Source organism: Papaver somniferum, chromosome 9, assembly GCF_003573695.1.
Source record: "Papaver somniferum cultivar HN1 chromosome 9, ASM357369v1, whole genome shotgun sequence".
NCBI classification, from domain to species: Eukaryota; Viridiplantae; Streptophyta; class Magnoliopsida; order Ranunculales; family Papaveraceae; genus Papaver; species Papaver somniferum.
This window is the reverse complement of record NC_039366.1, coordinates 190,724,839-190,796,528: the sequence shown is the minus strand read 5'-3', so window position 1 is coordinate 190,796,528 and position 71,690 is coordinate 190,724,839. Positions and strand designations below refer to the sequence as shown.

The following is a 71,690-nucleotide window of genomic DNA, read 5'->3' as shown; positions in this document are numbered from 1 at the left end:
GCAAGGACAAACGCTGGCGTCGGAAGAACCAACGCGACGTCTCAAGACAAAACACCAAACGCCAACGAGAAGTTTTTTAAGATTTGAAATTCACTTTTTACCGCTATAAATTCCCACCATCTTCAAACGATTCACTCACACCAAAATTCACTTGAATTTTCTCCTCTAAAATGGCTGAAAAGGCAATCACACTTTTTTGCGATGCAAAACTCGAAGATAGTGTTTTTAAAATATGTGGGAGTTTTAAAAATATTGAAAATTGTAAAAGGGAAGTGCAAGTTTTAGAAGTTGCTCCAAGAAAATGTTTCGCTAAATGGCAAAGAAGAGCTCCAATTTTGAAAGTTAACAACAAAAAACTCAAAAACAAGGGCGAAACTGTCAAAGAGCGCGTTGAATGGAAGATACGTCAAATGAAGATAAACAGGAGGCCAAAACTTGTACTCGATTTTTAATGAAGTTTTTATTATTATCTAAGTTTATATCTTGTAAAAGAATTGGCAGTAATATCAATGAATGAAAATGTTTATATTTTAAAATAGATTTCCACTTCAGATTAAGTGAAATTTATTACAATTTAAACTTGCAAATTGATAACATCAAATTACATTTTAATAAACCACAACAAAATCATCAAACCACATCAAATCCGGCGACATTCTCTCTGTAAAGTTCATAGCATTCAAAATGCCTAAACTCTATTCCGCTTTCTTCGGTAAACTTGGTATGAGCGATGGTTTTCTGTAAAACAGATAAACTTCAAACTTAAAGCCAAATTGAAGAAGAATCTATTACACTGCAAGCATTGTGAATATGGAGATCATGAATACAAACATTGTCCACAGAGAATCAGTTCATGCTCAAAGCCCGGTTGCAAGACTTTTATGCATTTGCGGACTTCTTCTGAAGAAGACACATATGGAAGGCATTTCTGGGAATGTCCCAGGTCTTTTTTGGTGGAGTGGGCTGATTGAAGTTGTCTGATAAATCGATTCACTATGGTATTATGTTATTACGATTATCTTCACATTTGCACGCCAGTAATTTAAATTTTTACTGGACTAAAAATTGCACCATCAATATTAACATCATAAATAAAAACGTACTGCATTGAACAACCACCACATCATACATGAAAATAAAAGATACATTAGATTAAAACAACTACTACATAGGCGTCATTTCTCGGCGGGTGGTGGAATTCCTAGACTAGGGGATGGTATCTGTTGAGCACCCTAAGAATGTTGGAACACGCATAAGAGTCGAAAGGACGACCGCGGTGAGTTACTGGCCACATAGATAGAGATCTGGGTTCCACTTCATGTTCGGCTTCACCGTTGAACTTATTTTTGTGATTCTCCATTAGTAACGTGATGTGATTTTCAATTGAGTTGTAGTAAAAAGATTCGTTCACTCAGATTTGTTGAGAATTTGTTTTAAAACTTAATAAAGAAAATAAGGAAAAATATATATATACACAATTTGTCACAAGATGAAGAGACGTTGAGACACGGGATTCCACTACTTTTCATATTGTTATGGTTCAGTCATTAACTCTAGATAATATAGCTCAAACAAAAGAAGTTGTGACTCTAGTTCTTTGCTAAAAATAGATTTCGTAAAATATTATTTGTAAGTTAAAAGCATGACGCATCTAAAGTATTTAGAACTAAGCATGCAGCATCTAACAAAATAACAAATAATTAATAGAAATCATAAAGCAATTAAATCTATGCAAAAAGTCAATAAAAGAATTAATTCATTTACCACAATCATGAAAAGTTGCTTCCTCCATTGTCCCAGTGATGGGGTCTAGCTCCGCATGGTGAAAACACACTCAAAGGAATTTTTCATTGCTCAAAAAGGTGTTTACAAGGAGAAAATGGAGAAAATAATCAAAGCAGCTAGTTTGCAACGCTTTACCAGCGTTACAGACTCGCTGTACAGAACGGGCGTTGCGAACCGAAGATATACGTTACTAATGGACTGTTACAGACTTGAAATATACGACCCTAGAAAACGACTGTCCTTAACAACTAATGTTCTTCATGTTCATCTTCTCTGCAGCAGCATAAACTTCTCTTTGCAACTCGTGATTTAATCACTCTGTTGCTCTCTATTCTAACCCTAACTCTCCATCCCTTTCTCAGACATCCCATAACCTTATTTATACTCAACAGGCGAACAAAATCCTCCCTAATAACTCACCGTGATCTCCATTCATTAGGCAGTGAAAACAATACTCACGGGAATATTTTCTTCCCTGATTTATCTTCCCATGCACCTGACTGCGGCTAACTCACTCCAAACACGCAGAAAACCTTCCTTTTTATCTATTGCACGCTCCAGACAGTGTCCTAGTCCTTCAAACTCGAGCAATGTACATATGTAACTCACAATGAGTCATGCTATCCCGAGAATAACTCCATACACGTTGTTTCACCAAATCCACGTATTCAATCAAACTTTTTCGAATCTGATGCAATTACCGGTCTTGTTTAGCTGCAACAAGCCCAATCCAATTGATTGTATCACTTGAATCTTCCTATAAATCCTCCAAATCCAAAACAGGAATTGTCGGGTTTTAAAAGCTGCACTGCACTGTGTTGCTTCCACACGATTTTCCAGCTAAACTGAATCAATTCTGACGACCATACCATGCATGTGATGCCCAAACAAATCTTCCCAAAAAATTTCAGACGTTGAGTCTCACTGGAACTTGATCAAAATTCGAACCCTAATCTGCAGTCGAAGAAATCTTTTTTTCCCGCCAAAATTCAGTTCAAACGAAGGGGATGAAGGTTCCCCTTAACCAGCTGCTTGGGTGCCAATAACAAATGGGTGTTGTGGAAAAATTTGGGCTACATATAGACCTGGGTGTTAAAGATGAATTTGGGCTACACATAACCATGGGTGCCCCTTATCCAAATCTGGGATCCGTATAGCAAATGTTCTCCAGAGGTGTCCCGATCAACTTTTCGAGCCGAATTTTCCAAAAATGTTTATTTCCCCTACAAACACATAAAACACCATAATAAGTAAGAAATCGAGTACTAACAATACGGAACATTGAGGACACATTGGACACATAAATGCGTCTATCAAATACCCCCAAACTTATTATTTGCTAGTCCTCGAGAAAATTTATTCTAGAAAATAAAAACTCACTAGGTGTCCCTAGTGACCGAGTTATAATCTTGGGTGGGTTTAAAAGAGGTGTACCCACAAAAACCTTAACTCCAGACCCTAGTTATCTACGCAGAACCTTGGAAGGCACTAAAGAATGTCCTTGGTTGGCATACCTATTGACTACAGGAGGAAGTACCCTGATGCGAAATTCCAATTGTTGTACACGAGTTTACACTCAAGCATACTAAAATTCATATAAAGTGAGAGAGCTCTACTCAGATAGTTTATGTACATCATAACCGGAGTCAACCAATCACATGGAAATATTAAGAAGATGGATAAAGAGAAAAGATAGATGGTTTAAAGTGAACAGTGTTTCCCATATCTGTCTGAAGGCCTCTGCCAAGATGGACCTATCCTAATGGACTGAGATACTGGTGTGACTAATATCAACACAACTGGCATATACAAGGGGACCAGTGGTCGATAAACCTAACTCTAGGTCAACACAACTGGCATATACAAGGGCACCAGTGGTCGACTTTATTGAATTTATTCCGGTTCGTCTGATGGTCTGGTCTTAATTTATTTATTTTTTGATATCTCAATCACCCAATTTCACCCTAGCAAAGGTAACAACCTGAATCGTGTGCCCCACCAAATCACTTAAAAAATAAAAACAGAAGGACTAGGATTCAACAGATATGGCGAAACTACCATGTTTTTTTTTAATTCTAACACCTGAGCTCTGTGCTTTTATGAATAGACTCTTTAGATGTTTCCATCTAATCAGATTGGTTCCTCAACTCCTACAACCAAGATGTTTACATCCACTTAGATGGGTTAGTGCTATCCTTAATAGGCATAAATTTCTAGGCTCTGGAGTTTATTTATACTACAACTAAAAAGTTTCTCCCATACCCCCAAACTTAAATCTAACATTGTCCTCAATGTTCTAAAGATAAAATTAAAAACATGATCAAGGAGAAACTATTACCACTTGAAGCAAAAGAGATAAGGAAAGATATTACCGTGTCGCAAGAATATTGGGTTACCTCCCAAGAAGTGCTAAGTTTAAGTCTTCAGCCAGACTAAGAAAGGATTAGTCACCTTATGAAATCATAGAGTAATAGCCGGAATAACTGCGGATCACCAAAACCAAATAGGGCTATCACAAGTAAAAGGAATCTGCAACATGCCAAGAAAATTAGTAAATAAAGCACACCCTTGTCTAGTTTCATGTTTAAGACAACTACATCTAGCTGTGGTTCAGGTTCAGGTTCTATAACTGGGTCTAGATAAAATATTTTCATGGGCTGGAGTTCCTTAAAGGCAGGATCCTGAAGATCAGGTTGTAGAGTCTGAAAATACTCAACTAAGAACTTAGAAGCACATAACAATAACCTGAATAATTGGGGATCCTCTAAGTCAATCAGATTTGACTCACACTGTTGACCACAGTAGTGGTCATTCTTAAGCAAATGTGTCGACCCTAATTTTCTAAAGTAATTCGGTTTAGTCTCAAAACTTAATAACTGACACATCTGAAACTCATATGTTCCCACAATTGGAAGGAAAGTTTTTGGTGGGAAAACACAGTCAATTTTGGTATCATAGCCTGAGTTAACCACATCAACCAGAGGATGGGTTTCTAACAACTGAGCTCTCTTGCGGACAAAACTAGGTTCAGGAAAAAGAGTATGAAGATAATCTTGTAAGATGGTTGAGGCACAAATGTCAAGTCCTACACGAGGTAACTTTCTAAGAGTTAAAGGTAAAGCACAGGGAGAATGATAATCACCCCCAAACTTAGAGTTTTGGGTGTCTCTAGATAGAATAACTACAATTTCCCTAATTTCTAGATTATCGGAATCCTGAAAATGGTCAATTGCTTCTTTTAGGTTATACTCAGGTGATGCATCCTCACTCATATTTAAAAGCTCTACGAGTTCATCTTCTTCGTCTAAGACTATTGTTTCTAAATCGCTATACTCTAAAATATTATTCTCAGAATAAACTCGTTCCTCTAAATCATTATAGGCTTTGTAAACAGGAAATACCACATCGTCTAAAACGAGGGTATCTCTAGTCAAATCCTCGTCATTTTGAATAGGTGAATAATTATTAAAATTATTTGGATTTGAACTAGAAATAATATTATCATTGTAAAGCTCAATTGGAGTAACCATTTCCTGATCACTATTCCTACATAAGTATAATTCTCCATCAACACTATCCTCATCATAATAACATGAAAGAGATCGAACCTCATCTAAAATAGTGTCTCCAATTCTATCGTCGTCATCTTGATTAGGTGAAAAGTAACCATCCTCATTTTCAAGGGTAAAACTGGGAACACTGTGTTGGAAATTCATATAATTTCGAGTAATTCTTTCGTTCGTCTCAGCTATCCGCTTGAGGTGGTCTTCTCAAAGAAGGTTCACTAATTATTGTAATTCTTTCGTCTATAGTTATACTATTCATCTCAGCTAACTTACGCGTCGACTCAGCTAACTTCCTGAGGGACTCTTCTAAAGGAGGAATAGGAACAGAGGGATCATAAAAAGGACTACTTTTCAATAGTTTAGTTGTATCCTCTAGAGACGAAGAACTAGTACTATAATCTTCTTGCTCGTAAGAATGATGCACGTGTGGATAGTAATTGGGCTCACCAGGGTATGACCCATATCCTTCCAAATGTTTGCGTTCCCAACCACTATTCACACTATGGTAAGAGTAATGTCCATATTGTTCAGTTGGATAATCATATTCATTGTGATGGCTATTATAATACCAGTTTGACATCCTAACTGAAAGGGAATTTTAAACAAACACAAAGAAGGCTGACTCGACCACAACAAGCCTAATTTATCTATCAAACAAAAAGCATGATGGCTCCACTTAGATTGTTTCTAGACCAGCTTCTAATCCTTCGAAAGGGAATTCGTTACAATTTAAGCAAACCCCTCTGAAATCAATTCGAGTCAAAGTAAGTTGAATAGAGGCGAGGAAAGCTGCGTGGAGCTTTGATACACAAGGCCTCACCGCATTACAAGGCGGCGCAGTCACGCATTCAACTCACAGAAACCATCATGAACTTTGAAGTATGCTTAAAAGAGTAACCAATATTTTTCGAATGACTTTCCTATTAAGCTCGTTACCCTATAGGTCTCGTTCTAGTCAGTATTTTAAGCTTAGGTTCGCGTAGGTTACGTGTTCCTAAGACGGGCAAGAAGGAAACTGTGATGAAATCCGAGTCCTTATCTTGATTTGGCCAGGCCTTGCCCTTTACTAGAAAATTAAATCCGATTTCAGGTCCTCAACATATATGCATACAAAATCATCCAGTAAACCCGCTGATAGGGGATTCTCGGGTGTTTAGAGTTCTTACCTCTCGTTCCAGACGGGGGATGAACCGTTGAAGTCGACTCGGGACACAACTCCAATGTCGTGTACGAACCCGAGGGGCCGAGACGATATCGTAATCGTCGTCCTTCTCTGCACACAGTTTATATTTAAAACTACCCTTCCATAAGGTTTTTTTAAAAAAAAAAGTCCCAAAGTTCAATGTCCGAAAATAAAAAAATGTTCAAAAATAAAAGATTACAAAAATAAAAACCTTAATTACAGTTTCTAAAAAAATAAAATAAAATAGAATATCTATATACAAAAAAATTCTTCTTCACTCCTTTTGGATTCCTCCTTTCTTTTCTTCTTTGGATTCGCTTTTGTTTTCAGCACTTTCTCCCCTTTTCTTTAGCTCAGTTCCAAATCTTAAAGCAAACAAGAAATACCAAAAGGTGTAAAAAGGAACAAATAAAAAAAAAAACTAAAAACAAATTTATAAACAAATCCGCGTCGGCGGCGCCAAAAATTGATGTGATTTTAAATTGAGTTATAGTAAAAAGATTCATTTACTCAGATTTGTTGAGAATTTGTTTTAAGACTTAATAAAGAAAATAAGGAAAAATATATATACACAATTTGTCACAAGATGAAGAGACGCTGAGACGCGAGATTCCACTACTTTTTCATATTTTTATGGTTCAGTCATTAACTCTAGACTATATAGCTCAAACAAAAGAAGTTGTGACTCTAGTTCTTTGCCAAAAATAGATTTCGTAAATAAGTTAAAAGCATGACACATATAAAGTATTTAGAACTAAGCATGCGGCATCTAACAAAATAACAAATAATTAATAGAAATCATAAAGCAATTAAATCTATGCAAAAAGTCAATAAAAGAATTAATTCATTTACCACAATCATGAAAAGTTGCTTCCCCATTTGTCCCAGTGATGGGCCTCTAGATCCGCATGGTGAAAACACACTCAAAGGAATTTTTCATTGCTCAAAAAGGTGTTTACAAGGAGAAAATGGAGAAAATAATCAAAGCAGCTAGTTTGCAACGCTTTATCAGCGTTACAGACTCGCTGTACAGAACGGGCGTTGCGAACTGAAGATATACGTTACTAATGGATTGTTACAGACTTGAAATATACGACCCTAGAAAACGACTGTCCTTAACAGCTAATGTTCTTCATGTTCATCTTCTCTGCAACAGCAGAAACTTCTCTCTGCAACTCGTGATTTGATCACTCTGTTGCTCTCTGTTCTAACCCCTAACTCTCCATCCCTTTCTCAGACATCCCATAACCTTATTTATACTCAACAGGCGAACGAAATCCTCCCTAATAACTCACCGTGATCTCCATTCATTCGACAATGAAAACAACACTCACGGGAATATTTTCTTCCCTGATTTATCTTCCCATGCACCTGACTGCGTCTAACTCACTCCAAACATGCAGAAAAGATTCCTTTTTATCTATTGCACGCTCCAGACAGTGTCCTAGTCCTTAAAACTCGAGCAATGTACATATGTAACTCACAGTGAGTCATGTTATCCCGTGAATAACTCCATACACGCTGTTTCACCAAATCCATGTATTCAACCAAACTTTTTCGAATCTGATGCAATTACCGGTCCTGTTTAGCTGCAACAAGCCCAATCCAATCGATTGTATCACTTGAATCTTCCTATAAATCCTCCAAATCCAAAAAAGGGATTATCGGGTTTTAAAAGCTGCATTTCCCTGTGTTGCTTCCACACGATTTTCCAGCCAAACTGAATCAATTCTGACGACCATACCATGCCTGTGATGCCCAAGCAAATCTTCCCAAACAATTTCAGACGTTGAGTCTCACTGGAACTTGATCAAAATTCGAACCCTAATTTGCAGTCGAAGAAAAAAAAAATTTCGCCAAAATTCAATTCAGACGAAGGGGATGAAGGTGCCCCTTAACCAGCTGCTTGGGTTCCAATAAAAAATGGGTGTTGTGGACAAATTTGGGCTACATATAGCCCTGGGTGCTGAAGATGAATTTGGGATACACATAACCATGGGTGCCCCTTATCCAAATCTGGGATCCGTATAGCAAATGTTCTCCGGAGGTGTCCCGAGCAACTTTTCGAGCCGAATTTTCCAAAAATGTTTATTTCCCCTACAAACACATAAAACACCATAATAAGTACGAAATCGAGTACTAACAATACGGAACATTGAGGACACATTAGACACATAAATGCGTCTATCATAATGCCATGAACTCCAATACATTCATACTAATTACACTAAAACGATGCTGCAATCCATGAGAATCACGCCCATGGATGTTCCCAGTTTCAGCGGTGAACATTCTGTAAACTTTCTCCCAGAAAGTCAACGTCGAATCGGCTACATTACGCATGACAACATCTTCTGTGTGAAAAACAAAGGCTCCACAAATAGCTAAATCCTCTTGTTTAGTGAATCTAACAACTCGAACTCTGGGAGACATTTTTGTAGATGATTTGAGAGTTAAGAATGTGTAGAATGTGTGAATTTGGAGTTGAAATGAGGAGTATTTATAGAATTCAAAAATGTAGTTGTTGGATCACAAGATTTTTCAGCCGTTCAGATTGAGTCGTTGGGCAATTGGGTCAGACGCTGGCGTTTTTAATACGCACGCTGGCGCTCGAAATCAAGACGCGTGTTGGTGGTAAAAGCGCCGGCGTTTTTCCTTCAAACGCCAGCATTTGTAGGAAGCTCGCCCGTCCTTACCACAGACGCGCACTGGTTTGTCCATCTCGATATTCAAATCAACAAATATATTGAGTTGAACATCCATTTTTCATGTTTGTTCATTCCATAGTGGGAGAAAAATAAACAAACTTGGAGATTGTTCATTCCATAGGAACTGCTCTTAGCTTGTGCATGGATGCACAAGATAACAAAACTCTTTTTTTATCGGTAAAAAAAAACTGTATTAAGATGCACACAAGCCATGCGTACATGAATACAATTTAAAAAGAGCAAGACATAAATCATACACAGGCGAATACAACTTAATAGGAGCAAGATACTCCCCTTTTTTTATGGGTATGTCCAACTGTTTTACAATACAAGCAATGATGGGTCTTCGTTGGACAATCGACTTTTCCATGGCCATCTCGATTACCACATGGACGGTGTTAGATTTTCTTAACCATGCTGAAATGTTCACATGTATTGTTTTGAAACTTGTGATCAAATGAATCACAATGAGGAAAATATGTAGTATTACAATTTTGACAAGATCTCGGGGAATATACGTTCTACTACCACATTGAAAACATGCATCAATGCTTTGATCCTTTTAGTGGAAATATATAATGTGTGAGTTGGTTTTTCTTGTTTTTAGTGCTAAACACCTGAACATTAACAACTTGGTATACACCTTCAGAGAATTCCATATAAGTGCAATCTTTTCTAACCTATCTTTTGTATATACATCGGATTCCCCTTAGAGATCACTGCATTCTTTTCATTGCGTAGATACATGTAAGAAAATCAAAGGCTTTCCATGCTTCCAATATTTTTCAGCAACCAATAAAATTATCTCTTGGGCTACTTCTTTATAATTTTCTGGACATGATAATGAGTTATTTTTATTATGTTTTTAATTTGTGAGATGCATTTTTATAATTAAGCTAGTATTAATATACAACGTAAATATATTAAGGTATTGCGATTCTTTTTCAGAATATTTCATGATTATTTTTAAAATATTTTAATAATATTTAATGAAAATTATAACATTTTTGGGGTTCTTTCTATCGGGGGCTTTAGGTAGCACCTAGGTGCCGATGCCTTTGTTACGAGCCTGCTCACGCCATGAAATCAGGAAAAAAAAAAACTTGATCTAAAGCTCTACGATGGCTAAGATCATCATATCGCGACATATCTCGATGACATTATCATGAATCTATCGAACTTCTTCCACAACAATTTGGGGTGAATCTTTTCGTGGAAACGCCCTCCACTGAGTTTATCGCAAATGTAAATGTTATTGTTCCACACAATCATCATGAAGGTGAGAAGAAAATTGGATTAGTAATTTGGGGGAAAAAAGTACTGAAATAAAATAAATTAGATGTGGATAAATTTTTGTAGGAGGACGAACATTAAATGTTGTTTGGTTTGAAAAACGTACATACCCTTATATTTAAATATAACTACAATAATACCTAAGATTGTGGGTAAGCATATTTTTTAAAAGTATGTCTGTAAACTCTAATTATTGGTTATATATGTGTGTAAACCCTGATCTGTTCTAATAACTACTTTGTGTTCCCATAAATGCATTAATTTATCTTTTTATTTCTATTTTTTCATATATACCGAACAATATACTTACGATGTAATGATAGAAAAGTTTACATCGGAAAATCCAAAAATTTAAATCTTTACTAAACATAATACTTTTATCTAGTTGTATTTATACAACATTATATTTAGTGATATTGGTGTTGAGAAGAATGATGGGTTCCCTTTAATTTGGGAGCAACTTGGAGTACAAACATCCAAATACAAGCCCTCAGTTAAGCCAGAAGAAACGTATAAATGGTTCATACTATGGCCTTAACATCATAATTTATTTCATTATAGTACTCCACGTCCTCATCTAGATACAAGAAAAAAATTTAATAGACAATGTGATATACAATATTGGGTTTGCCTGCTTTAGCAAGTGTTTGGCCTTTTTGCCGATTAATTATTCAGACAAAAGGTGCATGAGTCAGGAAAAAAAATAACAAGAAACACGTATACTGGTATTAATCCATCGTGTACTGCTGAAAAAAAAATAACAAGCAACACTCACAGTTGAGATATGGAGGGAGCAAAATCTTCATTATTCAATTCCGCATAAATAATCTAATTTGCAGTCTTCACAACATACATTATGTTCTCTTTTCAAAACTTGGCCTCTGTTCATCTATATTACAAAAAAACATAGGTTTTTAAGCCTTGAACGGACGTATAACATTCTGAGAGACAAACAGATGATCCGGCCATCCAAATTTCATCACATCCATAGACATCCAATAGATGTAAGAGTTCTAACCTATTTTCATTTTAAATATATTTATATTGATTAAATTCCTTCGTATTGGGATCATAAAAGACAAATTGAATGCGAAATTTTCTTATTTAGACCGATACCTATATCTTTCAATTACGAACATGTATAGTTGATCTTATTATTTGTAAAAAATTAAACTAAATTCTAATGAAAATTGGAAATGCACATCAAGGGGCTAAGATTCATTGTAGGGGGAGTTGGGCGTTCATTCAAGTCTCTGAACCGAGATTAAATTCAAAATTGAGGGTTTTCTTTTCATCTACCCGTCAGGATATATTCATGGGTCTCTCTCCTCTCTGTAAATCAGTGATGTCAACTCAGTAACAAAAGTTTGCACTTCTCATCCTTGTCTCTTAATCTAACATTGATGTCCATGATTTTTAAGAAAAATTAATCGGTTTATAACATTTTTATACTTTATGTTCCCGGAACTGTATTAATATATGAACTCTTTCTCTTTAACTTGTTGTTTTGCAAACAAGTTTCAAAGTAGAATAATCTAATCATCTCTTCTAAATGTCTTTCTAGCTAATCTTTTTCTCCTCTAATGTGTTTACAGTCTCTTGTTCCTTTAATGGTGTTTGCCTTTATTAATGTTGTGATTACATCGTTTGCTCTATGGGCTAAGATGTTTGTTGAAGACAAGTCGTCACTATTCTTTCTCCATCATGAGAGTAGTCAACTTAGCCAGAACCGATCCACAACCGTTCTAAAGGAAAGTCAAAGGAAAAAAAGACGGAAGGAAAAGAAATTTGAAATTCAAAGAAGTCATTCCAATTTTGGTAACAAAATCCTGAAATTTCTCTATGGATGAACAATCATATATGATGTTACTGAAAATAGAATACTCGTCAATAACCACCTTAGATCCCCTTTCCAAAGTGACTAATTAGATGACATTACATATGATAAAAGTTTTACATGGTCTCACCACTATCTGAAATACGTGAAACCTCGATGTCTTGAAGCAAGTCCAATAAATTTTTCCTCTTTCTTTTCGTATCTGTCTGATAATGGTAATCTTCTCCGTATAGCCACCGAAAGGATTCACACTTAAAAGGAAACTGTCGCCGAACTTTTTTCAGGGGTTTTGTCTGTTTGCCCTTTATTTTAATATATTATCTTATTCTTAAAAAAAAAGATCTTTATATAACTGAAACAATATTTTGTACAAATAATTAAAGAGTCCTGGATTTTTTTTGAGTGAATCCAGCTGATTCTCTGGTTCAGGATTTCAACTTCCAGATTAGAAGAGAAATATTTTTGGTCTACCTTCAATACTCATAAAAAAAAACTAAAACATTTAGAGAATCTAAGATCCAATGTTAATCATCAACCATACATAGAAAAACAAATTCAAGAATAACATGCTAGAACTAGAGAAATTATATGATATTCAGGAAGAAATAGCAAAAAAAACAGTCAAGAGACGGTGTGATGGCTCTAGGAGAAAAAAAATACAAAATACTTTCATACTTTCACTCTTCGAAAGAGAAAGTGGAATACAATTGAATGTCTTAAAAAAACTAAAATGAAGTAGTAATTTTTTATAGAAAGGAAACCTATGCAATGCTTACAAGCTACTTTTAAAATACTTTTACTACGGACATCGTTGACCATTCTCATCAACACTTGCTATTTAACGAAGAGAACTCTTTTATGTTAGCGATTCTTTCTTAAAATAAGATTTTAGAAGTCCTACAAAAAAAAATGAAACCAAATAAACCACCAGTCCCTGATGGACTCCCTACCGCTTTTTCGAACCAAATTGTGACACAATGGGAGAGGAGGTAACTGCAACAAGTTAGGATTTTTTCAAAAATGGAATAATGCACTTTGAAATTAATAGTACGTTTTCCCTTCTAATCCCCAAAGCTAAACACCCAAAAAAAAAAACCAAGTCAGTTCATACCAAGAGGGTAATGTAACACAACTTACAAGCTAATAACTAAATTATTGGCTAATATAATTAAACCATTACTAGATAATCATATATCCTTTCCAGTCCTTTTCAGGATGATTTTCTCTCTTCTATACAATTTTAAAACAACATAAATCATAGCTCATAAAACTAAAGAAAAAAATTGGAACTGGCGATCTGGGAGTCAATGACATGTCTAAAGATTTTAACAGAGTTAACTGGGACTTCCTAATGAAATCCATGCAATATTTTGGCTTTAATAACCAGTTTTGCAACCTCCTTAGACAATGCATCCCTACTAATTCTATAGTTGTTCTTCTGAACGGCTCCCTTGATGACTATTTTTACCCTTCAAGGGGTTTAAGATAAGGGGATTCTTTTTACCCTTATCTTTTCATCATTTGCATGAAAATTTTCTCTCGTCTTCTCTTAAATCAAGAACACAACAAATCTCTGCATTGAGTAAAACTTTCCCCTAAAAGTGAACCCTTTTTTTTCCTCGGATGATTGCTTGATGTTTGTCAAGGTTGACCTAAATGAATGTAATTTTTTTAATACCATAGACATTTTTAGTAAAGCTTCAGGGCAGCTTATAAATTTTGACAAATCAAGTATTTCTTTAGTAAAAAATACACCCAAAACACCAAAGGATAATATCTAAAATCTAAACTACTCAAAAAAAAAAAAAAACTTAAAGATTCTTATTCAGGAGCTCCTTTTTTCATTGAAAAATCCAAGATAAAATCTTTTGAAATAAATGTTCAAAAAATGGGAAAGAAAAAAAAACTCAGGGCTGGAAGAGTAAAACCCTATCTTATTCGGGTAAAATGGTCTTAAACAAGTTAGTTCTTTCAAGTAAATGAGATACTTCTTTATTCCAAAAAAAGCGACAAACAAAATAAATGCAACTCAAAGGGATTCCTGGTTGGGAAAAGAACCAAACTCTAAAGGTTACTGGCCAAAGGATTGGTCTTTTTTGAGCAAGCCCTTACACAAAGGAGGTCTCGGCTTCAAAGATGGGCACAAAACCAATTTGGCCATGATAGTCAAAGTTGTATGGAGACTACTCAAAGAACCAAAATCTCTGTGGGGATCAAACCTTAAAGACAAATATTTCCGGAAAAAAATTGTCTTTAGAACTAAAGTCTCTCCTACTGGGTTCTCGGGTATGAAGTGCATCAATAGAGTATTAAACTGGTTAAACAATTTAGTATATGGGAAGTTGGAAATAGAAATAATATCAATATTTGGGAGGATAACTGGGTGCCTGACCTTGGAAGCTCTTTGTCACAATACCGTAGTGATAATAACAAATTTTAACACTTGTAGTTGATCTTTCAGACCCGGTTACTGAAAAGTGAAACACCTCTAGGATTCATTCTGTGTTTTCTAATCATATTGCAGTAAGAATAGAGCGTTAAGGTGGCTACTCACTTCCTCGGGCACATTCATAGTTAAGTCTGTGTACAACAAATTGAATAAATCTAGAATAATTAATGTTAATAACCGTAGTATATGTCAGATCAATTTTGGAAGGATCTGTCGGGATTGGATATGTCTCACAGAATAAAAATCTTTGTCGGGAAATGTCTTCAAAATGCTATGTCTACTAACTTTGGACTTTTTGGGATAATCAAAGAGATTTCTCCCTGTTATTTTTTTGGATGTGATGACAATGAAACAATAAAGCATTGCGCTCATGATGTTGGCTCGAAATTTCGCCATGATTTCGTGCGTGATACCGTGTCAGATATATGCTGTCGTGTTGGGGTTCAAGCTAAGACAGAGACTTCTCTTGGTTTCCTTTCTAACGATGGAGGTGAAGCTAGGCCTGCAGATATCTTGGTGCTTAATTGGGACAATGGAAGGGACACTTGTTTTGATGTCACTGGTGTTTCGCCTTTCACTGGTAATGGTGTGCATAAATTTTCGCCCGGTGTGGTTATTTCTCGTGCAGTTGACCGCAAGCGTAACAAATATCTTAACATATGTTCTAGGCATGGTTTTTGTTTTGGTACCCTGGCTTTCACGACCTTGGGAGAGCTCGGGGAGGAGTTTGTGATTTTTCTTAAGAGACTGAAGAATTTTCTTTCTAGGGAATGATATGTCTTCTAAAATAGGGAATTTTTTGTTTCATAGAGTAGGTGTTGCTATTCAGAAAGGGGTTGGAGCTCAGCTTGTCGCTCGACTTCCAACCATTTCTCTGACCTCGGAGATTTCTTTTTGAGTAAAATAAATAAATTAATGAGTTATTACGTGATGGATAATAAAGCATTTATTTTTCCACTACTCCTATGTTAAACGAGTTTGGGCCTTTAACCCAAATCCAGTTCAATTTCACTTTAATGCTTTTGTTAAATTTCTTGATATCTGTAAAGATTGGCTAGACTCATCCAATACTACATTTTCATTAGAACTAGTTTTGACAAAGATGTGGTTTATATGGAAAAAAGATGTAACAGAGCTTTTGAAGGAAAACAAATATCATATTTACAATTACCCATAGAAATTCAGAGACATTTACAATTTTGGTACAACAATGGTATCAAACCTAGGAAGAACAACATTCCAAAGAAGACAAATATTTAGGAATCTGGAAATTCCCTATTAAGAATTATCATAAAATAAATGTTGATGCATCTTGGATAGCCAAAGATACACCATCTGGTTTTGCACTAATCTTAAGAGATGATGCAAGTGAATTTGAAATAGGAAGAGCAGGACCATCCACAACAAATGAACCAGAAGAAGCAAAGGTTGTAGGATTAATGCAAGCAGCAACATGGCCCTGGGAGAAGAACATCACTAATTTCAGCATTGAAGGAGATTACAAAAATCTTTTTAACTACATGAATGGATATTCCTCTTCTATTTAACTGGAGAGCCAAGCTATTTTGAACGAGGATAATAGGATTAAATCCTGCCTTAAATTCGTCCGATTTTTCTTTGTTCATAGAACTTCCAACAGGGTAGCAGATACTTTAGCCAAAAAGACAATACTTTTTGATTGTACTACTAATTAAAACAATAATCCACCTTCTTGTATTACTTTAAAATTTTCATTAGATAAATCTGATGGTAGGGATGGACCTTTGTCTACATTAGATGGTTCTACTACTTACTACTCCACCACATGTTCTAACAGAAACCAAGAAACGAACAACTATTCCACCAGATGTTCTAACAAAAACCAAGAAACGAACAATCTTTATATGTCTAATATATATATTGTCCTTCTAACTTTTTTTTTAATACAAAAGAATAAACTTATTGATTAAGAATTGGTTGACATGATCGGTTCATCGGAATAGATAGCATTAGCTAACCATGTTGGGTTATATTGCTGCCATTCATGGATACTAATAAAATAAAGAGCTTTCTTTGCAATAGTGTCTGCAACATTATTTTCTTCACCATGTATAAAACTACATTTCCATGTGGAAAAACTACTAAGTAAATGAACTGCATCTTGAATTATGTTCACATTGGTCCACCTGACTGCTCTTTTTCTCCATTGATTGCACACACCACCCTTTGGCTGTCACTCTCTAGATGATGATCCACAATTCCTTTATTCTTTGCCCAAGCTATTGCTTCCAAAGCTGCCAATGCTTCTGCTTGCTCCGAGTCTACGGCTCTTGTGCAGTGTCCACTAGCTCCATTGTTTGCACCCGTAAAGTTCCGACATATCAGTCATATTCCTGTCAGATTATTAAATTTACACCAGGCTGCATCAAAGTTAACTTTGATAAATTGCATATCAGGTTTCTTCCAAATTTTTAATCTAGGATCAACTCTTCTTTCTCTTCTGCTGGTTGTTGGTGTTCCCTGAATTCTTGTCAAGTCAGTCATATGATTTTTCACACTAATGACTATTTCCTCTAGCTTCACCTGTGAATTTTCAAACACCATATTGCATCTTCTTTTCCAAGTATGCCACATAGTGAAACAAATATAATTAAACTGTGTGATGTTTTTAGGTATGTTTCTGTTTGACGGTGAAAACAATTCCTACTGATTTTGGTAATTTCGGGTGTGTAGGTGAGAAACGGGTTTAAACCCTAAACAATGTACTGCAAGGGAGTACTTTAGATTCGAGAGATCAATCTGTACAAATCCGGACTAAACCAAGAAATGGTCGTTCCAGACTTGCTTCGGTCACGAAGTGAAGGAGAAGGGTTGGTGTTGGGGAGGGAAGCGAAGAGAGTGTTGAGACCAGAATAACTGATTCTGGAAGAGTAGTTGTTTCACGACTTGTATCAGAAAGTGGGAAGCTAACAAATGAAAAGCTAGCAAATATTTTCTGAATGTTGTATGCTCCTGACCTGAACTTCTTGTTCGGTGGAAATAGGTAAGACCTATTTATACAAGTCGAAGTGAAATGTACTCTGGTCTCATTAAGAAACGGTAAACGGGTGAGTAAATGGGAGGAGGCGATGACCGGTCACGCCTGAAATTGATGTTCCATAAATAAAGCGTTTTATCATTACTTCCCGTATTTACTAACCGCCTCATCCTTATTGCACTTTCTTATAACGGGCGTAGTGTACGCCGCACGCTGTAAACCGCCAAACCAATACCTAAAGAGGATCCCCCAGTTTGTGACATGTGTTGATGCCTCGAGTGTTTTCGTGGGAAACATGTAGCATGATGTTGTTGTTGTTCGGAAAGTCGATCTTGGGATTGCCGGCTCGGTGGTGACCTTCGACGGTCGAGATTTTGCATCTTGAGAGGAAGGGTAGCCGTCGATTATCGCAACCATTTGTTTGGTATCCAGTGGCATGAAAGCGTGATCAGTATGGCTTTAATATGGCCTAGTTTAGGCGCGGCCAAAAGTTAGGTTTTGGCTTCGTTTAGGCGCGACCAAACTAGGGCCAAAGGTTGCCATGCGTTGGCTGGTAACCTTGGACGGCTAAGATCTGCACCTTAGATGAAAGAGTGGTCGTTGATTGTTGCAGGCCTTCGTTTGGTAGTCGCATAGGAAAGGCCGGCATGGTGCGACAAGGTGGCTGGCATGCCATGGCATTCCTTGGCGCGGTTTGGCGTGGCCAAAACTAGGGTTTTGGGGGCCAAAGATTCCCATGCGTTGTTTGGTAACCCTAGACGGCTAAGATTTGTATCTAAGATGGAATGGGGGCTGTGGATCGTCGCACACCTTTGTTTTGGTAGCCACATAGGGAAGGATAAAATGGTGCGGCAAAGTGGTTGGCATGCCATTAGTACATGTGGCATGGTGAGAGCCAAGGCGATGGCGTAGTTAGATTGGCATGTGAGGGCCAAGGCAATGGCGGGGTTGGCTTGGCATGGTGAGGCCAAGGAAATGACGCGGACGGCTTGGCGTAGTGGGGCCAAGGCAATGGCGCGGACGGCTTGGCATGGTGGGGCCAAGGCAATGGCGCGGACGGCTTGGCATAGTGGGGCCAAGGCTTGCCATGCATTGGCTGGTAGCCTAGGACGACTAAGATTTGCATCTAAGATGGAAGGGTGGTCGTGGATCGTCGCACGCCTTCATTTTGGTGGCCTCATAGGGAAGGCCAGCATGTTGCGACAAAGTGATTGGCATGCCATTAGCACATGCGACATGGTGAGGGCCAAGGCAAGGGGGCATGCCTTGGCGTGGTTTGTGCGTGACCAAATTAGGGTTTGGCATTGGGCCAAAGGTTGCTAGCCTTGGTTGGCGACCTTGGACGGCTAGGATTTGCTCCTAAGATTGAAAGATGGTCGCTGATTATTGCAGGCCTTCGTTTTAGCAGCCGTGAAGGGAAGATCAGCATGGTATGGGGCTAAGGAGAATGGTGCAAACGGCTTGGCATAGCGAGACCAAGGGCTTGGCATGGTGAGGCCAAGGCAAGGTGCGGTTGGATTGGCGTGGTGGGGCCAAGGGTTTGGTCATTCCATTGACGCATAGTGTGGCTAGCATGGTTAGGGACAGGGCAAGGTGCGGTTGGCTTGGCATGGTGGGGCCAAGGGTTTGGCATGCCATTGGCGTATGGTGCGTCTAGCATGGTTAGCATGCCTTGGCGCGGTAAACGTGGCTGGCATGGTTTGCCATTAGCACAGTGGTGCGACTGGCATGGTTGGCATGCCTTGGCGCGGTAGATGTGGATTGCATGGTTTGTCATTGGCACAGAGGTGCGTCTGGCATGGTTGGCATGCCTTGGCGCGGTAGATGTGGCTGGCATGGTTTGCCATTGGCACAAAGGTGCGGCTGGCATGGTTGGCATGCCTTGGCGCGGTAGATGTGGCTGGCATGGTTTGTCATTGGCACAACGGTGCCGCTGGCATGGTTGGCATGCCTTGGCGCGGTAGATGTGGCTGGCATGGTTTTCCATTGGCACAACGGTGCAGCTGGCATGGTTGGCATGCCTTAGCGCGGTAGATGTGGCTGACATGGTTTGCCATTGGCACGGTGGTGCGGCTGGCATACCTTGGCGCGGTAGATGTGGCTGGCATGGTTTTCCATTGGCACAGTGGTGCGGCTGGCATGGCATGCCTTGGCGCGGTAGATGTGGCTGGCATGATTTTCCATTGACACAGTGGTGCGGCTGGCATGGTTGGCATGCCTTGGCACGGTATATGTGGCTGGCAAGGTTTGCCGTTGACACAGTGGTGCGGCTGGCATGCCTTGGCGCGGTAGATGTGGCTGGCATGGTTTTTCATTGACACAGTGGTGTAGCTGGCATGGTTGGCATGCCTTGGCGCGTTAGTTGTGGCTGACATGGTTTGCCATTGGCACAGTGGTGTGGCTGACATGGTTGGCATGCCTTGGCGCGGTAGCATGAGAATTAGGGTTTGGCATCGTCAACGTTAAGGGTTCTGTCCTGGAACATGACCCATGTGAAAAAAAGGTACCCCGGTAATTCTTACGTAAGCATGCTGATAAATATGCTAATGGTCATAGTGACATCATACCAGATGTACAGTTTTACGATTTTAACCCTAAGATAAAAACCACCATCAACAGTTTCCTACATCATTATCAATCGAAGAAGAAATCCATTCGTGAATGTTTTTTCCTTGTAAAACCTGCACACAGTTAAGATCAATGCTACCAAGGACAGAGATAAAGATACTACAGTCAGCAAAAAGATGTTGTTGCGATTCAACTTGGACTTTACATTGAGGACATTCATAAATAAAGTGATTTTGGAACGAGTATAGGACAAACCCTCCTCTGTCTCTCCTCCACTCTCTCTCACACTCCTTCTTCTCCAACAAAATCATCAAGAACAATCCTTTTCTTCTTAGAACAATCCTTGATCTGAGCAGATTTCTTCATTATTCTTTGTTTTCGAGGTTAGTAGTTTAGTGTAGTTTTTATTATGTTTCCTACTTATGTACACCATTATGGTGGTTTTATCTACTCTTTTAAGATATTTTCGCTTTAATGGCGATTCTAGGTTATTGGCTTGGGTTTTAATATCAATAGTGATGCTCTCCGTGCTCTCCAACGACGAAATCTTCATCTTGGTGGTCTCTGGCAACAGAGTCTTCATAGGAATCTTCATCATCAACTTATCCGGTGAAGGAATCTCCATAGGTGGTCTTTTTGACGACGAAAGCTTCATCACTAGTTATAAGAGATTTGAGTAAATCACTCCTACTTTGGGAGCACATCTTTCTATAGAAGAAAAACAAACTAAACGGTTGGAAGTTAATTCCGAGAAAAATCATCCTTCTTCCGATTTAATCGGATCTTATTCATACTTGTATTTGTCTTACTCCGGTAATCCTTCTCCCGCTCTTGTCGGATTTCTCGATATTGTGCATTTACAGTATGTTCATATTACTTTGTATTTTCTTATTTTCGATCTTAAACTTATTGTAATCTTGAATTTTCATAAATGCAAAGATTTCTTGTTTAAAAAAGAAAAAATAAATAGAGTGATTGGTACACCTATTTATTTTATCCCTGGTTGGCAAACAATTATGAAGTACTTTCCAAATAAAGTGTTAAACCTTTATGGGAAAGTTACTTTACTATTAACAAGTCTATCTTGAGTTTTATCCAACATAGCCTTATAAACAATTTTTACAGAAAAGAGACCGTCACCGGCTGGTGTGCATCTTACAATGTCCTTCCAGCTTCATCTCGGAAGAAACTGGCACAACAACTTGCCCCTTCGTAGCGCTGACGTGGATTATACTTGTGGAATTTTGTGAATGCTCAAACACTATCATGACTGCTTAACCTTTTAGGAGGTGGATTATGTTAGCAAAGTTCCAGTTTAATTTGCATGACAAGAAATAAAAAAATTTATGTAAAATCACAAAATGACAATCTATAATTTTGCAAAATCATGTGGTTAGGCCCTAGAGATAAGCCATTTGGTGGAGAAAATGTTTTTGTCCATCCTTCTGAGCCAAATAAACAGAGAGAGTAAGAAACGTGACAATCACTTTTGAGGCAGAAATATCAATCTACAAAAATCATATGATACGATATCTCACTCAACTCAGGACGCTCTCTCGTCCTTGGGTTGTCGTTATCACTGGTCACTTGAAGCCGACGTTTACACCAACGACTACCGTTGTTCATTGAAGGAAAAATCACACTGTTTTTTCCTTGTGCATTCATGTTCCCCGAATGTAATTTCATTAAGTTTTATAAAAAAATTGGCCAATTAATAAATTAAAAAACATTATTAAAATTATTTACCTCGGAAAAAAAAAATGAGAACATGTACTAGCATTGCCTTCTTGTCAATGCTAAATTGATAAATCGACGAATTTTAATATAATCAGACTGATTATAAATTTGAACCATAACCCGGTTCAGGCTGTTAAATGTGCTGTAATTCATAGTGCTGACCCTTGAGGAGCTTGATTTAGGTAGATGATGCATGTGTCTACCAAAACTTCCCGTTCGATGCTGGCGATTCTACATCGAGGAACGGATCCATACGCAGATCAAAATGAGCTTCGACATAGAGACATGTAAAATCTTCATTCTTTTGTTAGTAGAATACACGCTCTCCGGTTGCATAAACGTTCCAAAAAATGGTGGTAATGAAGTATAAAACTGCGGTTACTGTTAAGAAAGCTTGGAATGATCCCAACCACTGAACAAAATAACCGGTACCAATTGTGCTAACTATCGCTGCTAATGTTCCTACCGAATTTGTGATTCCTGTTTAACAAGAAAATGAAACAAGAGATTAATTTACCATGATAAAACAAATAGGTAAAACTTAGTGGGTTTTAAGCTACACAGACAAAACATACCATGGAGAAACCCTGCATATTGCGGAGCTATGTCCTGGTCATAAACAACGTTGAATCAGTACGAGAGTACGATAGAGAAATCCTTCATCACAGTAATTGCATAAGCAGCGGAAATGATCTAACGTATTTTCTTCTAGTACTTACTTGCATATTGAGGAGAAAACCTGCTTGGCTGAATGCACTCAAACTTAGAGCTGCAGTCAAGCATATTGATGCAGCTGTTGGTGTTTTTGCATAGTTCAAGCAAAGAAGCGACACTCCAGGACCAATGAATCCAATTGACTGCCAGATTCCAAATTGTTTTCAATCAAATTCACCATATTTTTTACCAATATGAAATGTGAACTTTAAATGTTTTTAACAGCATGACATATTTGTAATCAAGTACTTTTCCCATTTCATTACTAATAAGACCATTTGTATGGATGGGCATCATTATAAAGAGTTTACCTGCATGATCTTTCGGACAAGTGTGATTGAGTATCCTGCTTTGATCAAATAATCTGAAGCTCTACCAGCAATGTAGCCCGCAATGGCCATCATTCCCCAAGGTACGGCACTGAACCAAGCGGCTTGTTTCAAGTTCACATTGAATACCTAATTTACGACACAGAATTTCATTATAAATTATCGGAAGTGAGTGAGTTACTGAGGTAAAACCTCTAAGAAAAATCTCACGGAACACAAAGGAATCAGCACTCACAGTCTTGAAATATACAGGCATCCATGAGAGGAGAACAAAGTATCCCTACAAGTAGGAAAAGGTTTCAAATTCCGTGAAGAATAACAACCAAAAAAAAACTGAATAGTACTAACAGTTAAACATATTTCAGATAGCTTCGATAGATTTCTTTACCCAATTGTTGGTAACGTTAGCAAAGACAATCGCCCAAGTTGGTATCTTTGAGAACAGTTCTCGTAGAGATGGAAGCTTGCCACTATTCATTATTGTTTCTGTTTTTCCAGCTTGAATCAACTCCAACTCTGTATCACTAATGAGACGACTTTCTCGTGGATCATTAGTTACCCCAGGTAACCATACTGTAAGCCATAATAGTCCAAGAGATGAAAATAGAGCAAATGCTCCATGAATTCCGATGGTCGACATTATTATAGGTGTTAAAAGAAAGCTTATAACATTCCCGATATGAAAACCAGCCATGGAAATTCCAACTGCACTTGCACGTTCATTACAAGGAAACCACCTAGTTGTGTTCAAAAGTACATCAAGACAGATGAGATTAGTTCATGATATACATTTACCAAATGCAATACCAAACTAGTATGGAACTATCAAGCATTTTTATGAAAGGTAACATAAAAAAATACCTAGATAAGAGAGTGTTCATGGAGGGAAAAGCGACACCTTCAGCCAGTCCAAATACTGCTCGAACGGCTAAGAGCATGGCTGTGGAATGGTTAGCTGCCCATGGTGTAAGAAGTGTAGCCAAGGACCATACTGTAACACCCCAAGCAAGGACGCGCTTCCCACCATATTTATCAGCCAAAGCTCCTCCAATTACTGATGAGAAAATGTATCCCCATAGAAAAGATGACTTCAAAACACAGAAATTTAACACTTACCTTAGTCAAATGCAATTTAGAAAAACATTTTACAGTAATAAAACTAGAAAAGATGAAAATGCAAGATTTCTTTTGGATCCAAAGTGACGAATCTCTTAAAGGGTTTAAAGTTGATTCTATCATAGCAAATTGTGTTCATTACTTGGTGCATTGTTTTCTTCCATTCTTGGGCTTAGCTATAACCGGGTTTGTTATATTTCGCCTTAGGTTCTCATCACTTTGCTTACTTCCGGTAAGTTCATCAATATACTTTCACGGTTTCACCATTGCCAACCAAAGAAAAGAAAAAAACAAACATTATACACTAACTAAAATCATATGAGTAACAATCTTTTTTTTTCTATAACCAAATAACCAATGGAAGCAAGGATCAAGCACAAATAGTTGGCTTGTTGGGCCATATTAATGGGCTGAAAATACTTGAGGCTCTCCTTGGACAAGAATGGATCAACAGAACTGCACTTGACTGAAATACAAAAGAATAGACTGATTGAGGGTCAATCAAGGCGCCTTACTTACGGCCTTACCAACTAATTCAACGTTGTAGTACAAATCACATAGATTTGACCCGACAATCCCCACATGTTACACGCAGATTACGAATCAAATATGCTGTCTATTTTTGCAACATGAGATTCAAAACCCCTCACTTCCCTATTTAAAACACATAAGTGTTTGGTTTGAGACGTTAATGGTGATCCAACAACACCTCATCCATGGCCCCACTCTCTCACCCCAAGACCCCCTAAGATCATTTCTATATTTTTTGAAGAGCCAGGAATGAAAATACATAGTGCCTGTAATTTTCAAATTATTTAAGAAAGAAAGAAACATACTTAAAAAATGTAGTTAAAAAGCCGTATTTGGTGGGGCGCTGGGCGGTTAATCTTTTTAATGACCAGGGCTCAGTGACAATGAAGTCTCCCCTCCTCTAATGCAGTCATTTCAAGATGGTTAGGTGAGAAAGAATTACAAGGATTTCTTTTCTTCTACTACATGGCTCATACAGAGTCATACTACCTACCCGTTTTCAGGATCTTTTTTCATTTCGATTTCTCATAGTTGCTGCAGTTTGCATTTTGGTTTACAAAGAGCTCGAATATGCAACTTGTGTGGGGAATGTGTATCTCTTCCTCCACCAACCTACACTGAGCTAATTATAATAAAATGATTGATTATGCATAATTACATATTTTTTACTACATTTGCGAAATCCTAAATGCATCGTTTAGGCGACAAGGCCTTGTGTTTTTATTTATTCGCAAATGGCCCTACCAATATACAAACCTTTTTTTGTTGTTGATCAAAATGAGAAATTTAAGGAATGAGATGGATCGCAGCATGCAAACAAAATCCGGAAATATAGAATCACACAAGACAGAGGATGAAGTGATATGATTTTGAGAGGGTACCTGAACAATACCAAGGAAAGAACTGCTCCAGCCATGAGCTTCAGCAAGAGGAACAATAGCAACAGACATGACAACTCTATCAGCATTACACAAACACATAACAAATGCCACCAATGAAACCACCTTCAATCTCTCTGTCAATACAATCCCAAATAACCCACTTTCTCTTCTTCGTTCTTCTTTTTCTTCAGCTACTCTTCCTGCTTCAGTACCCACTAAGAAACCTCTGTCTACTCCCTCTGCTCTACAACTAATCTTCCTTTTAGTAATCCCATTCTTTTCCTCTGTTTTCAATCTTTTTTGAACAAAACTTGTGTTTTCTTCCCATTTGATCCCTTTTGAGATTACATTTGATTGAAATCTTTGATGGGTTTTTGTTAACCCAATCGATTTCAATCTAGGAGCATTAGAAGGAACAAGAAAAATGGATTTTATTGGTGTAACTGCTGTCATTAGAGCTCCAAGTAGCAGAGCGGTCTAATGAAAATAAATTGATCACCAGATCTAATGAAACAATTTTTATTTTATTTTTGAATGAAAGAAATGAATGCAAAGAAAATGAGAATTTTATTATATAGAAAAAGATTTTTGTGTTTGGGAAATTTCTTTCTCCATTCATCAAGGAAGAATTGGGTGGGTAGGTTTCATTAAGAAGGGGTAACTATGTCATTTGGGGACTGTTCCAGAGGCTTGATATGTACGTGGCAACACGTAAAGTCCAAAGATTGCTCACCAACTTCTGTCAGTGTTGCTGATGTCGTACTCTGTTGACTAATGCAACAGTCATTTTTTACCGGAAGAAGTTGACTGAAAAATGCTGCTGCCAACCAACACACCCGGGGGAACGGAAAAAGTTCGGCAATACAAAAATCCCTGAAGATAACGTCAGTTGAATACTAACAGTAAATTGCAGTAAATATCCGCCCGCCATCAAAAGTGCCGCATTAAGAAAGTTGTAAAGAGCGGATGCTAGCGGAAACGTCGCAAGAATTAAGAAAACCACTTTGGTGTTTCCTATTAGCGGCTGTGCTAGTCATTTTGGGACACATTTACTTACAGATTTCAATCTCGTCTAGGAACTGTACATTGATGATATTGCTGTTTGCATTAGTATTATCAAGAGAGTAAAGAAAATTTCACACGACTTCTGATTCAAACAACTTGTGATTTAAAGTACAAGTACTCCTTTATTGATCTACTTCATCAAAATTAACCCGCTCTCCTGTAGCAAATGTATTCCAGAATAGAGCACTGGCGAAATATAGAAATGAGGTAAACAACAGGAACCCACGGAAACTACCTACTAACTCCACAAAGAAACCGGCACCAATAGTTCCAATAATAGCAGCCAATGTTCCAGCAGTATTTGACATTCCTGTTAGCAATCAACATTGGTCAGACTGAGACAACAACAAACACTGTTTTCAAAGTTGCGGGCACAAATTATCATTGTCATTTCTAAGATTTGTGGAACTAAAAAGGAATATAACACAACAGATGAATAATAGTACCATGTAGCGTGCCAGCATACTGTGGTGCGATTTCCTGTTCAGGTGGTAAAAGAAGGAAAACATTCAGAAAAATATAAATGAAAGATTCATTTGTCTGCTGCTTCCAAATGTGATGTTCTACAGATACCCACCTGAAGGTTCACAAGAAAACCAGAGTGGCTGAAAGACTTCAAGCCAACGGCTACAGTGAGCCAAAAAGAGGCAATAAACGGAGTTTTTGCAGCAGTAAGACCTAGAAGGGCAATCCCAGGACCAATGAAGCCGATGGACTGCAGAGAAGAGATATAACATATAAGTAAGGTTGTTCTCCGTGTAATGACAATGGTAAGAGTGTCGGTGTTGGGCATGAATAGTACTCTGACATGTCGCTCAAAAAGATTAGGAAATGCTGACACGGGAGTTAGGGACTGGGTAATACGATGTATTCTTCATCCCAAATAAAACAGCCACATCTAGGCTTATATTGAAGAAAAATGAAGTCATGTTTCTACATTTTCTCTTTTATTTCTAGTTTCTATTTTTTCAAGTTTTGAACTTGTCGAGTTAAGCTGCAAATATATACAAGTTCACGGCTAGCAGAGCTGTTTCAATGTCCTTGAATGTTCGACCCCAGTACCAGTTTATGTATGTGTCCAAAAGGGAAAACAAAAATTGCATTGAGTAATAATCTATAATCGATCCTGACAACCATGCAGGTGGGAAATTTTCTTCACAAGACATACCTGCATCATCTTGCGAGTAGTTGTAACTGGTGTACCACTGGATATTAGCATATCAGACCAAACACCAGCAAAATATCCTAAAACTGCCATCATGGTCCATGGAACTGCACTAAACCATGCTGCTTGTCTGAGGTCGACATGATGGATCTGTTCCACACAGACAAATTCCAACCAGTTAAGACTACTATTAATCATCTACAGAATAGCTGAGGACAAAATTGTTTCTAATTAAATAGTGCATTAAATCCTTACAGTGCCGAAGTATATGGGCATCCACGAAAGAATAACAAAATATCCCTGCACATAAGTCAATTGATGATTAGATCACCATTTCCAAAATTGTTAAATAGATAAATGCAAGACAGATGAAGTACACAATAAGACCAAGGCTACTTCTAAGCTATCACTAACAGAATAAAAGTCGTTACCCAGCTATGCATCGCATTTGCAGATATTAGGGCCCAAGTAGGTAATTTTGAAAGCAAGCGCCCAAAAGGAGGGATGACATTTGTCGTTTTAGGTTTCTTCTCCAACCCTGGAACTGCGGGGCTCTGCCTCATGTTTGTTATGTATTCCAATTCATATTTGGATATCTGGCGATGGCGACCAGGAGTACTTGATGTGGCAGAAACCCACACTAAAACCCAAAGTAACCCAGATAATCCAAATATCACAAAAGGTCCAAAGACTCCTCCCTGTGACATGAGGATTGGAGAAAGCATAAGTCCAATCACATTTCCAAGCTGAAATCCACCCATTGCAATTCCAACTGCCCTGGATCGTTCTGTCTTCGGAAACCATCTAAAAGTAAATGTTAGTTCAACAACTCTTATTGCAATTTTCATAACCACATGTTCTATCCCACAAAAACCATATTATATCATGAACTTCAGCGTAAAGTCCGAAACCACAAATTAGGAAGTTTGGGCTATACCTTGAGATCATGTTGTTCATGCTAGGTAAAGCTACACCTTCGGCAGTACCGAGCAATACTCGCATCGCAAGTAATGCCCACAAAGAAGTCTCAGCTGCCCATGGAGTGAAAAATGTAGCTAATGACCATATAGCCACACCCCATGCCATAACTACTTTACCACCATAATAATCTACTAAAGCTCCTCCAACAATAGGTGAAATCAAGTACCCCCAAAGAAAAGACGACTGCAAACGACAATGAATCAGGGAAAATGAAACCCTAATTTAAAATCTCCAAAACCAAGAATGAAAAGTAGGGTTTTATATGTTGATTACCTGAACAATACCAGCAAAAGACCTACTCCAACCATGAGACAAAGAAAGAGGAACAATAGCCACAGACATGACAACTCTATCAGCATTACAAAGAGCTAAAGCAAGACCAACCATGGCAACAACTTTAACTCTTTCAGAAGTAATAAACTCAATAAAAGTGGGTGTTTCAAACTCTTTACCATCATCATCATTTGGAACTGATAGAGTGTCATTAGGAGAAACCTTAATTTGAGATGAAACAAACCGTTGCTTGATTCCATCTCCTTCAACGATTCCGGTACTAAAATTACTCCATGAATTGAGAAATCTCTGTTTTTTGGAATACAATTGAAATGAAAATTGATTAGTTTTTGTGGGGATATGTTGTTTGGTTCTGTAAGAATTATTAGGGTTTCGAAATGAAGATGGAGGAGAACGAAACAGTGATTTATCTAGAGATAGTTGATAACTCATAGTGAACACCAGAAATGAAGTTTGGAAGAGAAGCAGAAATTTTTTGTTTTGTTTTCACCGATGAAACTAATTTTAATTTCCTAGTTGGAGCCATTTTTTAAATCCCTAAAACACCCTTCTCTTCTTTTGCCCAGTTTGAGCTAATCCATTCCCTGTATATTTCAGCTGGCAAAATTAGCAAACACTCGAGCAGATTAGAACGAAGGTGTATCTCACTATGGGAAGGTGCAAATAGTAGTTTCCGTCCAAAATGAAGTAGCTTTGTAGCAAAGCGACCATAGTGGCTGGAAATCATCAACCATAGTGCTTGGCCTATAAGGTAAAACAAGAATAAGTTGAATCAAACAGTATCAGATCTTACTCATCTCTCATGTTTTTTATACATTTCAAAGTTTCAAAATTAGAGCAAACTGTATCAAAAGTAAAAACTCATTTCAAAAATCATAGAATACAGGAGCATGTAAGGGATTAATCAGCTGCTTATGCTTGTTTAAAATGAGGTTGAATTGCGGAATTTCTGGAAATACAACAAATTGGATGGGTCATGGGTTCCTACAAGGCATGAACACCATTCACTAGATCAACAAACTTATCAACATCGTTAGCTAAATTGGTTGCTTCGCCAATGTAGGTGTGGGGTGTAAGTTCCAAAAGATTAGCTTTTGCGTCCACAGGGATCTCTAAACCTAAAATGAATTCTCTGATGCTATCTTTAGAAATTCCTTTCCCTCTGGTTAGTTCCTTCAGCTTCTCGTATGGTTCGGGAACACCATATCTTCGCATCACCTGATAAGGGAAAATACAAATCCATGGAGTTTCAGAAAATGGTGAATGTGTAGAGAAAAATGCAAGCATTTGATGTATATTACTATACAGGATTATCGATCTTGGTGATATACAATCTATTTAGTATCATTCCCTTTATCTGATATACAATCTATTTTATCGTATCGTTCCCTTTATCTTATTATTATCTAGAATGCCAACAGAAAGAAAAAGTTTAAGATGCTTACAGTCTGTATGGGCTCAGCAAGAACTTCCCAGCATTGATCTAGATCTTCACTTAGGCGAGCTTCATTTACCTAGAAATGAGAAAAAATAAGAAACGTGAACAACTTACTATATCATAGACGAAGATATATATATGCTTGTGCTTCAATGTAGTTTCTCCAAGTGTTGGAGAAGATTCCCCACAAAGCCTACAACAAAATACTTACTTGAAGCCTTCCAATGCCCTGGAGGGCACTTCTATAAGCAAGAAGAGAATGCCCTAATCCAACACCCATATTCCTCAGAACAGTTGAATCAGTAAGGTCACGCTGTTGAGCAAACATAAAGTAAGGTGTGATTAAAAAAAAACATAGAAATGAAGAATATAAAAATATAAGGCAACGGCAGTATAAATATGCAAAATCTGCGTTTAACTGTATCATGCTTAAACAGAAAGTCCAATACTCTAGTAACCCCTGAATGACCATTACTTAAGGCACTTTGAAGTATAAGATCCATAGTTAATAAACCGAATGGACTATCTGAGGAACATTATGATGGTTATTACCTGCCAGCGCGAAATAGGCAACTTTGTGCTCAGGTGAGATAGTCCATCGTTGGCCAACCCAAGATTACCCTCACTGTTCTCAAAATCTATGGGATTCACCTTATGAGGCATAGTAGACGATCCAACCTCACCAGCCTTTGTAATCTGCATGGAAGGTCAGAAAAGGAGAAGTTTTTTAGTTGAGCAACATAGAGTGAGCAGCCAACATATACACTAACTTCCTTCTCATTTTGTGTGTTTACCTGCTTAAAGAATCCTAAAGATACGTAGCCCCATACATCCTTGTCAAAGTCCATTAATATAACATTGAACTGTTTCATTGCATTGAACAGTTCTGCCATATAATCATGAGGCTCAATCTGAAAGGAAAACACGATCAATTATCACATGTAAAAACAGGACAGAGAGTAGATAATGATTCGCATATGTTATTAACAAAACACGCTATTTGAGTTACAAAACTATTAGCTCCACGTTCTCCAATACATACCATGTCAAACAATTTACATAACGATGACCCTCAAAGAGAATCTTCTATTCTTACAAGTAGACCAAAGATATCAAATTGGTGGGAAAATGTTTGAATCATGAAACACAGTATATCCACGAAAGTGAAACATATACGATCAGAAACAAACCTGAGTCACATAGGGGTTGAAACTTAATCCTAGAGATTTTACAAACTCCTCTGCAACTCGAGGCCAGCTTAGCTCGGGGTATGCAACAAGATGGGCATTGTAATTTCCAGAAGCACCAGCAAACTTGCCCAGTAAAGCAACTTTAGATAGATTATGTCTTTGTATGCTTAATCTAGCAGCAAAAATTGCCATTTCCTTTCCCAGAGTAGTTGGTGTAGCTGGCTATGAGAAGATTAAAAGAATGAAATGATACAGCTCAATAAGTGAAAGCCAAGGCGGGTCATATATATCAGCCTCTGAACAACAAAAATAGAATTTACACAACTTTGCTATTCACATAAAAATCTCCAATACCTGTCCATGAGTGCGAGAAAGCATAGGAATATGAGCATTGTCTTTTGCCATCTTACATAAGGCTCTTATCAAATCATCCATGACGGGTAATATCACTGTATTCAAGGCCCCTTTTAGCATCAAGGCATGAGCCAAATTATTGATATCCTCTGATGTACAAGCAAAATGGAAAAACTCAAGTACCTGGAACAGATGAAACGGCACAAGTTTCACATCAACTGTAATTGAAAGCAACAAGAAGCTTCAAAAACATGAAACTGGAGAGAATAAAATCAAACCTTTGCAATCTCCGGATGGGATTGACATTTTTGTTTCAGAAAGTACTCTACTGCTTTCACATCATGATTCGTAACTCTCTCAATCTTTTTCACCTCCAAAGCATCACTCACACCAAACCCATCAATAACTCCTTCCAGGAAAGACAGGGCATCCTTGCTGAAACTGGGGACCTCAGTTATTTCCGGAATTTGTGAAAGCTTTATCAGCCATTTGATCTGTATTGGAACAAAAGATCAAAATGAAACTTTCATAAGTGATCTTGTATCAAAAATCAAGCATATAGAGTACAAAACAATGCGGAGGGTAAAACTTGATTTACGAACTGTACCTCCACTATAACGCGGAAATGAATAAGTCCGTATTCGCTCATAAACGGAGCCAAATCTTTAACCTTTCTCCAGTATCGACCATCCAAGGGTGATAAAGCCGTTAAGCTAGAGAGCTCAAACTCAGAATCATCAATCGTCATGCTATCCATCTACGAAAAAAACCAAAATTGACAAAAACCCATGTTTAATTTTACACCATCAATTTCAAAAATTTCATCTCATAACATCTTAAAACCCCAAATGTTCCAGATAAAAATCGCATACTCTATCGACAGAATGAAAAAGAAAAAAAAAATGAAATTAATTACCTTGGGAACAACTGATTTAGGGCTATCTTTCACAGAGGCACTAACGCAACAAATTTTATGAGGGAAAGAGGGTTTACTCGATACAAATGAAGCATTTGAAGTGAGATTACAGGAAGCAAAGGAAGAAGAAGAATGAAGTTTTGAGTTAAACTTAGGGCTTAAACGCGATGGTTGGATACTACAACCAGAAACCCTAACTGATGATGATGATGCTGCAACCTCCATGGATGATAAACCTCTACTCTGTTATTCCAAGACAGCGAGGTTCTTTTTCCTTCACTAAAACCCTAGTTGGGGACCGGTGAGGATATATGAACCTTAGAGCAACCACGGTGGGCGAGTATAACCAAATATTTAGTCAAAAAAACGGGACACAGGGGACAGACTATCGATTAAAATCCGGACCAAAGACCAAATCCCAGACTATATTTGGTACAAAATCAAGATCAAAATCAAATATAATCGAGCCAACGTATAGTTAACGTCCCATCACCAGGCGGGTGTATAGTTAACGCTCCACACCAGGCGTGCATAAAGTCTCCGCCCCACACCAGGCGTGCTTTATACCTCCGCCCCATATATATATATATATATATATTTTTTTCTTTTGGGTGGGGCGGGGTTTATACCTACGCCCCACTCTTTATTTTTGTTCACTTTATATGAGGCGGGCTTTATACCTCCGCCCCATTTTTTTTTTTTTGGAATCTTATCGGGACGAACGTATAGTTTACGCCCCACACCAGGCGAATGTATAGTGCGCTCGACCAAATTTAGTCTTCTACCCGTAGCGTCACACACCAAACTAAACTCAAATTTGATCGTCTTTTTTTTTGGTCTTTGATCTTTGATTATACTCGCACCACTGCAGTTACTCTTAGGGGGCGGTAATGTTTTTTTGTTTTTTGAAAGGTTCACCAATTTTATTTAAGAGAGGAAACTTGAGGTTACATTTCTAGGATAATTAGTTCCAATCCTATCATTAAAAACAATGTCTTGGATGAAGGATGGGCATGTGAATTCCCAGCTGTTTGTTGTTGTCGCTGTCGTGCTCTGTGTTTGGTTGGATACTGCTTTGTTTGCCAGTCCATCAGCAGCCTGGTTTGCTTCTTTCCAAGTATGTGTGATTTTGTAGTACGGAATTTCACCTATGAGAGAGTTGATTTCTGCTAGCATATTGTTTAGGTACCATGGTGTTGGTTCCTGTTTTTGTATTAGATGTAGCAGTGCTTGTGAATCAACTTCAAACCAGATTTTCTGCCATTGGTTGTGAGTTTCTATCCTTGTCGCTAGTAGTAAACCCCATGTTTCCGCCTGGATTGATGTTGTGATCCCGAGTGGTGCCGCCATTGCCTTGAGTAGATTCCAGTCACTAGTTCTGCATATGATTCCTGCCCCTGCCGGTCCTGGGTTACCTTTGGATGTGCCGTCTGTATTTACCTTGATCCAATTTATTTTCGGTGGAGTCCATCCTATGTAGATCGTTGAAGTAGTTGTTATTTGCCTTTGTACTCTGGTGATTGTTGGTCCATTCGCCATGAAGGGTGCTACGTATTTCTGTGCTCTTTGATACTCTTCATACATCACCATTATAATTTGGAATGTTTGCACTGGTTGTTGTCGTTGCCATTTTTATACCTTTGCATTTCTTGCTAGCCATATATGCCATGCAGTGAAGCCGAATAATACTCTGTCTTGTTCTGAGTAAGCTTTGTCTAGAATTTGGTGTATGTTGGTCGGCCATGTGCTATAAGTGTAGTTTGGCTGCTTATGTTGGTGTTGTCGTTGTTGTAGTAGTGCCTGATGTGTTCCTGCATGAAGTTGTTGTTGCTGATGGGTGTTGGTGGTCGCTGCCGAGACTGCTAGATGATTGAATATTAATTTCCATGTTTCTGCCGAATTGTTGCATTAAAAAATTAGGTGTTGTGTCGATTCTTTCTGATTGTTGCATGTTGAAAGTAGGTGATGGAGTTATGTGAAACCGATGGAGTCTTTGGAATATTGGTAATCCTTGATGAATGACCTTCCACAAGAAAAGTCTGATTTTCGGTGCACAATTTAGTTTCCAGATGGAGTTGTAGTCCACAACTTGTTGATTATGGGTTTGGTTTGTCGGGGGATTGGTTGTTTGGGATGTGAATTTGTTGTAGCCGGTTTTTGATGTATAACTGCCAGTTTTGGAGTATGGCCAGATTAGTTGATCCGCCTTTGGTTGCTTGGGGAGGTGAATGCTGATGATCTTTTGGGCTATGGGTATTTGAAAACGTGAGAAGATGAGGTTGTGGTTCCAGGTATTGGATGTTGGTTCAATGAAGTAGCTAACCGGGGTATCTGGAGGAAGGTTGTGGTATTGGTTTGGAATTGATGAAGGTTCTGAGTTTGGGATCCAATTTTGATTGATCATTGTGTTCTTGCCATCTTGAACCTGTGAGAAAACTAAACCCTGCAAAACAATGGATATGTTAGCTAAATTTTTCCACAATGGACTGGCTGATGATTAAGGTTTTGGGAGAGGTAGGTGATTTTGATTGGGTTTGAAGTGTTTTGGCGTGGAGATTGATGACCAGACTGATGATTTGGGTTGTTGTAATTGCCAAACTCGTTTCATAAACAGTGCTTGATTATGTTCTTTACTTCTTCTGATTCCAAGGACCCCCTGCGATAATGGTTTTGTAACTGTGTCTCATCCAATTGGGTGCATCTTCTTTGTTTGGTTATCATGTCCCAAGAGAAAGTTTCTGGTGATTCTATCAATCTTGTCATGCACTGCAGCAGGCAACTGTTGTGCTTGCATGACATGGTTCACAATTGGAGTTAACGCAGTCTTTATTAGAATTACTCGTCCCGCTTGATTAACACATTTAGTTATCCAGCCTTTAGCTTTCCTTTCCAATCTGTTGAGTAATTGTGCAAATAGAGTAGAGTTATTCCTGCCATTCTTGAATTGGATTCATAGGTATGTTGGTGGGGTGATTGTGGTGTTGATGGTGAAACATAGTTTGAGTTGTTGTACCAGAGATGGATGAAGTTTGGGGTGGTGGGTGATCGAGGATTTATCTCTATTGATTGCTTGTCCAACATATTCTGAGTACCGTATCAGGAGTTGGTTCAGAGTATCACATGCTTGCGGATCTGCTGCACAAGTGATTAAGAGATCATCAGCATACATCAGGTGCAATATTGGTGGTGAGTTCCTTGCAATCTTTAGTCCTTTCAATTCTCCACTTTGTTCCAACACACCCAAGTTTGTGGATAGTACTTCTGCACAGATGATAAAGATGTATTGTGAAAGGGGGTCGCCTTGGCGTAAACCTCTGTTTGGGTGGATGAGTCCTTGTGCCGAGCCGTTGAAGTTGATCGAGTATGTTACCGATGTAATGAAATTCATGATGTAGCTGATAAATATCTGAGGAAAGCCCATTTGTTCAAGTGTGATACGGATGAAGCCCCAACCGATACTATCATAAGCCTTCTGAATATCCAGTTTCATAGCAATTTTGGGTGTTTTTGATGGTGTTGTGGTTCTGATTGTGTGAAACAGTTCTGTTGCAATGGAAATGTTATCGTGGATTGCTCTGTTTGGTACAAATGCACTTTGGAATGGACTAATCATGAATTTTAATAGAGGTCTTAATCGGTTAACAAGGATTTTTGCAATGACTTTGTATGCTACGTTGCACAACCCAATTGGTCTGAAATGGTTTGGTTTTGTTGGGTTTTGGTTTTTTGGGATTAATGTGATGTTTGTGTGGTTGAATGGTTGTTGAATCTGTGAGTGTTCAAAGAAATTTTTAACCATTCTGATTACTTGTTGTCTGATTGAAGGCCATAAAGTTGTGTAGAACTTACTAGTGAATCCGTCCGGCCAGGGGCTTTGTTCGTTCCAATTGAGAATACGGCCTTCTCAATATCATCCTCCGTGACTGGTTGGACTAGGCCGCTGCATTGGTTGGGAGTGAGCCTATTTGAGATACAATTGAACATGGAGAGGTCAATGGTTGTTGCTGGTGCGTCATATTGATTGGCGAAGAATTGTTGAATCACTTTTAGTATGGACTGTGGGTGTGTATGCCATCTTCCCTGTTCATCTTGAGTCTGCGAAATGTGATTGAAACTTCTATGAATTGTTGTCTTTGTGTGGAAAAAAGTTGTGTTTGAGTCGCCCTCTTGCATCCATTTTATTCTCGACCTTTTTTTCCAATATATTTCATTGCAGTGGACTAGCATTAGGTGTGTATGTCTGTAATCCTTTTCTTTTTGTAGCCAATCGGCCAGATCTGTGCCCGTTGAGGTTTCACACATATGTTGGGCTTGTTGAATGACTTGCTCCATCTTGGTTATCATTGATGGTAGATGTCCAAAGGTGGCCTTGATCCAAGTTTGCAAGAATGTTGTTGTGTTCCGCATCTTTTCCAGCAGGTCAATTGGGGGTGAAGGCGAGAGTGATTGATTCCAAGCTTCTATCACAACTTCTTTCATTTGTGGGTGAACAAACCAGATGTGTTCTATTCTAAAGTTTTTTGTTGGCACTCGTTTGATGAATTTTTCTTGAAGCAAAAGGGGAGCATGATCGGGGGCTATTCTGGTTAGATGTTTGATTGCCATGTTGGGATGTAAGGTTAGCCAGGATTGGTTGCTCAGCCCACGGTCCAATCTTTCCATGATGATGTTGTTCCCCATTTGTTTGTTGGTCCAAGTGTAAATGTCTCCTTGAAATCCTAGATCGATGAGCCCATTTGTGTCAATCACATCTTTAAATTGTTGGGCTTGGTTGCAGTGGACCGGGCGCCCTCCCATCTTTTCAGATTGGTTTAGAACTTCATTGAAATCTCCCATGAGCATCCATGGTTTATGTTGTGGAATAATTGAGTTGAACTCTTGCCATAAATTCCATCTAGCTTGTGGTTGAGGTGGTCCATAGATCCCGGTAAACAACCAAGGTTGAGCGTTTGAGACCGGTTCGACATAAGCATGAACAATACTTTGATTAGCAAGAAAAATGGAAATCTTAACAGTTGAGTTCTAAAAACGCCCTAGACCTCCTTTATGACCATTACAAGGCACAACAAAACAATTATCATATCCTGGAGAGGTTTGCAAAAAAAGAAATATGGTGTTCAGATGATAAAGTTTCAGCAAAAAACATAATAGAAGGACTAAAATTGCGTGTATACTCACACAACTTTTGAATTTTCAAGGCATTGTGGGCTCCTTGACAATTCCAGGCCAGGTAATTCATAATGGAGGAGAGCTCTGGCTCTGGCCAGTAGCTCGCAGAGTAGTAGAACTGGCATGTCCATCAGTCTCATCATCAAGAGATAGATGCCAAGCTGCAGTGGTCGAGGTTCTTTGAGAAGTGGTACTGGTTGTATGGAGCTCTGGTTCTTGTTGGGATTGGTGTTGAGTATTTATGCCATCATTTGGCTGAGTGGTGTGGCCAATATGGACTGAAGATCGTGGTTTCCTTGTCCTGACAACTGGTACTTCATGAGATGGTTGAGAGGGACGGCTGGATTCCACATTCAGGTTTGCCAGGGACATGAACTTCCTGGTCTTTTTTTTTTTTTTTTTTTTTTTTTTTTGGGGTGGGGGGTGGGGGTGGGGGGTGAAGCTCCAAATTCAGGAGTTGGTTGGATGAGTAGATGTTTTGGTAAGCTCTTCCTAGGCTTTCTTTCTTTGTGTTTATATGTTTTTACCGGTGTATTTGTTGTTGGTGCAGAGTTTTGGGCAGTAGAAGTGGTCGCTGGGGATGCAGTCGTTTGTTCTATCTCTTCCATGTAACTGTGGGTCATCTTAACATGCGGGTTCCCATTCACAGCTGTGATTTGTAGGTTCACAGTGGCATCCTTTTTCTGCAAAAAATTCACCAGTAATTGAGAGAAATTGAGCGAGAAATAAGTGGAGAGAAGGAATAACTTGATGGATGCGGGACATGTTGTAGTTGGTTGCACTTTTTGCAGTTCTCTGATATGGAAAGGCGATGATGCTGGGTCTGTATCAGTTGCTTTTCCTTTGCCTTTGTCTGTATATATGTTGTTGGCTCGATCAGACCCAGGCCCAAGTTCAGCTCCATCTGTAACTGGTATCGGGTGCTGTGGTGTTGGGTGTGAAACCGGGTCGACAGGTTGAGCGGGTCGGGTCAAGGGTGATCTGGATGTGGAATTTGGGTGAACCGACCCTCTATCGTGGGCCCTCTCCAAGGAGATTTCAGAAAAGACATTCTTTCCGCTAGCAGAGTCCTTGGAACTTGGTGCAGAGACAGGAATCGTTGATGGTGAAGCTTCTGTGTCAGAGATAATGACAGGCTGTGTAGGTTCCTTGGATTTCGCCGGGAATGTAGCAGCAGTGTTTTGTTTTTTGGGGATTGGGCTCCAATTGAGTCATTGATGGGGCTAGTCTAATTGGGATCGGTCTTGAAACGGTGGTCAGCGGTGGTGGTGGTGGTGGTGGAGGATGTGCTAATGGGTTTTGGATTGGATTCTGTGGAAGGGTAGGGTATAGAGTGGGATGAGTATCATGAGTGGTAGGGTATGGTTGCGGGGTAGATGTTGAAGATCTTGTTGGCATGTTTGGTGGTGAATTTGGAAGGAAGTTTAGGGTTTTGGGTTGCGGATTTTGAGCTTTCATTCTACTGTTAAGACGGTGGTATGGGAATTTTGGAAACTGTGTGTCCATCAGTGCATGATCAGTACTTACGAATTTGGCACATTCTCTGGCAATGTGGCCAAGGAAACCACAACGATAGCATATCATGGGTAGGTATTCGTAAGCCAGTTGAATCCAAGTTGGTCTTTCAGAGTTGATGAGAATACCTGAGGAAAAGGTTTGTTGAGGTCCATTTATATTTTTTGCTCTTGGAGGAGATGAAAGAACATCAACATCTAGTAATGTTCCGACATTCTGAAGTAGTTGTTCAATGGAAACTTTGTCGACCCAGAATTTCGGGACATGCAGAATCTGCAGCCAAAAAAAAACAACTAGAAAACATTGATCAGGGTTAGCAAGGAACTTCTCATAGCCTATAAGGCCGGTTTCTATGAACCTTTTTTTTCTTTTCTTTTTTTCTGAATGGAAAGAGTGAAGTGAGTCATTTACGTCAATAAGATCACCAACATATTTGACATCATCATTCTGCCAAGTATATGCTTTAGTTATTCGAGTTTGGTGGTCTATCGGCAACTGCTTGACCAGAGAGCCTAAAGACCTCAAGAGTCTAAGCAAATCTCCCACACATGGGAACTATCTGAGCACTTCAATTTGAGTACTGAGGTTGCACAACTTTTAATCATAGAGAAGAATGCACTTTTAGAAGCATCTATAAGCTCTTCCTAAGTTTGTAGTTATTGAGGTTGTGCGTGCAGTATATGGTTGGATGGTCTGATATTGTTGGAGAAAATGAGTTATTTAATAAGTGATTTTTTGGTATTTGTGTGGTTTGATCTCATGAACTAAGGGTCTAAGGATACTCACTCATTTTTGAGTGAATGAAATGAAACCTTTAGTCCCACATTGTGGAAAACTGAAGAGGTGCTCCACTATATTACCATGTTCTCATGGATATGTTGTAAAACAATGTGGGTGGAGCGGGTGGGGCAAAAAATACATGTTTTGACCCATGCCCATGCGCCTGTACCAAGCACCAAGTCCGTGTCTACTTGAAATATTTTTTGCAAGTTTTTAACTTGATAAATAATTTATTTATGGAAAAAATTCCTTTTTTGTGTTTAATTGTTTTACAAGAAACAAAACTCGTTTTATAAGAAAAAACCTAAACCTAACTTGATTTGCAAGTTAATTTTCCTATAAATACAACTCGAAAATCTCTTTTCAAAACACACAAGCAGCGACCATCTCTAGGTCTACTTTTCTTCATCTTCTTGCTTTTATTTTCGTGCGGCGTTTTACTTCCATCCCCGTTGCTGAGTTTAAGAGTGGGTAACTTGTATTGTGCTAATACAAGTTATATCGGGCAGTCTTATCCTGAACACATCTTCGCACGTTGGGGTTTAGCATTACTTTAGAGTATACCCGCGAACTAATGTGTTAATGACAGCTTGTTGAACCTGTGATTCTGCCCTCATCAATTTGTTCGTGGTAGAGTTGTTTGATACAGTTCTTTATATTTATTGTTTGATACATTTGACGTTTCTTCTATTGTTGCAAGACTCCAACAGATATATCGTATTAACATGCTAAAAGATAACAACACTATATGGAGAGGGTTTAAATGTGTGTATTACAGCAGATGGCAAGTACAACAAAATTATAATTTTACGATTTTTTCAGAAAATAGTTGTGGAGGAGCTCAAACTGTATATGCTTGTTGAATTGTGTCGATGTCGAGTCCCTTCCTCCTGACCACTGATTCTACGTGACCCTTCAATGTATGGAGTTCTCTTAACCTGCAATAACATAAATAAATTGAACTGTTCATTTTTTCTATGATAATGTCTTGTTATGAGATAAGTGTATTGTTTGTCATTATGGACAACATACCTTGTGATTTGAGCTCTTCTTTTGGCTTCCTCAGCCATATTACCAGAACCATGGAACATTTTGGTATCCGGTGGGTGAAGGTCGTGAAGTGTCCTCTGTGCAGTAGCCCATTGGAGCTCTCGTGCTTCTTTGCCGAAATCCTTCTGCCTTGTGAATGCAACCTGTAAAAAGAGAGAATCCATCAATTACAGAAAGACCGATCACGTCAGATAATAGAACGGACCAGCAAGAAACTGCAAGACCAATTGCATTCATACCTTTTTCTCAATAACAAGATCTCAGGCCCTCCCGCTGATAGCGTAACAGATCATGAACTTCAAAATATCAAGAGGGAAGTAGAAGACAATGTTATACATCCAGATCACACCAGCCCAGCCCCATCCGATGCCTTCTATCGCAGCGAAAGCCCAGTTCGCATGTACTGCAATTACCGTAGCAATCTGCAAAATCATGAAAACATAAAGACTTGAACGAGACTTTCTTTCTTTCTTTTCCCCCCTGTTTTCCTTCATTCATTCAAATTTCAAATATAACAAAGGAAGAATCCTCACCAGCTGAGCAACCAAGAAAGCTTCCACAAGCAAAATCCCAGGACGCTAGACGAAAGACCAACTACGTGACCGCGTCACAAAGATAAGGGCCTGGCTAATAATACTAAGTTGCAGGTATACCGCTGAGGCAAGCATCTTGATGTCATCTCTTTCTGTTTGCTTAAGGCTGTACGCGACAATTAAGAATGCAGAAGCAAGTGTTAAAAGCTAACAATTTTGAGTTAAAGGTAAAAAAATCACATTAAATAACTTAAATTCACTAAGCCCAGTTGCTTTTCCTTTGCCTTTTTCTGTAGCTGTGTTGTTGGCTCGATCAGACCCAGGCCCAAGTTCAACTCCGTCTGTAACTGGTATCTGGTGCTGTGGTGTTGGATGTGAATCCGGGTCGACAGGTTGAGCGGGTCGGGTAAAGGGTGAGCTGGATGGAGGATTTGGGTAAACTGACCCGCTATCGTGGGCCCTTTCCAAAGAGCTTTCAGAAAAGACATTCTTTCGGCTAACATAGTCCTTGGAACTTGGTGCAGAGACAGGAATCGTTGATGGTGAAGCTTCTGTGTCAGAGATAATGACAGGCTGTGTACGTTCCTTGGAATTCGCCGAGAATGTAGCAGCAGTGTTTTGTTTTGGGGGGACTGGGTTCCAGTTGAGTCCTTGCTGGGTCATTGCTGGGGCGAGTCTAATTGGGATCGGTCTTGAAACGGTGGTCAGCGGTGGTGGTGGTGGAGGGTGTGCTAATGGGTTTTGGATTGGATTTTGTGGAAGGGTAGGGTATAGAGTGGGATGAGTATCATGACTGATAGGGTATGGTTGCGGGGTAGATGTTGAAGCTCTTGGTGGAATGTTTGATGGTGAATTTGGAAGGAAGTTTAGGGTTTTGGGTTGCGGGTTTTGAGCTTTCATTCTACTGTTAAGACGGTGGTATGGGAATTTTGGAAACTGTGTGTCCATCAGTGCATGATCAGTACTTACAAATTTGGTACATTCTCTTCAATGTAACCAAGGAATCCGCAACGAAAGCAGATCATGGGTAGGTATTCGTAAGCCAGTTGAATCCAAGTTGGTCTTTCAGAGTTGATGAGAATACCTGGGGTAAAAGGCTTGTTGAGGTCCATTTCTATTTTTGCTCTTGGAGGAGATGAAAGAACATCAACATCTAGTATTGTTCCGACATTCTGAAGTAGTTGTTCAATGGAAACTTTGTCGACCCAGAATTTCGGGACATGCAGAATCTGCAGCCAAAAAATAGCAACTAGAAAACATTGATCAGGGTTAGCAATGAACTTCTCAAAGTCTTCAAACAACATCACCTGTTCGGAGATGATCCTGGTTTTGTGTTCAAGAATCATCTTCTTATCAACTTCGAAGTTCATGATCAATATGAAAGCTTCAGAATGCGGAATAGTTTCAAGGTGTTTTACTTGCATGGAACTCCAGTGATTTCTCAGTTCAGATAGTAAGGTGGAGTACGAGAACTTTCCTCACAGAACCTTTACTGCCAAACAGTGTCTATGGTGGTCCTTCATGAAATCTTGCATTCTTTCATTTAGTTGGAAAAGGTGGGTATGTTTGTACTTTTTCTTTGCTTGTAACAACATCAAATGTATTTAGTTTTTAATGTCAATTCATCTTATTTATTTATTTTGTAAAATAAAATGTAATTTATTCTTTTATCTTATTTAATCTTTTTTTTTAAATTGTTTATTTATGTTGCTATTTTTTGTTGAAGCATTTATTTATGTTGCTATTGCTTCTATTTGGATGTCTGAACTCTGAAGCATTCAGTAAACATTCAAATCAAAAATAAAGAATGAAATACAAATAAGAACAAAACAGGTCGGATAAGTTAAACTTGATTAAGTTGGGGCAAGGATATTTTCTTTAACCATTTCATAAGGGCATTTTGACAAACAAATCAGACGGTAAAATCCAGCTACAATCTTAATGCGTTAACAATATATTCCAACTGAATTTATTAAAGAAAATTTGAGCTTCTAGAAAAATATAATTAGTAATCAGTAATTCATCACTTGGTTTGAAAGGAAGTGTGAAATTAGGCTGTCTTATGTAGGTTCTAAAACTAGTGATAGTGGTTGTTGGTCTTCTTTTATAGAATGTCGTGTGTGGTTTGTGCAACTACAAAGATGATGCATGAGGAGGTGATTCAGGTGAACAAGTGGTTTGATTACAAACGTGTTACTAGCCCTCTTTGTAGATATTCCCACTAGCTTATTCGTGCTTATTTTTCTCTTTCTAACCATAGATATGGGGTGTTTATGTTTGAAATGCTTGCACACTTTGCATTAACTAAGGTCCAGAAAGCCTTTGTAACATACAAATTAAACAAAGTAAATCTAGCTGAAACAGAGGGCAGATCACTACTTACAATTAATGAGGAACATCTGTTATAATTCCAGATCATGGCAAGGCGAGGAGCAACTCAACCATCTCTGCCTCAATAGAGAGCCTGAAAGATTTGTTCAGAAAAATCACAAGTTACCAACAAATGTAAGAGATTACTTCGTAAGGAAATTCACTTGGAAATGTCCTCCTCTAGTGTTAGAAGAAGAAGCAGGTTTGCAAGTACGAAATAACTATTTCTAGTTAAAGACAGATTGATTTGGCAAACCTTATACATTAAAAAGTCACTACTAGTAGGTTAAATTTAGAAGGTATCAAAATGTACACATGATATTTATGAGCTTAACCCAAATAAAACTGACCAGATCAAATGTACACATACTGATCTTCTTATATTCATTCATGAAAATTGACCAGATTATTCAAATTTATTAAAGAAAAGTTGAACCACTGTGGCGTGAAAACTAAACTACAATTTAAGGTGTAATCAACAAAGTAAGTCTATCTGAAACAGAGGGCAGATGACCACTTACAATTAATAGGGAACATCTCTTATGATTCCAGATCCAAGGCAAAGAGAGGAGCAACTCAACCATATCTGCCTCAATAGAGAGCCTGAAAGATTTGTTGAAAAAAAATCACATGTTATTGACAGATGTAAGAGATTACTTTGTAAGGCAAGTCACTTAAATCATGAATAAGGTTTCTGGCCTTCACATAATCAGTGTATACTTCCTTTAGAGTTATATGCTTTACAGTTTTTCGGCCTGACTTGATTTCTTGTCAATACGATGTACCTTCTTCTGATAGTCATGCTGCTTCACGTTAAACTTCGATGATTGATATTGCGGGAGACTCTGTAGCAGAGCACATATTTCCCATGAAGGTTGTGGTTCCTCTTATACCACAATTTGGTGTGATCTCCTCCAAAGACCTAACTGGACCCATTCCATAGGTTTCCCTCCAAAGAAAATTTTCTTTTCGGCTTTCAAGAAAAGAGTAATCAATGCACAATTTTAAATAGGTATTGCTTACCAGTAATCATTACAAGAACAAAATCCATCTTCAAAGTGATGAAAGCGTCTACGATCTCTAACCACCTTCTTCCTTTTAAAAACCTTGGAAACAAGTTTAATTGCAGAATGGCAGTCACTACAAATACGAATATTCTTCACGATGCGAAGAACTGAGCCTGGTTCTTTGCTAATAAACCCAAATGGAACAACCGATTTTTCACTGTGATAACCAACTACAGTTTCTTTTTCCTCTTCTTCAACATCAAACACAACCCCCTTTGTCTCTGGTGCATATCCAAGTTTCTTTATCTCTGTAACGATGTCCTCCCACACTTGAGTAAATTTCACCCGTCTTATCATGGGACCTGTCTCCGGCAACAAATTCATGAACAATGCCATCAACCTCAATTGAACTGCACCCAGGAACACGTTTAATTCTTCTCCTTCTCATAGTTCTCTGAATTTCTTCTACACAGTCTCCTTTACTTGACACTGCATAAATGTTTGAAAGGAGAACATAACGCCCATCATGTCCTGGATCAGATCAATTAAGTAATTCCCGACTCTTTGTCCCATTTCGGCATTGCTGTGAGTCCTACATGCACTGAGAAGTGCAACCCATATGACATTATCTGGAGTTATTGGGATGGTATTTATGAATCTTTCAGCTTCTTCCAACAAACCTGCACGGCCAAGAAGATCAACCATGCGCGTGTAATGATCTAGCTTAGGCTTGATCCCATGAACCTCAACCATTGAATTGAAGTAATGAAAACCTTTTTCAACTGAACCCATGTGGCTACAAGAACATAATACTGCTAGATAGGAATATGATCTGGTGTGATTCTTGCACTCTTCATTTTTTCAAAATTCCGAATAGATTCTTCATTATACCCATTATATGCCAACCCTGATATTGCAGCTGTGTAAGTGGATATATTTTTCTCCTCAGATGGATCAAATACTTGCATAGTCATACTAATGTTACCACATTTTGCATACATATCAATCAAAGCTGCAGAAAGTATTGAATCCCGTTCTTCTTAATGTAGGAATGAACCCAACTCCCATGATCAAAAGCTCCTAACTGTGCACAAGCAGAAAGAACACTCACCAAAACTGCAAAATTGGTTTCGAATCCAACGACTGCATCTCCCTAAACAAGGACAGAGCTTCTCTTGGATAACCATTTTGACAATACCCAGATATCATCACAGCCCAGCTAACAACATTCCTTTTCGTCATTTCATCAAAAAGACGTTGCGCCTCATCTAAATAACCTGCTCGAAAAAGACCACCCATCAAACTATTCCAAGAAACCTCATTTCTTTCAGGCATTTTTTCAAAAACACCCAGTGCTTCTAAAATATCTCCATTTCTTAAATACCCAATGAGTTCCACGTTAAAATATCTCTTTTAGTACATTCATCAAATACTTTCTTGGCATCAACTAATTTACCACAAACTGAATAAAACTGAATCATTGAATTACAGACACACACATCAAAATGAAAACACCTCTTAATCACCCCACCTTGACACTGCAAACCTAAATCAAAACCAACAAACTTCGCACAACACTGAAAAAGAAATGTGTAGGTAAGATTATTAGGAGATAATTAAATTCACCCATTCTACAAAGTAGTGCAACAGAACTAGAGACAGCATCAGAACGAAAGTGTTGTTTGGTGATTTACGTTGTTCGTGAATTAAGAACATGCAGGTTTTTTAATGGGAAAGTGTTGTTTTTTGTTGTCTTGTCTGTTTGTTTTATCTTGTTGTACTAGATCATGATCTACCAAGTCCTCCAATCTTTGTGCTGTAACTTCGTGAATTAAGATCATGAACTTGTTTGTTTTGTCTCATTGGACAAGAGAATGACTTCTTTTTTTAAGCACGAGAGCATGACCTACCAAGTCCTTTGCATATATACCACCAGATGAATATACTTCTTCTCCACCGTAATGGATCCGTTAAAAATGAAAAAAGCTTACCACTAAATGATCATACTGGAAACCTTCTTGTTTTTGTTTGTGAGAATTGGAAAAATGCCCCAAAACTGGGTGTAATGTTGGAAATCTGTCCCAACATTTAAAAAGTTGGAAAAATGCCCCATTACGTTAGATATCCAGTTAAGTCACATGTGTGAGCTTATACATGCGAAAAAAAAGCCAAATATATCCTTCAGAACTCAGGGTTTGGGGTTCAAAATTCAGGATTCAAAGTTTAGGGTTCAAGGTTTAAGGTTCGGGTGGTGATGGCGGCGGTTTAGTGGTGGTTCTGGTGGTGATGGTTGTCATACACATATGACTTAACTGGGTTGGATGGCAATTTTAATGAAATGGGGCATTTTTCCAACTATTTTTGACGTTGGGGCAGATTTCCAACATTGCACCCCATATTAGGGCATTTTCCCAATTTATGTGGATGAAAAAACCAGTGAGAGTAATGCAGTAATGTACTTTCATGGTTGCTGCGATTTTCAACAAAAACAAACACTTCCATTGATCAATAAACTTCCCCACAAATACATTAATCTTAGCTAGAAAAGAAATCTCTGCAAATCATGAAACTAAATGAAACAAAGATAAAACTAAATGGAATACTATCAGGAAACTTTAAAAGATGATCAAATTCAACATTCACTGTGAACCCTCAACGCTTTGTTCAAGAGTAGACCAGAATTCAGGCATCATATTACGTTCCACCAATACGTCGTGAACAAGACCTTTATCCACCTGAATGCACAAAGGAAGATTACCTTGACGCTCTAATCTGTCCTTCCCTATGTGCGTCAGTTCATAATTGTTATCTCCACGACGTTTTAGAACCTCTTCCATGCACAATTGGTGCGTCAAAAAAACCTTATTGAGAGTGTGCGCTGACATACTATTGTAAGCATCTGTGACAGCTGCAATTAGCTCATCAATGTTACTAGGAGCCGCTATATGTTGTATGCCCTGAATCCCATTGAAGTAGCCAAGGTCCAAAGTATTCAAATCTGGACTATTTGGAGGCTGAGTCTTAAGCCGAATGTCGAACCCATCGATTGCTGCCGCTTGCTTAAATACTGGATCATCTTTCAAAACATGAGGCTTTGCATTATCTTGTTGAATGTAAATGGTCCTCGTATTTGAAGTAGGCCATTTAGCACGGATTGCAGGTAGAACTTTTTGGGTTAAAAACTCCAATGAAACTTTTCTATCCACCGGATCAATCGGTTTTGTTTCAAGTGTTCCAGCTTTTCTATTTTTACTGCTTCGTACTGCTGGTACTAGACGTACCCGTGGCCAAATGCCAATTTTTCCATCAAAAAGTACATTCCCAAATGAATCAAATCGAGGACGTGCAACTGCAGATATAAACATAATCTTAGGAATGAAATGCTTGCTTTGACATGAGGCTTTGGTTCATCGGGAAGTAGATAATACCTCTGTGATACTCTTGTCATGTTAAACCATCTTTCGTCGATATGCACGTAATCAAACATATCCTTAAACATTGGTTGAGAATAAAAAGTACTTGTATCAAGCATTTTTATACAGTAACGTAACCTTTTTTGTTTCCCTTCATCAGTTAAGCGTGGCCTCATAGAACTTGTGTGTGGCTTGAGCTTTCCTTCTTTGACCCTCAAATGTAATGTTGATTTTGACAATCCCATAGCTGCAGCAAACACTCGAATATTAGTACGTTTACGCAATGGAACTCCTAGTACCTTATCTGGATCAATTTGGATACGTTTGCGGCGGACTCTTATTGGTTTCCTAGAAGATACATCAATCGGCATATTGGGATCTTGATTTTCTTTTGCTCGCTGCCATATGCGCTGCACAGTCCAATATGACGTCTTGAAAATTCTAGCAGCAATCTTATAGGAACCCCTTTTTAGTTTTCCATTCACGCTCTTCCTCAATAAAAATTGGTAGACAGCTACCCGTTCTTCATTTTTGAGTTCTCTTGTTTCTTGTAGGATTGGGTAAGAAAGCATTTCTCCATCACTATCAACCATCTCTTCTCCATCAGAAAATAAATCTTCATCACTAGCAATAATCCCTTCACCATCAGATGCTAACTCTTCATCACCAGCAATCATCTCTTCTTCATCGGAATTTGAAAATGAATTTGTAAGAGTTGATGTTTTCTGAAGATGCACTCATGTTAAATGGGAGTTGGAAGAGATAAAAAGAGAATTGGAAGAGTTGAAATGAAAATGGAGTATACAGTAGAGAATTTATAGGGAAGACAGTGAAACATTAATGAGCAGGTGCGGTTTTCAATTTGAAAATTTGAAACAGAGAACAAAGAGGGAAATGAAAATGAATTTCACATTTCAAATTTTGATTCAATCGTTTGTGTACAATTTTTGGTTAACGGATTCAAATTAGAAGGAAAAAAAGGAGGGAACGAAGGAGGGAACAAATGGAATTCTGATAGTCACGTATATGGAGGGAGTTAGAGGAGGGAAAAAATTAACGAGACAGGTGCGGTTTTTGACCCAATTTTTTTGGGTTTTGAATTCTTAAATGTTCGACCAAAAAACTAGATAGGTGTCTTAAATGTAATTTGGGGGTAATATTGGAAAAAAATTACCTCTCTCTCTATTTTCCTTAATCTGTGTGCAAAACTCAATTTTATCAAGTAAACTAAGACGGAGGGAATAATAATCAGGTTTTGGAGAGAGAATATGTGAGGGGCGTCATTCCTTCTGACTCCAGTGACATTCCTTCTGACGCCAGCGACATTCCTTCTGACTCCGCGTCCGGACGACTCGATGTTCAAATCAACAGATCTGTTGATTTGAACATCCATTTTTCATGTTTGTTCATTCCATAATGGGAGCAAAATGAACAAACTCTGAATTTCTTCATCCCATAAGAATTGCTCTTAGGTTACAGATGATTTTCTCTTCATATTATAGAAGTTACCTTTATTTATTTATTTTTTATCATTTTATTTTAAAAGCAAAAGGATAATTTGTTGATTTGAGTAAAAAAAGTTACATGACAAAAGAGTCACTCCAAATGCTAGATTAACCATCCACCCCCAGTTATCTTATTTCTCTCTTTGGGACGTAATAGCATTTCCGACAGGTAAAAATCTTTTAAAAGCAATTTAATATCTCAGATAAAGCTGTAAGGTATCCAATCAATCAAATCATTCTCTTTGTTTACTGCATCCACCACCACCTTTGCGTCAAGCTTAAAATGCATATTTTCCAATCGTAGTTCTTTTATCCATTTTGAGTGATGAAAGTTTTGTCATAAATTCATAAAATATTAGTAACTACTATTATATGAAAATGTAATTCACATCGGAATAAGGAGGAATCTTACCATAAAAAAAATTATTATTATTTTATTTCTAAATATGAATGTCGGTGGAATTGGGTTATATGTTAACTCGGACTGGGAGTCGTGTGTGTTAGAGCATTGCTCGGTTGAACCCACCAAGCATTGGTGTGTCAAGTTTGGTTGTCATATTTTAGTGAATCAAAACTCATGTTAAGAGTCGCTTGATTATGTACTAGAGTTAAACTTCGTATAGGTTAGCTTGAAAGCATTAGGATATGAGACATTACAAGTATTGCGAAATCTTGAAGATGCGAAGAAGCGAGGAACTACAACAACTACAATCATCCTTCCACTTGAGGTTAGTAATATTTGACTTGAACTGTTTCATTCCCTAACGTATCTTTCAAGTCGTGCATATTGAAAACATAACTGCGAAGCATGTTGAACTCTAGATAGACATAGTATTAAGGAATACAATACGAGGTTTATTGCTTAACCATTAAACTTTGTAGATAAGACATCGCCATAATCATTTGAATGTTGTTGTGATTATGTATGGGTATAAGGTGAGGATTTCATCCTAGGGAACAATGTTTACATGTGTTCTAAGTTTGTAAGTTCATAATCTTGTTTTGTGAACCGAAAAGGAAATTGTCAGGCGTTACTGGTTTTGTTATTCATTGCATATCTTATGAACAACCAATATGTGTCATAGAGTACAACCACTCACAACTTGTTGTGTTCTTGGTAGAACTAATTCACAAAGGCCTGACTTTTGTATTGGTAGAACTTTTATTAGTAAAACCAATCTTAAGTAATCACCTTGGTATGATCGGATTGTAACTGCCAATGGAAGAGGGGAACCGATCCTTGTAAGGGATGAAGGGAACCGATCCTAGTAAGGGGTAAAGGGGAACCGATCCTTGTAAGGGGTGAAGAGGAACCGATCATAGTAAGGGGTGCAGTGGAATAGGGAACCGATCCTTGTATGATTTACAGAAGAAAGGGGAACCGATCCTGTGAAGGGGTGCAACACATATAAGTTAGATACCATATATATGTGGGGAACCGATCCTAGTTCCTGGTCAACCATATATTTGGTAAGCTAGTGTGACTATGTGTAGTACTCACATGGAGGTAGAACCGAAACTTGTTTTGGTAGAACCGCGAACCCATGATTGTGATTGAATGTTGGTTTGATCAATCACATAGTTCTTGAAAGTCAGATGAACCAATTCTAAACTTGTTTTTAAGTGTGGAAAATCGGTTTCAAGGTTGTAAGTGTGAAAGAGAACTTATAAAGTAAAGATGTCGACAAACTTTGAACAAGCGCTGAATGTTTATTTCTATAATTGTTCAAAGATATTCCTTAAAAGCTAAATGGAAGAGAATCCCAGAATTAAAACATAAGTAAGTTAAGAATCTTTTAATTGAGGTTATTAATTTATCTTGGTATGGAAATTATGGAATTGGTAATGTGCATTTACTAATTATATTTTCCAAGAGATTTCGATTGTTATTTTTGGACAGAGCATTTCCAGGAATTATGAAAACCGAATCTGTGCATTTATGAATATCTTGAGAATATTTTCGGTTTTGGAAATTCCTTGGTGTCCAAACTTCCTTGTCTATAAATACACGAAGTTTTCCTTTCTAGCAAACTAATCCTTCGTAACAATTTGACTTCCTCTTTTGTCATTGTTACTGGTATAGCCGCCTATCGGAGAGGAGAGTAATCTAATTAGGTGAAATCTCTTACGACCGCTCGTTTTAAAGTCTTATTTGGGATTGAGAAGCTCTAGCGCGACCCGTTGGTGGGAAATTAGATAATTTCGGTTTATCTTTGTTTTCGATTGATTTGATTGACTAACGGTGGTTGAAATCTGATTGCACCTAGTTTGTTTATTCTTGAGAATCTTCTCTTCTGATATAAGATTCACTCAAACTAGTTCAGAGTTTCGACAAGGATGTTTAGACTGTTGTTAGTTCTAAAGACGATCTTGTGATAATCTATTGTTAACAGACTCCGTTCTGTGCGTGATTGATCACAAGAGATTCAAGTGATTGTGTGCAGGTGTTTATTGAAGATTTAAGAAGATTTGAAGACAAAAAAGATATTGAAGATCTGACTTGGGTTTTATAATATTTGGTGTGCACAATACTTGTTTGGGAAAAGAGGATCCAATTAATAATCGGTTTATCCTTGTGGTAGATTGGATTGATTAATTGAGTAGATCGGCATCAACACGATTCCTTGGGATTAAAGGTTTTGTTGGCTTAATATTAACCGATTACCTTAGGGTGATTGAACATAAGATAGATCTAGACCCAATGAAGGAGTTTATGTTGAGATAAACGAAAGAGCCTTTGTTTGACTCATATCACTTGGTTGAAGAGAGTTGATACCAAACAGATTTCTTGTTCCTTTACTGTTTGGAATACGAACCAAAGGGATTGTTCCAAGTACGTGACTTATTTATAAGTTGGAGGCGTGGGAATACAGACGGAACTAGGTATACTATAGAGTTAGGTACTTGGTCTCAACTATACGAAGTAAGTGTATTTTGTGTAGCGGCTTAATCCTGGGAGTATTCAATTCTGGACAAGGTCCCGGGGTTTTTCTGCATTTGCGGTTTCCCGTTAACAAAATCTTGTTGTGTCATTTACTTTTATTTTCCGCATTATAATTGTTTTATTATAATTAAAGTAAATTACACAAACGTTAATATCCTATTTACTTGATAAGCAATCCTATTGTGTTTGGTTAAGTCTTAACCTTTATATCAAGTAAACACACTTTGTTGTCGTATCGATCTTGTATCCATAGACGATCACACGAAGTGTGAACCGATTTGTTGTATTGTATCGATCTCGTATCCATAGACAATCACTTTCGGGGAAAGGACTTATAGGTAGGAAAAGTTTTGGTTTGAGGTATATACCCTCGCCTTTTCAATTGGTATCAGAACATGCAAACACGAAAAGATCTAACAATATGTGTTTGGTGCAATCCAACCTATAAGAATGAACTCGAGTTCTCACAAATCGACTTCAATTAACGTGCCGCCAAGATTTGACGGAACAAACTATCTATGGTGGAAATCTGCTATGAGATCTTTTCTTCAATCACGAGACTTTATTACTTGGCTATTAGTCGTCGATGGTTATACTCTTCCAAAGAGAGAAAATTCAGAAACTGAGTTTAAACGCTTAGGGGAATTTTCGAGCGAAGAAAAGACATTGACAAAACAGAATTCAGATGGTTTGAATGCTATTATTCATGTTGTAAGTCGTGACTTGCAACATCATATGTCTACATGTCAAACTTCGAAAGAAGCTTGGGATAATCTTCATATCGTGTTCGAAGGAAACTCTTATGAGAAAGAAGCTAGACTTCAAACCCTCACCTCCGAGTGGGAAAACCTTCGAATGGATGACAACGACACTTTTGAGGAGTTTCACATTAAACTCTCTTAGATAATCAATGCCTCTTTCTTGTTAGGAAAGACTATTTTTGAAAAAGATATAGTATGCAAGATTCTCAGATCGTTGCCATCTAGATACGATTCTAAAATAATACAATCATTGAAGCTAATGGTCTCCCAACTCTCTCTAGGAGTTCCTTAGTTGGAAAACTAAAGATCTTTGATCAAGAAATCTTGTTCAAACAAAAGAGATTTATGGGTTTCAATGCCATAAAAGAAGTTTCGACTCAATACTCAGAAAACATCGATGATCAAGAAGATCTCTTTATCGACGATGAAGGAGAAATAAACCATCACTTGTCTCTTCTTACTCAATGATTCAAGAGACTGTTGAGACGACGAAAAAGGGGAACACAGGTATCAAAAAGGAAGAATATTCATCCACATAAACATGAAGATACCTGGGATGATAATGATAATATTCCTCAATGTTACAACTGTAGAGGTTTTGGCCATATCTCTCCAGACTATCCAACTAAGGACACACAGTGGAAAAGGAATGCTTATACTGCCACTCTTGATTATTGTCCAAGTGAGAATAACCAAGTTGATGAGATAGATCATGTTGCAACCTTTGCAAAAATCTATGAATCTGAAACCTTGTCAAACATAGATTTTCTTGAAGAACTTACTCCTCAGATCTTCGAGAAAACACTTCCCTGTAAAGATAAAGGAAGTCACCTTCTTAATCCTGACATTGCTAAAATTAAGTTTTTACTTGATCAACTCAAACAGGGCTTTCTGGATGTGATAGACGCATTTATATGTCTAATTTGTCCTTAATGTTTCGTACTGTTAGTGCTCGTTTTTGTCCTTATTATGGTCTTTTGTGTGTTTGTAGGTATTTTTTTGGAAATAAACATTGTTGGAAAGTTCGGCTCGAAAAGTTGCTCGGGACACCTCCAGAGAACATTTGCTATACGGACCCTCACTTTGGATAAGGGGTAACCTAATTACTAAGGGACACCCCATTTCTAGGCAGCTGCTAATCGCACCCTCGGACTAGATAAGGGGCCTTCATCTTCCCCATTCAAATATCAGTTTTGCCGGGAACTCAAGTGGCAGAATTAGGGCTTGATTTCTGGGCGTGCTAGAAGTAGACTCAATGGCTGAAACTTCATGGTTCGACTTGATTGATCTTAACAGGCATGGTACGATCAATGTTTTGGGTTAGAATTGGCTGGAGCGTCAGATGGAATAATCCAGGGAGTTGCGTGTTTTATTAACCCGATATTGGTGTTTTTGGTTTTGGACGAATTCTAGTGAGATTAAAGCGCTACAATCAGTTGAACTGGGCCTGTTGCAGCTAAACAAGACAGCTAATTGCATCAAATTCGAAGAAATCGGGTTGGAGAATCATATTTGAGAAAAACGGGGAGGATATATCTTCTCGGGTTTATTTTCGGGAAGTGTGTGCTGTAATTGGAGGTTTGCGTGTGGAAACTGGGGTTTCAGTGACTTTTGGAACGTGTTTGTAGCATGACAGCTAAGGAATAATGCATGGGTTGATAAATCAGGGAAGAAAATCCGTGACCGGAAGTGAAGAATACTATCGAGTAATGAAAGAATATATGGAGTTATGACGCTTGATTTCGGTGCATGAAGGAGTATATAAGGGTGTGGTGGAGTAATAGAGAGAGGATGGAGAGTTGGGGAAGAGAATACAGAGCTACAGAGAAGAGATTGGACGAGTTACAGAGAATATTTTTCTGCTGTTGTAGAACACGAAGAACAGACTGCCAAAGACAGTCGTTTTTCTACAGTGATAACGACTCACATGCGAGGGTCGTACATCAGAGGCAGACTTATTTGCTACAGCGTTTGCGACACAGGGACGTGGGTCTTAGAGAAACAGTAACACATATAACTGTTACAAAGGCCCTGTTTTATACCTTTTCTCCTTGTAAACACCTTTTTGAGCAATGAAAAATTCCTTTGAGTGTGTTTTCACCATGCGAAGCTAGACCCCATCACTGGGACAACGGAGGAAGCAACTTTTCATGATTGTGGTAAATGAATAAATTCTTTTATTGACTTTTTGCATAGATTTAATTGTTTTATGATTTCTATTAATTATTTGTTATTTTGTTAGATGCCGCATGCTTAGTTCTAAATATTTCAGATGCGTCATGCTTTTAACTTACAAATAATATTTTACGAAATCTATTTTTGGCAAAGAACTAGAGTCACAACTTCTTTTGTTTGAGCTATATTGTCTAGAGTTAATGACTGAACCATAACAATATGAAAAGTAGTGGAATCCCGCGTCTCAGCGTCTCTTCATCTTGTGACAAATTGTGTATATATATTTTTCCTTATTTTCTTTATTAAGTCTTAAAACAAATTCTCAACAAATCTGAGTAAACGAATCATCTTACTACAAACTCAATTGAAAAATAACATCAATTTTTGGCGCCGCCGACGCGGATTTGTTTTTAGGTTTTATTTTATTTGTTCTTTTTTACGCGTTTTGGTACTTTTGTTTGCTTTCAGATTTGGAGCTAAGCTAAAGAAAAAGAGAAGTGGTGAAAAGAAAGGCGAAACCCAAAAAGTAAAGAAAAGAGAAATCCCAAAGGAGTGAAGAAGAAGATTTTGTAAATAATTTTTATTTTATTTTTTTAGAAACTGTAGTTAAGTTTTTTATTTTTGTAAAGTTTTATTTTTGGACATTTTTATTTTTGGACATTGGACATTGGACATTTTTATTTATTATTTTTTTTAAAACCCTACGGAAGGGTACTTTTAAATAAACTGTTTGCAGAGAAGGACGGCGATTACGATATCGCCTCGGCCCCTCGGTTTCATATATGACATAGCCCGAGTCGACTTCAACGGTTCATCCCCCGTATGGAACGGGAGGTAAGAATTCTAAACACCCGTGAATCCCCTGTCAGCGGGTTTACTGGATGATTTTGTATGCATATATGTTGAGAACCTGAAATCGGATTTAATTTTCTAGTAAAGGGCAAGGCCTGGCCAAATCGAGATAAGGACTCGTATTTCATCACTGTTTCCTTCTTGCCCGCCTTAGGAACACATAACCTACGCGAACCTAAGCCTAAAATTTTGACTATAACGAGACCGATAGGGTAACGAGCTTAATAGGAAAGTCATTCGAAAAATATTGGTTACTCTTTAAGCATACTTCGAAGTTCATGATGGTTTCTGTGAGTTGAATGCGTGACTGCGCCGCCTTGTAATGCGGTGAGGCCTTGAGTATCAAAGCTCTACGCAGCTTCCCTCGCCTCTATTCAACTTACTTTGACTCGGATTGGTTCCAGAGGGGTTTGCTCAAATTTTAACGAATTCCCTTTCGAAGGATTAGAAGCTGGTCTAGAAACAATCTAAGTGGAGCCATCATGCTTCTTGTTTGCTAGATAAAATAGGCTTGTTGTGGTCGAGTCAGCCTTCTTTGTGTTTGTTTATAATTCCCTTGCAGTTAGGATGTCGAAATGGTATTATAATAACCAATACAATGAGTATCCGACTGAGCAGCTTAGACATTATCCTTTTTATGACCATAGTGTGAATAGTGATTGGGAACGCGAAACCTTTGAAGGTTATGGTCCATACCATTTTGAGCCCAATTACTATCCACATACCCACAGGTCATACGAGCAAAACAATCCTTCTATTTCTCTAGAAGAGTCTCTCAAGAGTTTCAATGAGTCAGCATGGAAGTTATTTATGAAAGAGACTTATAATATTCTTCTCCCAAAAGAGTCCGTAGAGCGGTGATAGACGCATTTATGTGTCTATTTTGTTCTCAATATTCTGTATTGTTAGACTCGATTAAGTACTTATTGTGTTATTTTGTGTTTTTGTAGATGTTTTTAGAGAAATAAGCCTTTGCGGCGAAATGAGCTCGAAAAGTAGTGTTTTACACCCCAGGATAATGTACCGGAGGCACCTCAGAAATGCATCGGAAGCGTCCCAGAAATGTACCGAAGGAACCCAGAAAAATTACTATTTCCACCCAAAATTACTATTTCCACCCCAATTGCTAATGGGACACCCGTACAGGATTAGGGGGAGGACACTTTTCTTCTCATAAATTCAAATTTTGGAAAAAGGCGGGAAATTTCTAAACAGTTCTGGCAGAATTTCGATCGTCAAAATGAAGGGGTTACGGGTCGATTCAATGGCTGAAATTTGGTATAGAGATGTGATATAGGTTAAGGAACATAGTATGGGTGACATGATCGATCAAATTTGGCTGGAATTTTCGGTATGATTCACACACCCAAAACAGAGCACGTGTACTGTAACACGAGCAAAATTGAAGTTCTTGTGTGCATAGGGGAGTTCTGCTGGCGTTGGAAGAGTGTTGAGGCGTGAATAAGTCGAATGGGAGCGTGCAGGAAGCAAGTTGACGTGAGAAAATTCTTTAAATGGAAATTATTCTCTATTTTTGGCAGCGAGGAATAATTGAATTAAAGAGAGTATATACGCAATCCATGGTCGGATTTTTGGCCTCAATTCACTATAAATAAACGTACAATTGAAGTGAGAGAGGTTGTCGAGAGTTTGGGGTCGAGAGGAGGTCCAGAGAAGCAGAAATCAAGAGTTGATGAAACTTTGTTGCTGCTGCTGATGAAGAACACCAAGAACACGAAGAACGGACTCGCGAGGGCAGTCGTTTATCACCAGGGTCTAAGACGCACACCCGTGGGTCGCAACGCAGTCTAAATATCAGCAACACCTGTCTCTTATCGTTCTTTTTGTGACGCCTTATGTGGGTCGTACATTCACTGTTTTACTCATTTTTATCATTTTAATCAACTTTTGAGCAACATACATGTATTTTGAGATTATGATTAATATGAGAAGCTAAATCCCAACACTGGGGCGATGGAGGAAGCCTTATTTCACACTTGGGTAATTATATTTAATTCTTTTCATGACTTTTGCATTAATTTTAATTGAAAATATGATTTAATTTAATTAGGTGTGATTTGATTTGATGGGTCATGCTTAGCTTAGATGATTTGATTTCCCATGCTTAACATTTACGCCTAATATTTTGAGAATCAATCTTGGCAATAAATTAGAGTCGATATATTTAATATATTTTTCGATCTATTATTGATAAAAGAATTATTATTTGAACCTTAATAAATGAATTTGGCGGAATCCTAGTCCCGGTACCTCTCGCCCATTGTTAATACTTTTGTGTATATAATTTTTATAAATCTAATAATCTTTCACCTTCACAAGTCCGAGAGTTTGAACCTCATTACTACAACCCCATCAAAAATCCATAATCATTTTGATGAGGACGAATTTGGACTGTCTTTATTTTCCTAGTAAAGGGCAAGGCCTGGCCTAAACAAGATAAAGGTTCGGATTTCATCACCGTTCCCTTCTTGCCCGCTTTAGGAGAACAAAACCTAACGCGAACCCAAGCTTTAAAATCTGATTAGAAAGAGACCTATAGGGTATCGAGCTTGTTAGGAAAATTTTTCGAAGTATATTGGTTATTCTTTTAGCATACTTTGAAGTTCATGACGGTTTATGTGAGTTGAATGCGTGACTGCGCCGCCTTGTACTGCGGTGAGGCCTTGGGTATCAAAGCTCCACTAAGCTTCCCTCGCCTCGATTCAACTTACTTTGACTCGGATTGATTCCAGAGGGGTTTGCTTAAATTGTAACGAATTCCCTTTCGAGATATAGAAGCTAGTCTAGCAACAATCTAAGTGAGCCATCATGCTTGTTGTTTGCTAGAAATCTCTAGGTTTGCTATGGTAAAGTCGAGTCAGCCTGCTGTGTGATTCCTAGAACCTTCCTGTTAGGATTTTTATTTCTTTTTGATTTTTTTTAGTGTATGCATGATTTTGTTAATATGGCTTGGAAAAGAGATACTCTAGGTCGTCTGATTAGTGATAAACCTAGTAGTTCTTCTTGTAGAGGCGGGGAGCTCGAAGACTCTTCTTTAGAGAGCCCCGTTTTTGGAAACTTCAGTTTTGAGAATCTGCGTCTTTGTGAAGAAATTTCTCCTAGTCCTTTGGTAGTGCCAGAAATAGCAACTTTAAAAGCTTTATTGAACCCAACTAGGACCTCTCGTCCGTCTTGTATCAAGTTAGCTGAAACCGAGGCAAATTATGAACTCAAACCTGGGACTTTACAGATGCTCCCAACCTTTTTAGGAAAAGAGAATGAGAACCCCTATTTTCATGTTAGGGAATTTGAGGAAGTATGTAGTACTCTGAAAATTAAAAACCTTAGTGATGATGCACTGAAACTTAGGTTATTCCCCTTTTCCTTAAAAGATAAAGCCAAATCTTGGTTGTATAGTTTGGATTCTGAGTAAATTGAAACCTATGAACAACTTACATCTGCCTTTATACATAAGTTTTTCCCAAGGCACAAAACATCGTCTATTAGGACAAAAATTTGTACTTTTGCTCAACAAGAGGGAGAATCTTTATATAGGTATTTAGAAAGGTTCAATGACTTAATTTCTCAATGTCCTCATCATGGTTTAGAGAAATTTAGGTTAGTTCAGATCCTCTACGAGGGTTTAGACTATTCAACAACGACCATGGTTGAGTCCTTATGCACAGGTGGGTTTGAGAATAAAACCGTTGATGAGGCGATGACATTTTTGAATGAAATCGCCAATAAGACCCAAACAATGGGAAAATAATAGGGATACCCAGAAAACAATTCTTCTAAGTAGAGGAAATGTCAATAGGGTAGAAGGATCCTATGAGTCAGATGCTAAAATAGCAGCCATAGCCAAAAGGTTAGAAGCGTTGGAATTAGGTCATTCTACTGGTACTGGTGGTAGAATAGAGCCTTTTTGGGAAGACCATACTGTTGAAGAGCAAGCCAATGCTCTTTATAACAACACTAGATTCGATAACCGTCAGAAGTTTGACCCTTATTCAGAAACCTATAACCCTGGCTGGAGAAACCATCCCAACCTTTCTTGGTCTAAGGGCCATAATCAAGGTCAGTCTAGTAACTCTCAAGCTCCGCCAGGTTTTGTCTATCCTAAGAATCCTTCAGCCCCGGCACAGTTTCAGAACCCTTCGGATAAGAAGATTATGAGTTTAGAAGAGTCTCTTGCTTTGTTAACTCGTAACACTATGGAGTTTCAACAATCTGTTGCTCAAGGTATAGAAGAAAATAAGAGAATAGGTCAGGCTAACTCTCAGGCTATTTCCGAGTTGAAAACCCAGGTTAGTCATATAAATGAGTCTTTGAGGGAAAAAGGTAAGTTTCCTAGTCAAACTCAACCCAATCCTAAAGCAGAGAAATCGTACAATCATGTGAATGTTGTCACAACCCTTAGGAGTGGAAAGAAAGTTGACAACAAGGTTACCATGCCTGATAGTGAACATGTTGTAGTTCACCCGTCTGAACCAGAGAATGAAGAGACTGATAGAGTCTCTAAAGAGACCAATGAGGGTCCTGTTGATCCCGTCTTTGTCCCCAGAGCCCCATTTCCCCAGCTATTAGTACCAACAAAAAGTGAATCCAACTTTAATGATATAATGGAGGTTTTTAAGAAAGTTACCATAAACCTTCCGTTACTAGAAGCAATTAGGCAACTACCAGCTTATGCCAAGTTCCTCAAAGATATGTGTACACGAAAGCGAAAACTTAATGTCCCTAAAAATGCCTTTTTAGCTTGTCATGTAAGTTCGATTATTCAAAACACCACAACTCCTAAGTATAAAGACCCAGGTGCACCTACCATTGCTTGCACGATAGGAAAATACCGGGTATAAAAAGCTTTACTTGACTTAGGAGCCAGTGTGAATCTACTACCATCCCATGTGTACTTAAAGCTAGGACTTGGTGAATTGAAACCTACCAAGATAACACTCCAGTTAGCTGATAGGTCTGTTAAAATTCCTCGTGGTGTGATAGAGGATGTTCTTATTGAGGTTGACAAGTTTATTTATCCTGTGGATTTCGTTGTCCTAGATACCCAACCTGTCCCTGACCCAGAAAACCAGATACCTGTGATTTTAGGTCGCCCATTCTTAGCTACGTCTAATGCAATCATAAACTGTCGAAATGGTATCATGAATCTATCTTTTGGTAATATGACTATTGAGATGAATATTTTTAATATCAATAAGCTACATTCTGAGCTAGATAACACGTGCAATGAAGAGGTGAACATGATAGGAACCTTAGTTCAGGAGCCATTACCAAACATTGTATCGTAAGATCCGTTAGAGAGTTGTCTACCCCATTTTAGCCTGGATTTCGACGATGATAGCAACATTGAACAAGTAAATTCTCTATTGGATTTTATTCATGTGTTAGATATTGATATATGGAAAGATAGGTTTGAAACATTGCTAGCTTCTGAGTCTACCTTAATACCTTGTTTAAAAGAGCCTCCTGAGTTGGAGCCTAATTATACATTTTTAGGCCCACCCGAGTCTTTTCCTGTGATTATAGCTTCCGATTTGGATAGTGAACATGAGAATATGCCAGAGACCGTGCTTCAAGAAAATAAGGAAGCTTTAGAGTTGACCATAGCAGATATAAAGCAAGTATAGGATGAACCACCTGATCATAACTTAGAGAAAGCAATCAACCTTTTTCAAGAACCCGATGGTCTAAAAGTTAGGAATATTGTGACCAGTCTATGTAGAGACAACCAAAATCCTAAGTTTTGGAGTAAAGAACTAGAAGAATCTCTTGAGTATTTTAAGGACTGGGATGATCCGGAAATTCAAGCAATAATCAGAGGTTTGTCTGAGAATGGCCAAAATCCTAAGTTTGAGGGTAGTGATGATTCTTGTGATCGTCAAGTGTCCCTAATTCGAGTCCCTAACTTGGGACTCGAACCTTGTACGTCTAAGATACTAATAGAGTCTGTTCAGACTCCGAAACCCGATCCTCCTGATACTGTCCAGGAGGTAACCCAGGTATTAGAGACCCATTTTGCGGATGACTCTAGTTATCGAGACACACATATGAAGCTCAATCATGCAAACCCAGTTGTCTTGACAGAAACCTTAGATGAGGACGTGCTCCTTCTTTTCATTTGTCTAAACCAGTGTAGTTGTCTCATACTTGTGTTAGCTATATTTGGTCTTGTAGATCCACAATTGTTTCGACTATTGGTATACGACTTTGGAAGGTGACAATTCCTTTAGAGGTATTTGATGTCTAGCTAATGACTATAAATTTAGCATTTATTGGGAGGCTCCCGCGCTCATGTGATATGGTAATATCCTTCCTTATTTCTTTTCCCTCCAGTGGTATCAGTTTCTCCTTGTTCATGCTTTTAACTTCATCTTTAGAACATTGAGGACAATGTTAGATTTAAGTTTGGGGGTATGGGAGAAACTTTTTAGTTGCACTTTTGAAACTTCTAGCGTCACATGGTATCCGGTTAGCTAAGTTTACATACTGTTTCTCATCGAAAAGATAGAAATTGGAATGCTAGAGATAACAACTTATTGAGACATTAGAGAAAAAGACATTGAGATCCTTGAAATTCAGGAGAGAACTTGTTCCTTTTAGAGGGTAACCATGATGGACCTAACCATACATGATGGAAAGGAAAGTAGGTCAGGAAATGCCATAAAGACAAAGCAACCTCACAATGTAGTCTTAGTTACTGGATTGCTACTCTCTCTCAGTAGAAACTTATCATCATCAATAAGCGGAGCGACATCAAAATCTATGAAGAAAGTTGAAGACGTTTTAATAGAAGAGAATTATTTAAAAATCAAAGTTGAAGTTATAAGAGCAAATGATATAAGTTGTTAGAATCCATGATACCAAGACATCACAAGTTGCGAAGATCCAAGTTTTGAAAGTCCTTCTCTCATGGCCATGTAAATTTTTATCTTGTAATTTTTTTTGTTTTCTTAAAAAAATATAAAAAATAAATTAAAAAATAAATAAATAAAAAAAATGATGAAACATCATTACGTTCTTTTTGTTCAATAAGGCCATAGGGAAGAAGAAATTTATGAGTCAAGCAAGAAATCGAAGAGAAGAGTTAATTGTCAAGGTTCTATGAGGTTCGAGAGTTTATCATCAACAGTTAAAGACCGAAGAAGACGTTATTTCTACTGAGCACTGTGAGAGAGTCGAAGAAAGATGCATTTTGGTTGCTTTGTTAGTCTGCTTTCAATCTGGCACAAGATCTTTCTAGCACTGGTTTAACTCATCACACGTAATTGGTCCAGCTGTGTAGCAGATGTCCCTCTCATCTTTATCTCTCTCCTAATCTTATCCAGCTGTAAAGCAGCGGACGCATCTTACAATGTTTATCTAGCTGTGTAGCGGATATCTCTTTATCTAGCAGTCATGCGGATGTGTCTCCCCTTTTCTTCAGTCAGCTTTAGAGATGACACCTTTAATTTCTCTGGCATTCTAGTTACTTGGAGATAGGTTGAGAATATGTATGTCCTCATAGCTCTTTGGATACTTGTGACCAATTAGAAGTCATGGTTTTTGTGGGTACACCTCTGTTAAACCCACCCGAGATTAACTCGGTTTTATTTTTTAGTTTTGCTCGAGGACTAGCAAATAATAAGTTTGGGGGTATTTGATAGACGCATTTATGTGTCTATCTTGATCTCTTTTATGTATTTTATTAGTACCCATTTGTTCTCATTATGGTGTTTTTATGTTTGCTTAGGTGTTTTTGGAGAAAATACCCTTGTATGGAAAGAGTTGCTCAAAAAGTGATGATTTACACCCCGGAGAAAAGTACTAAAGGCACCCCAGAAATGTACCAGAAACGTCCCAGAAATGTCCCGGAGGAAACCAGAAAAATTACTATTTCAACCCAGGAATTACTATTTCAGCCCAAATTACTAAGGGGACACCAAGACAGGATAGGGGGACACCCCTCTTCTTCATTTGAATATCGATTTTGGCGGGAAAAATGTTCACAACACAGGAGAATTTTCGATCGAAGAAATGAAGTAGTGGTAGGTCGATTCAATGGCTGAATTTTGGTATAGAGATGTGATAAAGGTTGAGGAACACAGTATGGGTGACGGAATCGGTCAATTTTGGCTAAAATTCCTGGTTCGATTCACCAAACCAAAACAGAGCAACACGCACTGTAAGCAAGCAAAATTTGAGTTCCTGTGTGCATGGGAGAGTTCTACTAACGTTGGGAGAGTGCTGAGGCGTGGAGAAGACAATTGGGAGCGTGCTGGACTGAAGTTGACGTGAAAATCTTCTAAAAATGGCAATTATCGTTTATTTTTGGGCAGCGAGAATAAGTGAATTAAATGAGGATTATACTGCATCAATGGTCGGATTTTTTGTCCCAAACAACTATAAATAGACGTAAAATTAGAGGGGAGAAGGGTGGAGAGTCTTTGGGATAGTTTAGGAGTCTAGAAGAATCAATACAAGAGTACACAGCGAAAAGCTTCCTGCTGGTGCAAGGAAGAACACGAAGAACATTAGACAGTAAGAGAAAGTCGTTGAGAAGTGTCGCTTAAGTGCGGCAGTTTCCAATTCCTTTCTCGCGACTTAGGAACAACATCACTTCTGTTGTATCGTTCTTTTTGAACGCTTTATATGCGTCGCAAACACTGTTGTAAACCGTTTTTCTCCATTTTCTCTTGATTGAAAACATCTTTTGAGTATCAATGAATCAATTTGAGAGTTTTTTCATCATGAGTAGCTAAACCCAATCCCAGGGGTGACGGAGGAAGCCTTTCTCGCAATACTTATGTGGTAATTTTTATTTAATTAATTTCTGCAATATTCATATATGATTAATTGCATTGAAAATAAATGATTTAAATGATTTTTATTAATCAAATATATTTTCTCTTGATAATACATGCTTAGTTTTATACTCTTGATGTATTATGCTTGCGATTAATCTTTGATATTTTGAGAATCTGCTTTTGGCAATAGTTAGAATCAAAACAATTATTAAATTTGCATAATAAAAAATAAATAAAACTACATAAATATTGTTGAATGGTGGAATCATCACCCCTATTTTCTCCATAAAATTTATATCACTTGTTAATTGAATTTTCTACATTTCTAAATTATTTAAATCTAAAAAAAATTATTCCCTTCACAAGTTCGAAAAGAACCTCTTTTACCACTATGTACAACAACTTTTGAAAATACATCAAGCGGTCAACTAAGATATCTCTAGAAGAGACCCTCAAGCAATTTACTGAGAATACAAATAGGATTGTGGAAAAACTTGCTCAGGATAGTCTTAATTTCCAGTGTAGTTTTCCCAATACCACCCTCGAAAATAAGGATAGTTTTTATTCACATAATCAAGATGACGAGGTTAGAATTGGTAACACTACTTGTTTTGATAAGGTTCGATCATTTTCATGTTATTATAGTGATGATTATGATGAGGATAGTATTGATGAAGAACATGAAATGTGTAGGCATAGTGATCAGGAATTTGTTACTCCGGTTGATCTTTATAATAATCGTGTTATTTCTAGTACAAATCCAAATAATTTTAATAATTATTCACCTATTCAAAAGGATGTGGATTTGGCTAGAGATACCACCGTTTTAGACGATGTAGTTCATTATCCTTTAGCCTGCAGTATGTTGGATAATCCATTATTTGATGTGCCTATCAGTGAATCGGAGGAGGTAACTATGATTAAAACCTTAGTTGATGAGCCTTTATATGAAACTTTCTCTGATAATCCTTTATATGATAGTGATGATGGTTTAGAGGAAAGAGTTTACCCTGAGAATACTGTTTTAGATTCTAGCGATTTAGAATCACTAGTCTTAGAAGATGATAAACTCGTAGAAATGAGTGAGGATGAACCCAACTTAGAAGAATCTATTGACCATTTCCAGGAATCTGATGACCTAGAAATTAGGGAAGTTGTGACTAGTCTTTCTAAAGATACATAAAACTCTAAGTTTGGAGGTGATTATCATTCTCCGTGTGCTTTAACTCTTAAGTACCCTCCTGTAGGACTTTCCATTTGTGCCTCAACCATCTTACAAGGTTATCTTTATACACGTTTTCCCGAACCTAATGATGTCTAGAAAGAAGATCAGTTGTTAGAAACCCATCCTCTGGTTGATGTGGTTAACCCAGGATATGATACCAAGATTGACTTTGTTTTCCCACCAAAAACTTTTCTTCCAATTGTGGAAACTTTTGATTTTAAGATGTGTCGGTTATTAAGTTTTGAGACTAAACCTAATCACTTTAGGATATTAGGGTCGACACATTTTCTTAAGGAAGACCACCTCTTTCATTGTGGTCAGCTGTGTGAGTCAAATCTAATTGACTTAGAGGATCCCCAATTATTCAGGTTGTTGTTATGTGCTTCTAAGTTCTTAGTTGAGTTTTTCCAGACTCTAATACCTGGACCGGATCTTAGCTTTGAGGAAATCCAACCGATGAAAACCTGTTATCTTGGCCAAGTTATAGAACCTGAGACACAACTAGATGTAGTTGTCTTAAACAAGGGTATGTTCGGTATCTTTTTGGTATGTTGCACTTTCCTCTTCTTGTGGGTAACACTTTTTGATCCAGATGACCCACAGTTATTTCGGCTACTTCTATATGATTCTATGAGGTGACTAATTCTTCCAATGTCTGGCTGAAGACTTTAAACTTAGGACTTCTTGGGAGGTAACCCAATATTCTTGTGACACGGTAATATGTTTCCTTATCTCTTTTGCTTCAAGTGGTAACAGTTTCTCCTTGTTCATGCTTTTAATTTTATCTTTAGAACATTGAGGACAATGTTGGATTTAAGTTTGAGGGTATTTTAGTCGCATTTTTGAAACTTCTAGCATCACATAGTACCCGGTTAGCTAAGTTTACATACTATTTCTCACCGAAAAGATAGAAATTGGAATGCTAGAGATAACAACCTATTGAGACATTAGAGAAAAAGACATTGAGATCCTTGAAATTCAAGAGAGAACTTGTTCCTTTTAGAGGGTAACCGTGATGGACCTAACCATCCATGATGGAAAGGCAAGTAGGTCAGGAAATGCCAGAAAGACAAAGCAACCTCACAATGTAGTCTTAGTTACTGGATTACGACTCTCTCTCAGTAGAAACTTATCATCATCAACAAGCAGAGCGACATCAAAATTTCTGAAGAAAGTTGAAGACGTTTAAGGTTTATAAGCAACAATAGAAAAGAATAATTAAAAAAAAAAAGTTGAAGACTTAGTTAAAAAAAGTTATAAGAACAAATGATATAAGTTGTTGAAGTTCATGATACCAAGACATCACAAGTTGCGAAGATCCAAGTTTTGAAAGTCCTTCTCTCATGGCCATGTAAATTGTTGTCTTGTAATTTTTGTTTCCAAAAAAAAAAAAATATGAAAAAAATGAAAAATGAAAAAAATTATCCTTACGTTTTGTTCAATAAGGCCAAAGGGAAGTAGAAATTTATAAGTCAAGGAAGAAATCGAAGAGAAGAGTTAATTTTCAAGGTTCTATGAGGTTCGATAGTTTATCATCAACAGTTGAAGACCGAAGAAGACGTTGTTTCTACTGAGCACTATGAGAGTCGAAGAAAGATACATTTGGTTGCTTTGTTAATCCGCTTTCAATCTGGCACAAGATCTTTCTAGCACTGGCTTAACTCATCACACGTAATTAGTCCAGCTGTGTAGCAGATGTCCCTCTCATCTTTATCTCTCTCCTAATCTTATCCAGCTGTAAATCAGCGGACGCATCTTACAATGTTTATCTAGCTGTGTAGCGGATATCTCTTTATCTAGCAGTGTTGCAGATGTGTCTCCCCTTTTCTTTAGTCAGCTTTAGAGCTGGCACCTTTAATTTCTCTAGCATTCTAGTTACTTGGAGATAGGTTGAGAATATGTATGTCCTCATAGCTCTTTGGATACTTGTGACCAAGTAGAAGTCTTGGTTTTGTGCGTACACCTCTGGTAAACCCTCCCGAGATTAACTCGGTTTTATTTTTATTAGTTTTGCTCGAGGACTAGAAAATAATAAGTTTGGGGGTATTTGATAGACGCATTTATGTGTCTAATTTTTTCTTAATGTTTCGTATTGTTAGTGCTCGTTTTTGTCCTTATTATGGTCTTTTGTGTGTTTGTAGGTATTTTTTTTGGAAATAAACATTATTGGAAAATTCGGCTCGAAAAGTTGCTCGGGACACCTCCGGAGAACATTTGCTATACGGACCCTCACTTTAGATAAGGGGTAACCTAATTACTAAGGGGCACCCCATTTCTAGGCAGCTGCTAATCGCACCCCCGGACTGGATAAGGGGCCTTCATCATCCCCATTCAAATATCAGTTTTGGCGGGAACTCAAGTGGCAGAATTAGGGCTTGATTTCTTGGCGTGCTAGAAGTAGACTAAATGGCTGAAACTTCATGGTTCGACTTGATTGATCTTAACAGGCATGGTACGATCAATGTTTTGGGTTAGAATTGGATGGAGCGTCAGATGGAATAATCCAGAGAGTTGCGTGTTTTATTAACCCGATATTGGTGTTTTTGGTTTTGGACGAATTCTAGTGAGATTAAAACGCTACAATAAGTTGGATTGGGCCTGTTGCAGCTAAACAAGACAGCTAATTGCATCAAATTCGAAGAAATCGGGTTGGAGAATCATATTTGAGAAAAACAGGGAGGATATATCTTCTAGGGTTTATTTCCGGGAAGTGTGTGCTGTAATTGGAGGTTTGCGTGTGGAAACTGGGGTTTCGGTGACTTTTGGAAGGTGTTTGTAGCATGACAGCTAAGGAATAATGCGTGGGTTGATAAATCAGGGAAGAAAATCCGTGACCGGAAGTGAAGAATACTATCGAGTAATGAAAGAATATATGGAGTTATGACGCTTGATTTCGGTGCATGAAGGAGTATATAAGGTTGTGGTGGAGTAATAGAGAGAGGATGGAGAGTTGGGGAAGAGAATACAGAGCTACAGAGAAGAGATTGGACGAGTTACAGAGAATATTTTTCTGCTGTTGTAGAACACGAAGAACAGACTGCCAAAGACAGTCGTTTTTCTACAGTGATAACGACTCACATGCGAGGGTCGTACATCAGAGGCAGACTTATTTGCTACAGCGTTTGCGACACAGGGACGTGGGTCTTAGAGAAACAGTAACACATATAACTGTTACAAAGGCCCTGTTTTATACCTTTTCTCCTTGTAAACACCTTTTTGAGCAATGAAAAATTCCTTTGAGTGTGTTTTCACCATGCAAAGCTAGACCCCCTCACTGGGAAAACGGAGGAAGAAACTTTTCATGATTGTGGTAAATGAGTTAATTCTTTTATTGACTTTTTGCATATATTTAATTGTTTTATGATTTCTACTAATTATTTGTTATTTTGTTAGATGTCGCATGCTTAGTTCTAAATACTTCAGATGCATCATGCTTTTAACTTACAAATAATATTTTATGAAATCTATTTTTGGCAAAGAACTAGAGTCACAACTTCTTTTGTTTGAGCTATATTGTCTAGAGTTAATGACTGAACCATAAAAATATGAAAAGTAGTGGAATCCCGCGTCTCAGCGTCTCTTCATCTTGTGACAAATTGTGTATATATATTTTTCCTTATTTTATGTATTAAGTCTTAAAACAAATTCTCAACAAATCTGAGTGAACGAATCATCTTACTACAACTCAATTGAAAAATACCATCAGGATGATAAGGAGAAATTTGACAAGCGACTGAAGAAAATCGAACTTTCTCAAAGCTCTGAAAAAATACAGGTATCTAAACTCTTTTGTGATATTCGTTCATGTCAGGATGAGATTAAGGCTTTAAAAGCAGAAAATCAGAAATTGAGAGAGAATCTCAACTGTTTTAAAGATGCATCGCATAGGATGAATGATTCATTAGACAAGAAGGTAAGAATAAAGAAATCTGAGGAATTCAATTCCAGAAAACGTAATCGTTCTGGTGTTTGTTTTCTGTGCAAACAAGGTGGTCATTTTCAAATGGAATGTCCAAATACTAAACAGAGAGAGAGAGACTGTATAAAACTAGAAAATCAAGATCTAGTTCTAGATCAAAAACCTCTTCGAAAAGGGACAATAAGTTTTCCAAGCATCATGATCCCACAAAGAGATTAAGTAGTGAATATCGGTACTCAAACACCTTGTTGAAGTCTCCTAAGGAATAATTTTCAACAATCAAATTTGGATAATCTAACCGATTATCATGAATCCTTACGGGATACCTGTAATAATATACAGTAAGGATATAGATGTAAATATTTAGTTTTTAATATTTCCAAATAAGATATTTTTATTTTTCGGTTATGAAAAATATTCTCAAAGATATTTGAAAGAAAAGACTAAAGGTTATAAGAGGTAAGATATCTTGCTTCATTTTCACAGAGCTCTGACAAACATGTCAACCTCTAGTTGTAGTTCTCGAAAAACCGAAAAGGTTTGGACCATTTTGTT

The 71,690-nt window shown here is 37.9% G+C and overlaps 5 protein-coding genes and 1 pseudogene across 5 annotated transcripts; all 6 read right to left on the bottom strand.

Annotated features, from left to right (window-relative positions):
- Positions 1–22,071: 22,071 nt before the first annotated feature.
- Positions 22,072–26,252, bottom strand: LOC113313361 (probable anion transporter 3, chloroplastic). Its single transcript, XM_026562123.1, has 8 exons — positions 25,714–26,252; positions 24,047–24,273; positions 23,574–23,922; positions 23,421–23,465; positions 23,168–23,314; positions 22,862–22,999; positions 22,718–22,751; positions 22,072–22,622 (listed from the first exon to the last, which is right to left on the bottom strand). Exons 1-8 carry the CDS (start codon positions 26,164–26,166, stop codon positions 22,450–22,452), a joined length of 1,566 nt encoding a protein of 521 aa, XP_026417908.1. The 5' UTR covers positions 26,167–26,252; the 3' UTR covers positions 22,072–22,449.
- A 431-nt stretch (positions 26,253–26,683) lies between these two features.
- LOC113310129 (probable anion transporter 4, chloroplastic) lies at positions 26,684–29,684 on the bottom strand. The gene is made up of 8 exons (XM_026558713.1): positions 29,198–29,684; positions 28,881–29,107; positions 28,375–28,747; positions 28,199–28,243; positions 27,947–28,093; positions 27,356–27,493; positions 27,225–27,258; positions 26,684–27,088 (listed from the first exon to the last, which is right to left on the bottom strand). The coding sequence occupies exons 1-8, from the start codon at positions 29,648–29,650 to the stop codon at positions 26,901–26,903; spliced, it is 1,605 nt and encodes a 534-aa protein (XP_026414498.1). The 5' UTR covers positions 29,651–29,684; the 3' UTR covers positions 26,684–26,900.
- Positions 29,685–29,985: 301 nt separating this feature from the next.
- On the bottom strand, positions 29,986–33,417 carry LOC113310128 (adenylosuccinate lyase-like). The gene is made up of 10 exons (XM_026558712.1): positions 33,117–33,417; positions 32,808–32,957; positions 32,479–32,694; positions 32,201–32,383; positions 31,847–32,068; positions 31,451–31,567; positions 31,209–31,352; positions 30,868–30,969; positions 30,664–30,732; positions 29,986–30,436 (listed from the first exon to the last, which is right to left on the bottom strand). The coding sequence occupies exons 1-10, from the start codon at positions 33,339–33,341 to the stop codon at positions 30,203–30,205; spliced, it is 1,662 nt and encodes a 553-aa protein (XP_026414497.1). The 5' UTR covers positions 33,342–33,417; the 3' UTR covers positions 29,986–30,202.
- A 7,865-nt stretch (positions 33,418–41,282) lies between these two features.
- LOC113309234 lies at positions 41,283–47,497 on the bottom strand (annotated as a pseudogene).
- On the bottom strand, positions 42,371–43,063 carry LOC113313015 (proline-rich receptor-like protein kinase PERK10). The gene has a single exon (XM_026561742.1). It carries the CDS (start codon positions 43,061–43,063, stop codon positions 42,371–42,373), a length of 693 nt encoding a protein of 230 aa, XP_026417527.1.
- Positions 47,498–48,179: 682 nt separating the features above from the next.
- On the bottom strand, positions 48,180–49,630 carry LOC113313014. The gene is made up of 2 exons (XM_026561741.1): positions 49,060–49,630; positions 48,180–48,889 (listed from the first exon to the last, which is right to left on the bottom strand). The coding sequence occupies exons 1-2, from the start codon at positions 49,628–49,630 to the stop codon at positions 48,180–48,182; spliced, it is 1,281 nt and encodes a 426-aa protein (XP_026417526.1).
- Positions 49,631–71,690: the final 22,060 nt, after the last annotated feature.

Bases quoted from the DNA above. Each gene is read 5' to 3' on its own strand.
- LOC113313015 (XM_026561742.1), bottom strand. From the start codon at position 43,063: ATGAAAGCTCAAAACCCGCAACCCAAAACCCTAAACTTCCTTCCAAAT.
- LOC113313014 (XM_026561741.1), bottom strand. From the start codon at position 49,630: ATGATTGCTGGTGATGAAGAGTTAGCATCTGATGGTGAAGGGATTATT. The intron at 48,890-49,059 runs GTACTTTTTATT...TTATATCTGCAG, and splicing joins TATAAAAATGCTTGATACAA to TTGCACGTCCTCGATTTGAT.
- LOC113313361 (XM_026562123.1), bottom strand. From the start codon at position 26,166: ATGACAGCAGTTACACCAATAAAATCCATTTTTCTTGTTCCTTCTAAT. The intron at 23,923-24,046 runs GTATTTTTTTAT...GAACACAACTAG, and splicing joins ATGAACACTCTCTTATCTAG to GTGGTTTCCTTGTAATGAAC. The intron at 23,315-23,420 runs GTGAGTGCTGAT...GTCGTAAATTAG, and splicing joins TGCCTGTATATTTCAAGACT to GTATTCAATGTGAACTTGAA.
- LOC113310128 (XM_026558712.1), bottom strand. From the start codon at position 33,341: ATGGAGGTTGCAGCATCATCATCATCAGTTAGGGTTTCTGGTTGTAGT. The intron at 32,695-32,807 runs GTACAGTTCGTA...GTTCCAATACAG, and splicing joins ATTTCCGCGTTATAGTGGAG to ATCAAATGGCTGATAAAGCT. The intron at 31,568-31,846 runs GTTTGTTTCTGA...TTTTCCTTTCAG, and splicing joins TCAACCCCTATGTGACTCAG to ATTGAGCCTCATGATTATAT.
- LOC113310129 (XM_026558713.1), bottom strand. From the start codon at position 29,650: ATGAGTTATCAACTATCTCTAGATAAATCACTGTTTCGTTCTCCTCCA. The intron at 28,748-28,880 runs GTATAGCCCAAA...ATTTACTTTTAG, and splicing joins ATGAACAACATGATCTCAAG to ATGGTTTCCGAAGACAGAAC. The intron at 27,494-27,946 runs GTATGTCTTGTG...TCTTCTCTGCAG, and splicing joins CTACTCGCAAGATGATGCAG to TCCATCGGCTTCATTGGTCC.